The sequence below is a fragment of the Colias croceus genome, chromosome 24 (genome assembly GCF_905220415.1).
Source record: "Colias croceus chromosome 24, ilColCroc2.1".
NCBI classification, from domain to species: domain Eukaryota; kingdom Metazoa; phylum Arthropoda; class Insecta; order Lepidoptera; family Pieridae; genus Colias; species Colias croceus.
The window spans coordinates 4,248,959-4,301,843 of NC_059560.1; the positions used below are offsets into that span (position 1 = coordinate 4,248,959).

At 33.8% G+C, this 52,885-nt stretch overlaps 2 protein-coding genes and 1 long non-coding RNA gene across 4 annotated transcripts; 2 read left to right on the plus strand and 1 right to left on the minus strand.

The window, feature by feature from the left end:
* Positions 1-16,222: 16,222 nt before the first annotated feature.
* On the plus strand, positions 16,223-19,869 carry LOC123702869 (BTB/POZ domain-containing protein KCTD9). Of its 2 annotated transcripts, none has more exons than XM_045650701.1 (6): positions 16,223-16,906; positions 17,395-17,594; positions 18,519-18,654; positions 18,946-19,020; positions 19,368-19,486; positions 19,652-19,869. In XM_045650701.1, exons 1-6 carry the CDS (start codon positions 16,348-16,350, stop codon positions 19,766-19,768), a joined length of 1,206 nt encoding a protein of 401 aa, XP_045506657.1. In that variant the 5' UTR covers positions 16,223-16,347; the 3' UTR covers positions 19,769-19,869. The 2 variants fall into 2 exon arrangements, with proteins under 2 accessions (XP_045506657.1, XP_045506658.1); XM_045650702.1 differs by having other exon boundaries at positions 17,395-17,486.
* Positions 19,870-26,012: 6,143 nt separating this feature from the next.
* Positions 26,013-52,471, plus strand: LOC123702708 (methenyltetrahydrofolate synthase domain-containing protein). The gene is made up of 13 exons (XM_045650494.1): positions 26,013-26,192; positions 29,118-29,340; positions 38,396-38,556; positions 39,718-39,804; positions 40,204-40,292; positions 41,101-41,175; positions 42,255-42,370; positions 45,214-45,343; positions 48,363-48,527; positions 48,902-48,991; positions 49,490-49,540; positions 49,797-50,000; positions 50,493-52,471. The coding sequence occupies exons 1-13, from the start codon at positions 26,153-26,155 to the stop codon at positions 50,499-50,501; spliced, it is 1,440 nt and encodes a 479-aa protein (XP_045506450.1). The 5' UTR covers positions 26,013-26,152; the 3' UTR covers positions 50,502-52,471.
* LOC123702709 lies at positions 31,596-41,225 on the minus strand. The gene is made up of 3 exons (XR_006752903.1): positions 41,205-41,225; positions 37,970-37,972; positions 31,596-31,874 (listed from the first exon to the last, which is right to left on the minus strand). It is a non-coding gene; the product is annotated as an uncharacterized LOC123702709 (long non-coding RNA).
* Positions 52,472-52,885: the final 414 nt, after the last annotated feature.

A 52,885-nucleotide genomic window follows, 5' to 3' on the forward strand; every position in this document is an offset into this window, starting at 1 on the left:
TTTATTTACATAGGTATAGAAGTTGGGAATAATTCAAAATTTAACATATTTGATTTCTACTCTCATAATGGTTGACTCAGAATTATTTGTGAATTAATTATATTCTGTTATCAGTTTACAAAAACAAGTGTAAATATTTGTTTTTCAAAGTGTAAACATGATTGGTGGCCTTCAATTATTTTCTGCATCCATTCATCATGTAAACAAATCAACTATTTTTCGATGAACTTTATCCAAAATATTTAATGCTTGTATTAATTGTATTTTTACGGATATGACAAAAGTTTTTTTTGCCTTACGCCGTTAGTACACCGACGCATTCGCGTGCGGCAGCGAAACAACGAAAAATCTGTCAGTAGTATGGCAGGTTTTCGCATATGATATGTATCACTCTAGCACATAGATAGATGAAATAGTTGCGTCCTTGTCAGTATTGTTTCGCAAGGAACTGCGACATGGCCATTACACAGACGCATTGCGAAAAAGTTGCGCAAACATTGCTGTTTTAACGTTCCGCAGATATTTCGCTACGCAGTAGTTTCGCAGAAATTCGCTGCCGCACGCGAATGCGTCGGTGTACTAACGGCGTTATAGATATGTATATATATTATGACAGAAGTAAAACATCTTTCATTTATTTCGCTTTTAATAATATGTTTTTTTTTTTGTTTCATATGTTTCTTCTTTCTCCAAAAAATCTGTTCCGTTGTTATTTGAATTAACTCTTACTTACTATTTTTAAATTTTTTACTTTACTACGTCTCAAATACAACTAACAAATTTGACGTGAAAACGTTTAAATCAGTCAACTTACATCAATTATTTTCATTGAATTAAATACCTAATCATAATTTATAAATTATTGTTATCATTAACTGCGAAAGACTAACAAAACTACAAACAGATTATAATATATAATATGCCAATAAAAATACACCTATTTGTTTAGCCAATACTTACCTATGGTTGTGAAGCCTGGACCCTAACCCAGAACGAAGAGCGTAACCTTTTAGTCACAGAACGAAAGCTTCTTAGGAAGATCTTTGGTCCTATCAGACAAGAGGATGGAAGTTGGAGAATCCGGAAGAATGCCGAATTAGAAAAACTCATGGCCGAGCCAAATATACTTGGGGAAATAAAAGCGCATCGCCTGCGTTGGCTTGGTCATGTAGAGCGAATGGGTGAGGAGCGAGGTCTGAAGAGAGCATACTTGGGCCGTCCCTCGGGCCGTCGGCCGGTGGGTCGACCCAAGTATCGCTGGCGCGATCAAGTGGAGAGGGACCTGAGTGCGATTCAAGCCAGTGAAAACTGGCAAGTGACCGCTCAGGACCGGGGAAGGTGGAGAGTTCTCGTCTCGGAGGCCAAGACCCACTTCGGGGTTTCAGCGCCACAGGAGTAAGTAAGTAAGTATTTGTTTAGCAAATATTAAATCTTTCGGTGAATATTAATTGATGTGGGTGTTTATAGCATCCGTTTGAAAGTCTCATTATAATAATATCAATTGTATAACACATTTCTCAGTAAATGAAACACGTTGGTGACTGATTTTTTCAAGGAAATATTATCTACTACCACAGATTAAATATAGATTACATATTTTTATATAGTCTGTGGTGATAAGTCGAGGTTAACGTCATGGCTTTTGAATATTTATACTTTTACCATTGAGATATACATATGGAGACGACACCGCCTACATCACTAATGTTCCGCTCAACATACGCCATATGACGTAACTGCACGCTTATTTTTTATTTGTTTTAAAATTTAAAGTGAAACGCATCAAATATGCCTTCGTGTGTGTTACGATATTGCACAAATAATACAAATAATACGGAAAAGTGCAAAGGAATTACTTTCATCGGTAAGTACCTAACTAGATAATAATTTTTAAAACTTAGAGCAAAAAAAATGGCGCACAGATTTTGTTCGTGGTGTCTCCTCCATACGAAGTAATATTATCTCAATGACTTTTACATCATAATATTATATTACCTTTATGTAAAAACAATGTGTTGTTATTGTTGCTTATTTTATATTAAAATTAAACAATTGAATTTGATTGCAACTACGGTTATTGGGAAAGACGAAGCTGCTGATTGTTCGGATGTTACAAGCAGTAACTTTAAATATAAAGTGCAATTCTATTTAATACTAATGAAACGCAATAAGAAAAACGAATAGTTTTATGAGAACACCTCTCCTTCAAAATAGTGGACATGTACTAGAATTAACAAATAAATTATTATCGAAGATTTGCGCAATACTAATATTGCGTCAATTTTCATTTTGACTTTCAAGCTTAATTTTTACAAAATATGAAATACTGTCTTAATAAAAAATACTGTCTTAATCTGTCTTAATATTAATATATTAAGAAAATAATTATATTATATTTACAGTTAACAACAGACGTTTCTGTTATAATTAGTGGGCATGAAACTAAATGCCACGTCTGTCCGTAGTGACATTCTTTGATGTCACTTGGAAATCTTGAACGCGGTTTATTTTTATTACACCGGGAACATAAGCAATGGTGAAAATATTTCAAGGCGGTATTTATGTTTGGAGTTCAATGTTTAACTATAAGAAAAAAAAGCATGTGCCGAGCACCCGTGTCAGAAGTGAAACTTCTTTGACAAGATTCAAAGATACCCAAATCGTCGCCTTAGTCCTTACTCCATGGCGTCACGGTATAGTCATGATGCGACTTTGAAATTAAATCTCAACGCGCGTAAAGAAGTTTCACTTCAAAAAACTTCCACAAATATATAAGTATATAGTATTAAGCTAGTAACCTATGTATTTATGTAACTTGTTAGATATTTCTCTTTGAGTTACGTGTCTAGCTTTTGCTAAACAAATTAATGCCAGAAAACAGAAACCAATATTGTTTAATAGCAATACCACAAATTGTTCCATATAAAAAATACACAGCTTTAAACTACAGTCGTTTCTAGCATTTTATATACCGACGCGGACGTTGTTACCATTGACACGTGATCTCTATTTTTTGGACACTAAGGATCATATTTGTTTGTCTCTCCCAGTTTTATGTTGACCGAACCCGTAATAAAGCGTTTTATTATTTTCTGAAGAAGCGAAGCATTTAAAAACTGTATCCTGAATAAAAGTGACATAAACGAGGACGTTTTCTCGAGTTGATGGCCTTGAGCGTGTTGCGAATTATTTGATGCTCCACTTTTGTTGGTGTTTCTCCATTTTTTGTCAAATTGTGGTTTTTTACGTAAAAAGCAGTATTTTGGATCTATTTTGTGTAAATAAAAGTACTTAATCAAATTAATAAAACTGATTTCCTTCAGCGGATCTTACGCCAAAAAGGTTATATGGCATAATTTTATGAAATAACTTTCAGTGTAACTCAAAATATGAACAAAGCCCTTTAAGCGTTGAACTTTTAATAAATTATGAACTTTAATTACGGTATTACACTCCAGCTTGTGAAATTTTAACACACGATGAAGTTATTTGGCCTGTTAATGGGTAAAATTTTCAAGAAACACAGGCAATTTTTAGTACGTTGAATTTCTTTAAGGATTTTCACATCGAACAATGGTTACTTATCATTTTATTATGACTGAGATTACGTTGAATATTATTAAAATGTATAACAAAATGTGAATAAAATTGAAATTTTCAGGTATAATATGCATAATTGATTTAAATATCTTAAAGCGGGTTATTATAGAATAGATAATGCAATGAAGTTTTTGATTTATTTGTAAAGAATGAAATGTGTCGCCATGAAAACTTATGAAACGAGATAAAACCGGTTATTAAATAGATACATGAAAAATCTTTCACTGATTGTATTATTATTATTTACCTTTATAACTCCTAGCTACTATTTATACTCCTAGTTTCATGATCTTTTAGTGTAAACGAAAATTCGTATTCAGTGTTGGTCAGTATTAGAACATAGGTCCCATAGAATCTTTGAACGCACGAACAACGAAAGAATGATCGCCTGTTTACACTATAAGAATTTGACATAGTGGGGTTAGAATGAGCATTTTTTTATTTATTAGAAATGCCAACGTTTGTTTACATTGTTCCAACAATAATAACAGTATTCGCTCTTTTGATCTAAATGTACCACAAGAAGGACAAGGAAGTCTAAAAGACCTACCTCAAAACATAACTTTCTTTATCTACCTATATCTATCTAAAATTAGCATTCCACGTTCATAGACATTGACATATTAAAAGTTTATTACTTCCAATATTTTATTACAGTACCCACTATAACCGTTGTGAATAACAGTAACTTCCTACGAATATTTTTTTTTATTATTTGTTACTTTGAAAATTTAATCACGGAATATTAGAATCACGGCTATAGCTAGAAATGGTACTTAATTTGTCTAGTGTTATTAATAAATTGTTTATGTTATTTATGTTATCCAATAAACTGGCTTTAGGTGTAAATTTACCGTGACGTGTTATTGGTGTTATTAGATTTCAAATTTTTTTCACTTTGGCACACAATTATTGAGCATTCAAAAAAACAAATTTTCCTGTATATGTATACCTACTAGGTATTATGTAAAGACTAGAGAAATAGTAGAAAATACATTATTATCTAGCCTTGTAGTCGTAATTAGAACATCCTGTTAAACGAGGGAAGACGCTAGATTCTGCTTGTTCAGTAATTAGACAGTATTTAGAGATATACCTTTGACAATATTACAATTACGCTGGGTTAAATACAAAGGAAGTGATAAAAGTTTTAAATGTAGGTTTTTATACAAAGTAATACCAAAATTTCATTCATAGATTATTTATGTTGTACTCTACAACATAAATAATCTATGAATGTAGAGGTTTACCTACTCTATACGTATCTCTGTACGATAATATTTTAAGAAACTCACACTTATATAAATGTGCCATATGTACTAACTTTCCTAACTTAGTTTAATTCCTGCGATAATTTGAGCAAGAATTTAATAATTAACATAGTACATAATGATAAAAAAGCAACAATCCAAAACTAACAATAGTTCTAGATTCGCATCTTTTGATTGTGTTCGCATTTTTTATGTAAATAGAGTTAGTTTTAGAAAAAAGTTTCTGATAGCTAAAGAACTGTTTTCTTGAATACTAAAACAATTTCATTTCGCTGATTACTCAGTTTTTCTTGATCATACAACAACATATTTAGATAAATATGCATAATATAATAGACAATCTAACTAGGAATTGCATAGATTACCTAATTATTATCTTCCACAATATGATATATATCTAACCATAAAATGATGATAATGTTCATTAATTTTCTAGTGCACTAGACACTTATGCATGGATTAACCTAATTTTCATAATTAATCTAAAAGATTAAAACCAACATGCCGCTATTAAATTAACGGCAATTTGGTTCAGTATTTATATTACTACCTAGTATCTATTCATGTTGCAGGATTAATAATTTGTTCTTTATAGTTAAATGCATAAAAATAATAGAAGATACGTATATAAATCGGTAAAGCCGTTTCGGGAGAGTTTAACTACAAACACCGCGATAGAAAATTACATTATCTATATAATATTTATAAGCCAATTATTTATAAGCCATTCATGAAAATTTTATTTTCGCATCAATAGTAAATAACTAGGAATAAAGTATGTTCTCAATTCTAATCTGTGTATGTTTCTTTAATCTAAGTCTTTTGGTTCAGAATCAGAATTTCACAATCATTTGAAATTATATTAAACTAAGAAAACAGCGATATTTGCCAATATAACAAACAATAGTAACAAATATATATTTAGCTATATACACATATACATAGCTTTCTATTTAGTAATTTACGTATTTGATCATCAAAATTGACCTATAATGTTAAATAAAGAAATGGATAGATTTGATTTTCGCCATACCGTAACGTAATTAACACAACGTAAATTATGACTTTGAGATTATCTGTGTTTAGTAACGAAAAAAAACCGGAACATTTAGCTTTTAATGCTTATCTGATAATAATATTATCCGATATCCTAACTACACATTAGTTTGAATTGCTCATCAGTTAATCATTTGTGAATAAACAAATAAATCAAAGTGCCTATTAATCATAATGCAAACCTAAAGAATACGCTTAAAAGTTCAATTTCATTAAGAAGTTTTAGAATTTAATTAATATGTACTAAAAATGTGTAAATTATTTAAAACCTCATAATATATTTAGGTATATTAAAATGTAATTTTTTATCAAAAATAATTATAGATATTTTAATTACGTTCTTTAAAAAGGTTATTTGTAAGTTTTACAGAATTTAATGTCGTGTGCTTGGTTGAGCACGCAAACGCTTGCTGTAACATATACCTACTATATTTATAACGAATAAATCACATTTTAGATCCGATAAAGCCCTATTATTTCAAAAGCTCTATCAAACTTATATAATATATCTTATTCCGTAGCACCTCTCACCAGCAATCACACGTTAGTTGATATCACGTTTTAGATTAGGCAATAAAATACATGTATAAAGACTATTCATTTATTTACAATTTAGCAATTTCTATTGTCTATTAATATATTTTTAATATAATAGGTATCTTTTTCTTAAAATGTATCAAGGTACCTATTGGATCAACGATCACAATTCTTCAAACTAGAGTTCTAGCTGTGGCTCTTGCAATATTAATTCGAAATTGACTATCCTACTACTATTATAAATGCGAAAGTTTGTATGGATGTTTGTTATTCTTTCACGTAAAAACTACTGAACCGATTACAATGAAATTTAGCACACATATAGAGGGTAACTTGGATTAACATATTGGATAGTTTTTATCCCGGAAATCCCACGGGAACTATGCGGGTTTTACTTTGCAAACGCGGGCGAAGCCGCGGGCGGAAATCTAGTGATTGAAATAAGATTACTTACATTGATATTTCAAACAATTATAGAGACATTATTCTCTTATTCTTATTCATTTTATTTCCACATGGGTGATATAATAATAATTCCAGAATTTAACCTATTTCCAAGGCAAAGTTATATGCCAGAGTAAATTAGCCTTTTCAGAAGACAATTTTCTTGTAACAGCTTTACGTAAGTAACTGTTAAAGTTTTGTCTGAAGTTGGTCCAGAATATGACAAAGTAACTATGTTGAATAAACAGTAATTTCTTAATGTTCTTTACTTCGTTATGTGACATAATAACTCATGTTTAGGCACATGAAAAGGATCATTGGCGAATTTTAAGCGATTTATAAACGGATAAATGACAGAAATTATAATGAAAAACTATGCAGAAAAAATATTGAAGAAATATATAAGCTACTCACCCTCAAGAGCTTGAAACATTAAAGCACCAAGAATACTGTAAGCCAATAAACACAACGTCAAGAAGAAATGCGTGAACCATTTCTTAGACCACAACTTCAACTTGTTATAAAACCAGAAAGCTGTCTTTTCACCAGCACTTAAACCACTTTTCGCGGTGTTCATTGTAAAGTCTTTAAATCCCTCGAATTGTTTGAACATAAATTCCGACGCTTTGTTGTGATACATGTGTACGAAGGGGTTGAAATAGGGGTTCGCGTGTGGGTCGGATAAGTGGGACACCGCTGTTTGTGGGACCCTTCCGTAGTACTGTGTTTGGCCCCAGTGGATGGACGACGGGGTGTTTGGCCCTCTGGGAGATACAGGGGTTGGTATCGTGAGCGTTATCTTCGGCCTAGGCTTCGGCGGAGGCGGCGGCGGCTGACTAGGCGGGACATCCAGGGGCTCCATTGTTATCGCGACAGATTACACTCCGATTGATAAACTTTGATCATGAATTAAAATGTTCACGGTAGACTAGCGCGTGTCCGGCGTGGATGGACACTACTTTATAAATAAACGAGAGTTTGCTTCCCGTGTCATCGGCTCATCTGGCCTTTAGCTACACTGGTTAAGACACAATTTTCGGCAAACGCCTGTGCCTACGCACTTCTTAGAAACAGAGTACAGACGCTTAAGATATATTACATGTTAATTATTTTGATTTTGAATGGCCATTCTACATTTTGCAGGAAAAATATTGCAAACATCGTATATCAATGATGCTTCCGAGTTAATATAATTGCAAACACGCAAGTTGAGTTTTTTTTTTTCATTTATTTCCTTGTAAATAGCAGCTCTTGACCTAGTAATGGTAATGAAATACATTAAATTTAAGTCAATCAGGTCTTAGACTTAGATCGCGTGATAATTAAATCTATAATATAAAAATGAATCGCAAAATGTGTTGGTAAGCGCATAACTCGAAAACGGCTGAACCGATTTCGTTAATTATTTTTTTATAATATTCCTTGAAGTACGAGGACGGTACGGATCGCTAGTTAACAATAATTAAAAGTTTTGAAATAATGTATACTAAGCGAAATTTGTCAAGTAAACATTTTAACAGTCTCAGCTTCGAGAGCTATTTTAGATTTTTTTGTTATTAAATTATTGATTTTATAACACAACATTACATTATAGATAAGACAGTTTGATAATGTCAAACAACATTTTAACCACCAAAAGGTTGAATTTAAACTCCATAGGTATTACATAAGAATTATAAACAACTGATTCATAATGCTGTTTTGTAGAAAAGTGCCGGTGAAAGTTTCTTAGATTTCTTATGTCTTATACTACATAAACTCAAATATTATGACAAAATAATATTATGTATCATATTCAGTATTTCCATTGAAAAATGACGTGTCCCCAAATGAAAAGCTCACGTCCAAAAGTTCAGAGATTTTGCTGAAAATCTGTGCGTCACTTAGGCGCCTCATCGAGTGAGTCAATGCGCAAGAAATCGACTAAAATATTTTGACATCAAAATTAATATGCTGCGATGATCAAAGCATATAAATATACATATTATTACGTATATTTGTGGTAAGTTTTAGTGAGTTGGCGTATACTGAATTAATCTTATTTTTCGTTCAAGTTGAGTTTCTGCCACTATATTATATAGTTTTTGATTTTGGATTTGATAACCTTAGTTGATAACAATTTAAAATGAAAACATTTAGGTAAGTAAAGTAAATTTATAAGTCGCCAGTCCAAAGTATTAAAAATATAAATATTATATTATACCATACGAAAAGAGAAAAAAATATAAAACCTACTTACAGTTACGAAGGTCGTAAAAATTAAGAACACACACAATAAACATTCAAATGTATTTCTCCCCACTGCCCTTTAGAATGTTTAATATATTCACTTGTCAAATAGCAATCACTGAGATAATATACAGCATTATTTTCTGGGTTACATCTATTTTAAACTTCATATCGAACTATTTCACGATCTTTGTTTAATTTCATTCACTGAGTCGTCAACGGCGTTGCGTAAAAATTATTACATGAACACGTGTATTGTGACGTAAAATAACGGCATAAAAAGTGATTATTGTTATAAGGAGAGAAAATAAATATCTAGAGGTTAACTATTTTTTGTGTAAACATTAGAAAATGAGGAAAATTAGCTAAAAACGAAACTTGCAGCTGTTCAAAATTTGCTTCAGCTTTTTGAACGTAAACGTGAACATTTTACGTATTCCGTCTATAATAATCATAATTACTAATTTTTATGCTATATATTGCTATATTTAAATAAAGTATCGAGTAGTTTTATTAAAATATTACTAAGTAAATAGTATAACACAAAATCGCTTTCTCTGTCCCTATGTCCATTTGTATGCTTAAATCTTTAAAAATACGCAACGGATTTTGATGCGGTTTTTTTAATAGATAGAGTGATACTAGAGGAAGGTTTTAGTATATAATTTATTAGGTTTTAGACAAAGCGGGCGAAGCCGCGGGCGGTAAGCTAGTCATTTAATAAAAGACAAGCTCTTCACCGCAGTTATACCCGCATAGCTCCGCTCCTATTGAACTCGATAAATGGTAAAATGGACTATTTAACACTGAAATAATTTTTCAAATCATTTTCTGAAATTAGCACTACCAAACAGACAAACGCTTTCAGTAAGTAAGTATAGATGTGGATTTTAGATCCAAATTTTTTGTGAAGCCAAACTTCTAATGCGTAGATAGGTATGCACTGTTTTAGTCGTGAAGCAAAGAGTTCTTGTAATTATGTCAGCAGCTATCAAAGCTGCTGAACATCAGAGGGAAGGACGAATTTAACGATAGCCATCTGTGATTGATGCGATTACACTATCGATGCATCTCAAATCGTTTGAGAAACTAGCATTGACCCGTGACTATACTAGTTCTACACACTCGCTTTTATTTAGTATAACTGAGAGATCAACTTATTGTTCAATATTAGGTAGTTATTTATAGTATCTACAGATTTTTACATTAAGAGGAAGGCTCATATTTCGTTTTTACTTTTACCTTGGAAATTTCAAGCGTATGTACAATAAACATACGTTAGTACCTATCCAATTTAAATAAATTGACTAATGATTTACAATTTAACACGCAATCTATGTGAAGTTTTCTTAATAAAACAGTCCATAGGCATAGGTCACATCACACATGACAATGGAACGCGAAATAAGTATGAAGATAGTGCAAGCAAACTTGCAGACATAACTTAATAGATAGGTACAACGTAGTTGTCGAATAATATGAATTTAATTAATAAAAAAATCACCAATCGATTACATTTTTAAGCTATTGCATAGCTTCTATCGCGGGCCTTGAGCGCGGGGACCGAATCGAGAAATTCCGTAACGAAAAACCTCACGCTCCCCACTCCGACGAGCGGAGGTGTGGCTTGAAGGTGTGGAGGAAGGAAGGTGGAATTCCTCCATCGAAAAAGAGAGAATTCACGACTAGTCTACTCGACTGGCCGGCCGTTAAAGGACATGCAATAGCTTTACCGCGGCAGTCCCCGAGTGCCACACGTCGTTTTTGCACGCCTCATAAGCGAAGCGTTGAGGTGGGTACTACTGTCACTTCGCGCAAAACATCTCCCGTCCGATTAGGGCCCTTCTGGCCTCCTCCACTCAAGCGACAGCTCAAGCCGAGGTTCGTGGTCCCCGTCAAGGGGGGACGCCCTTGTGCATGTCGCTACCAGGGGTGACCAGGGTGAACCTTCAGTTCACCCCCGCGTCCGCGTTAAAATGTAGTAGCCCTTCTGGCTAACATTGAGAAACACCTTACAAAAAAAAAAAAAAAAAAGCAAAACATCTGATTTTTCAAACTTAAAATGTTTTTATGTATCATACATTGCACTTGTAAGATAATACATACACACACATATTAAGAAAAAACACTATTTTTAACATTCATGATATTTTTGATGTCATTTTTGTTATTTAAACTAGTTAAAAAACAGTTTAAAAAAGTTCTGTCTTGGACGTCCGTGTGTCTGTATGTGCGGAGGATTTTCTTGTTAACACGATAGCGACCGAAATACTTTACTAATCGAGTCTTTTTTTTTCTCTTACGCTTGAGTATGCTCAGGAATAGAACCCTTTCATTTTTCAGGGTCTGATTCGATGTGGTTTAATTGTTATTAAATAAACAAAAAAAAAATATCGACTGTTCTCCATAATTGTAGTATATCTACTTATATATTATATTCTTTATTTTATTTTTTATTTTTTTTATATTTATAGTGTACCTACTCTTTATAAATAATCAATTTTATTGTAAAGGATGATATTATGAGGCGTGCACTTTTGGATTTTCCAAACTATTTTTTATTTATATTATTATGACTAAGAATATCTACGTAATAAATATTTCAGTTCAATACTGCAATACATTGCTGGTAGGATCCTAACGGCTTACCATTCAGCTAACAATAATAATTCTATCAGGTAAAGTGTAATAATATTATTATCTATTACGGTTCACTGATATTAATACCGATTACCTACTGATTTAGGGTTAGTACCTACGGATTTGGAAATATTTACATAATTATAAAAATAAATATTTACATAAGACCGCCCAGCTTCTCCAACGCCTCACCTTATCTTCATTCATTAGACACAATACTACAAAATATTAAATCTAAAGAAATCATACTCACCGGGGATATGAACCTTGACACAATTAACGAACTAAAAAGTAACCACACAAGCGAATATCTGAATATTATTGCAATGCACGGTTTAATTGAAGGAATCAACATACCAACTCGTAAAAATGCCTGTCTAGACCACTTTATGATAAAAACCTCAAAACCTTTTCAAACTGTTGTATTGCCTGAATTGACTGATCACAAGCCCATAGTTCTCTTTATTGAAGAAACAAAAATATCCAACCAAATCCAGCCTAACAAAAAGTGCAACATTGACATGAAATTACTCGGTGACAAACTAAATGAAAAGCCTTGGTTGAAATTTAACTTTTATGATATGACCGACGTAAACATAGCAACAGATACACTTTTAAATTGTATTAAAGATTCTATAGTGGCGAGCTCTATAAATAAAACAATACCTAAAAATAAACAAATTTTGAAACCCTGGATTACACCTGCAATATTGAGATCTATAAGAAAAAGAGATGCAATGCACAAAAAACTTAAAAAACAACCGAAGAATGAAATTATGCATTTGAATTACTTACGCTATAGGAATACGTGCAACAGAATCATTAAGACACAAAAAAATCAATATTATAGAAATCAGTTACTTTGTAATAATCGGAATATTAAAAACACCTGGAATACGATAAAGGAAATTTGCAATATGAACAAAAAAACGCCAACTTCTAATAATTTATTATCTAACAATACAAATGCGGTTGAATCTCTTGATATTGTTAACAAGTTCTTCACTGGGGTAGGGCAGGATTTAGCAAACAAAATTTTAAACTCTATTAATAAAACTGAGGACGAACTTACCAGAAACGCGACAAGTAAGGACGGGCCGCTCCACTCCATGGCTTTAATACCAACAGACTCCTATGAAGTTAATAAGATCATTCACTCAATGAAAAAGAGCAGCTCGCCGGGGTGGGACGGTTTGACTTCGCATATACTACAAAAGTACTCTCAAATTTTAGTGGACCCAATAACCTTTTTATGTAACCTTAGTATTGGCTCTGGTATCTTTCCTTCGTCTTTAAAAAAATCTGTAATAGTACCAATTTTCAAGTCAGGTGATGCTACAGAACCTTCCAATTACCGACCGATCTCCTTACTACCCAGTATCTCTAAAATCTTAGAAAAAGTTGTTACCAAAAGACTGATTGACTTCCTAAATGTAAATAATATAATTTCACAACACCAGTTTGGGTTCCGTTCTGGAGTCTCAACTGAGGATGCGACGCTAAGACTTACCGAACTTATAACTACATATCTGGATCGTGGTGAGAAGTGCCTTGGAATTTTTTTAGATCTCCAAAAGGCGTTTGATACCGTGTCGTCTGGAATCCTCATTGCTAAATTGCAAAATATTGGAATCAGAGGAGTGGCCTTGAACTGGTTCCAGGACTATCTTACGGACAGATCACAGCGTGTGAAAGTAGATGGCCAGGTAAGCAATGAGGCATCTAGCTCTCGGTACGGTATCCCTCAAGGAAGTACGATCGCGCCAATCTTATTTTTGATCTACATTAACCCACTGTGCATGATGCAGATACCCAACGCGGACATTACTATGTTCGCCGATGACACTGTCATCCTATTCCACCACAGAGACTGGCGTGACGTCAAAATAGTTGCAGAGGCAGGATTGGCGGCGACATCTAGATGGCTTGAGGACAACCTTCTATCACTCAACATAAGAAAATCAAATCTTATCTGTTTCGCAAAAACAAAAACTGGATTGCCTACCAGTGATTTTAATATTAAATTGCATACCTATCCGTGTAACAGACATCATCACTATATCAGTAGTTGTGCTTGTATAAATTTAACGCGTGTAGAGCACTGTAAATATTTAGACATTCAAATAGACCATAACCTAAGATGGATACCGCAAGCGAATTATTTAGCAACAAAAATGCGGCGCCTGGTGTATATTTTTAAGTCACTTAATGCTGTGGCCAACAAGAACATCTTGATTCTGGCCTACAAAGCGTTGTGCGAAAGTCTGCTTCGCTACTGCATATGCACTTGGGGTGGTATGGCAAAAACGCATTTAATTCAAGTTGAACGAGCGCAACGCTGTCTCATTAAAGTTGCCTTGAAACTTCCATTTAGATGTCCTACCACTGCAGTTCTCAAAGAAGCACAGGTGCTTAGTGTCCGCAAATTATTTTTCTTAAATATTCTACAGAGATACCATATCAATACTGTACCCACGCTTCAAGTAACGAATAAACGGATAGATCGATGCCCTGTACCTGCTATTAAAAGTAAATTTGCTAACAAATCATACAGAGTACTAGCTCCTCGCATATACAACAAGTTGAACAATATTAATGTTAAAAAGCTAAATAGGAACGCCTTCAAGAAAACGGTTTTATCATGGCTAGACGACTATGATTACGATGGCATAGAAAATCTCCTTATCTCACAAGTTAAATAAATTATTATTAATGTAACTCAACTCACCGTAATAATACAGATTACACAACATGTTCACTCGTTACCCAAATAAGTTAAACACACACTCCCACAAAAACTCAAACACACATCCACCCACACTCACTCACATACATGCACACACACACAAACACACACACACACACACACACACACACACACACACACACACACAAACAAACACTCACACCACACATTCATTGGGTTGGCTATCCCCCTTTTATTTTTAATTTTTGCCTTTGTATAAATTTTCTTTTTGTTTTAACCTTTATCTAGACCACAATGTATTAAGGGAAGGGACTGGCTTTCTTAACACAGGCTATGCCTAGCAAGAGAGCCAGAGCCTCATAATCAATATTGTATATTTTAAAGGTGAAATAAAGATTTATTTTATTTTATTTTTATTATTAATTATGCTAAATTTAATATAATATTATTATCTCTTAAGCTCAAGCAGGGGCGAACTTCAGTTATGCTTATGTCCCATATCATTCTCTGGAACATCTATTACAATACTAGCGTTTGCCAGCGGCTTCGCTTGCGTCGTCAATAACCAAAAGAGACTACCTATATTATAATCACTCTCTAGAATTAGAACTACCTGCGGGCCCGTAGATAATTCCATAAAATCGCGCGGATGCTATGTGAAAGAAAGACAAACAGACATATTATTTACGCCGTTAGTAAATATCGCCGTGTAATACTTACCTACACACCTACCTACTACTAATTCTTCGAAAAAACTGTATTCAGTAGATGTCTTCAGCAACTTTATTTCAGCATTTCATCTTGACTTCGCCTGACTCGTATTGAGCAGCTCGTCGAAAATCTTCCAAAATCCTGAAACATAAAATCAAATACATACTTAGTACATACGTCTACTGTCATTTATCTAAGTTAAATAGTTTAGCAATACAAGCCGTAACTATCAGCAGACCTAGGTATGCACATCTACATAATATTATTAAATATTATGTGGGTAGGTGTAAAATATAATAATTGAATACCTACATTATAGAAAAATACAATAAAAAAAATAGGTGAGTACCTAGCTATAAAATGCATAATATTGCATATTGTTCCATTGTATAATTTTCTTAAATATCTAGAAACTACCTTGAGAGTTTTCAAATCCATGTTAATGACGCGCATCTCGTTAAATTATCATACAAACGATGCTTAATTTTTGAACAAGGACTTGCAGATGTGTATATATTATACAAATTTCCATAATATAATTGAAATTATTATGCACCGACATTCTGAAACCTTTCTCTTTCGGAATACAACCTTAAAATTAAAGTTATTTTAAAAATTAACCAACTTCTAGAATAACATAATTTTTTTTCAGTTATATACTGAATTGATTAATGCAGAGTTCTGGATAGGTAGTTGGATACGTCTCAGGCTGGATAGTTGTGAAAATATAGGTAGATAAGAGAATTTGTGAAATTCGTTTAAAAAACTCCTATGTTACGTCATGCGTATTAAGAATCGTATCGTACAATTTTATGACTAATACTTTAATGCAAAAATATTACCTTTGCATAATTAGTTACAGTTTTATTACAATCCTTTCTTTTACTGTTCTGTGTTTCCTATAAATACGTCTTGTTTCATTTCACGCAAAGCACTCGCGGCTCTTTAGCATCAATAATAAATTGTCACTGTCATCTGTAACATTGACAGATGACAGATCTGTCGTTTGTTTTGTTGTGAGTTTTGTTTGATGAGTTGCGAACTTGCGAATAGTTTAGCGAATAGATAATAATTAATGCAATTAATGTTAAGTAAATAAATATTGAGGACAAACTCACGAAGTAACAAAACATTCAAACTTAAATCAGTATTATGATACGCGTATGTATATTTAGAGATAGAACAGAGAAAGATGGCATTGTTTTGTGCGTCGAAGACAATATGGAAAGCTTCAAGCTGCAGATATCTTCGCGATTTAATCTATCAGAGAAAAACTTTAGATTATATTTAGTAAACGGCTGTGAAGTAGCAGACTTGAAAAGTTTGAGAGATGAGGATAAGATATACTTGTCTTCAGACTGCAATGATGCTAGTAATAAGTGCGAGGAATTAGAAGAGTCGCAACAGAGTTTGAATGCAAGGGACAGAACAGTGTCTGACTGGATAAGGCTAAATGTAGGAGGAAAACTGTTTATGACTTCACGGTCCACTTTATTGGTCAAAGAGCCATTATCAATGCTTGCACGGATGTTTGCTGATGATAATAATCTATATCTCATGAATCCCAGTGCTATAGATGAAACTGGAGCCTATTTGATAGATAGAAGCCCAGAATATTTTGAGCCTATTCTTAACTATCTTCGACATGGGCAAGTGATTCTTGATAAAAATATTAATCCACAAGGAGTATTGGAAGAAGCTATCTTTTATGGTGATTATTATTTCTTTGCAATATCATAAAACTGGTTCAAATATTGCATATTTAATAAATAATATTAGACAATAAACAGAAGCGTAGCGTGCCTTGGCGGGGCCCCATATAAAAATTTGTTTGGGGGCCCTTTGGAAGGGAAGATTTCTCACAAAAGCGCACGTTGGGAGCCCCCTTGGCGCGGGAGCCCCGTATAATTGATACGGCGGTAGCTACGCCCCTGACAATAAACTAGTGTTATGCAAATCAAATTATGAAGAAATGTTGTTTATATAGCTTTTAAACAAAGATATAAAACATGAATTGAAGTTCTACACTGAACAGTTAACTGTAATTGGACAATTGGAAAGCTCTTAAAATTTTACATTTTGTAATGTGAATTGATAGTACTTATAAAATAAAATTAATCTCAACATAATGTTGTATTGTCTAAATCAATCTTCTACTATGATTCTCCACTAAATAATAATTAAATCTTACCATTCCAGGCATAGACTCCATGATACCACAGCTAAACCAACTTGTGGAGCAGTCAAAAAGCAGACATGACAACAACCAGTCGCTAACCAGAATGGATGTGGTACGCTTAATAATTACCACTCCAACTAGTTCAGAATTAAGATTTCAGGGGGTCAATCTATCTGGGGCAGATTTAAATAGATTAGACCTTAGGAATATTAATTTTAAAGTGAGTGTACATTGTAGTTTTGAATTTCAAGTGAAATCCATACTAATATTATAAATGCGAAAGTAACTCTGTCTGTCTGTCTGTTACTCAATCACGCCTTAACTACTGAACCAATTTGCATGAAATTTGGTATAGAGATATTTTGATACCCGAGAAAGGACATAGGATAGGTTTTATCCCGGAAATCTCACGGGAACTGGAACTATGCGGGTTTTTCTTTGACTGTGCGGGCGATGCCGCGGGCGGAAAGCTAGTTTTATAATATACATACATGGTGTATGGGCAACATTTATGTAATTAACATTTTTTTATTGAAATTTAGTTTTATTGCAAATTATATTATGCTTATGCTTTATGGCATAAAGATGATCCTAATTTATAAACAAAATTTACAAATATTTCATACTTAAGAAGGTTTATTTATTTTAAACACTTTACACTAACTAAGTGGAATAAAAACAATATTATAAAAGAGTTGTTTGGAATTTAAGCTTCTTTATTTAGAATCTAAAGAAATTGATACTTTGTAGAAAAATAATCTTTCATCATTGAATTTTCGAATTGCATGTTATTAACCCTTCGCATGCCAGCTGTGACTGGCGAATTGTGTAGAACATCTTCTCTCATAACACCAATGTATTACCACTTTTCTTGCGAATAAATTCATTTCATTTCATTCATTTCATTAACAAAATCTTATAATACTTATAAGTTAACGGTCTTACTAATAAAATGTTACCCATTCGCTATGCAATGGATTAGTTATTGCAATAACATGTCTTGTTTTTATGATTGACGTTTCATGTGAGCAAGAGCAGGACACAGCTATGGTAGAATATGGTAGAAATTTATCCATTGTTTAACTTTTTATTAGTAAGGCCGTTATTCTACAATATAATTTCATTAAATATTAATCTGTTTCAGTATGCATGTCTATCAAGATGCAATTTAAGTGGAGCGAACTTGTCCCACTGTTGTTTGGAGCGAGCTGATTTGTCACACGCTAACTTGGAAGGGGCACACCTCTTGGGGGTTAAAGCATTGTGTGCTAATATGGAAGGTATGATCTGTTTTATTATTAAAATATGAGAATGGTAATTTATCAAAACAAAAACAAACTAAAAGGTAATTCTGTTGTAACTTGATGACATTACTAATTGTTGTTCTTTTGCGATACAAGTTAATCTAGAGTTTTACATATTTTCTTCTTTACATAACAAGCAATCTTGTAAAATATGTAAATTTCCTGAGATTTGCCAGAGTTTGAAGAAAAATTATCCAATTTTTTGAAGCTTTTAATAAATAAAAATAATTATTTTATTTTATGAGTAATTTTGCATACTTCTTACAGGTGCTATTTTAAAAGGATGCAATATGGAAGATCCAGCTGGCTCAAGAGCTGTTATGGAAGGGGTTAATTTAAAAGGTGATTTTACAGAAGCATATCAAAAGGAAATTTAACATGTACACAAATACAAATTCCTAATGGTTGATCAAACCATAATGTGTGTAGTTGCATAAGCATGGAGTCCATGGTCGTGGCTAAATCTCTGGTGAAAACTTAAAAAGATTGGAAATAAAAGTGTTAAGTGTCGATTTGGCAATGCATTTAACTTTTAAACAGACTCACCTGCTTCTATAAAGGAGATCAGTGAAAAATATTTGAATTTAATTTGTCTATACTCAAGTTTTAATGTTATACCACAGTAATTAAACAAGTGTGAGACTTTTTTTTCAGTTTTCTTTAAAAGTAAATGTTTATTTTTAAACTAGGTGCAAATTTGGAAGGCAGTAACATGGCAGGTGTAAACCTACGTGTGGCAACTCTGAAGAATGCCAACCTTCAAAATTGTGATCTCAGAGCTGCGGTTTTGGCGGGAGCTGATTTGGAGGTAAATTTTTTAACATGTTCATTTTTTTCTGTGCTGTGTATTGTTTTTGTTTGTGAATTGTGCCTCGTAAATTGAATAAATAAACATTAATGTGTGTATCAAACCATTGTTAATTTTATATTATTTTAATTAATTAATTAATTATATCTATCTGTTTATTTCCAGTGTTGCGATTTATCGGGAAGTGATTTACATGAAGCAAATCTTCGAGGAGCGAACTTAAAAGATGCGGCCTTTGAACTTATGTTGACTCCACTACACATGTCTCAAACTATACGTTAATTGGCGGAGTTACTTATTTATTATTAATTTTATTTGTTAATTAAAATTTTGTGATATTATTTATGAAAATATTGAAAATATTATTAAGATATAAATGAATTATGATAATATGTACCTTGTTGATTTATGGACTTTAATATGTATATTATGATATTATAATGAAATAAATGTTCCCAGTATTCTGGTGTCAAAACAACAATCGTAGTTTTATTTTTCTCCATTATTCCTGAATTTTATGAGACGTTGCAAAGACGAAATACAAATAATTAAACTGGCTATTGTAAAGTACCAATAAATTAAAAAAGCGTTGCAGTAAAGTATAAAACTTTCTATGGTGAGTAATGAAACGTAGTGTACGTTCCGTAAGCGCAATATTCTTCACGAATTAGAGCGTTTTCACATTATCCGATCCGATATCGGATATCGGAAGCCGATAGCCGATATCCGATATCGGACACAATTTGCCCTTTCACATTATCCGATAATATCGTCCCGATAACATGAGTGTTGCCAGAAACTGGAAAAGTAGATATATTGGGAATTAAAATAAACAGTGGATGCATTTGTGTTACAAAAAATAAACTTTATTTTAAATGAAATAAATAGTAATAAATAAACTGATGTTTTTCAAACCGGTTTAATCTGCTGACTGCGGAGTATGGATTTGTACCCTCTGCAGAGTCAGAATCTAGTTTCAATATTCAATTTCATTGTGAGGCTTGTTTTTTTAATATGCTGTTTTTCTTTTTTTATTATTAGAACATGTTGTGTGGTCGTAGTGAATTTTAGAACTTTTTTATATTAAATCATGTATGACTGTTATGTTCTTATACAAATAAAATAAAAAAAAAATTCAACTCAGTATTAAAGCGACGAAACTAGCAAATACAAATTCAAATTACATTTACAAATGTAGGTGCTGTTATTACAATTTTATAGTGCTAATATGTACATTCTACCTAATATCTGGGGGTGCAAATATTTAAACAGAAATAAATTAAACTAAACTAATTCACAGTCACAGATTCCGCAATGTACATAGTACCACAGACTAATAATAATATAGCCATGACAACCAAAATAGTAAACAAGCTCAAAAGTCGCCGCGCGTTCTTGACAAAATTTAGGGTCGCCGCCTTAGATTATGGATTGGTCTCCGCGCACGCTACGACTAGATACCGCCGGCGTACTCGAAAAATGCGGCAACTAAAAGTACGCCGAAATCGGCGTACCCGAGCCAGTCGTGTCACGAGCATTGTGTGGAGAGGGTGTACCGATAGTTTCTAAAGATTTTGGACAAAACCTGAAGTAAAATGCCTGTTTGTGCCATAAAACTGTTTAAAAAAAATACAACAAATAATAAGAAAGACACTGGGATCACGTAACATCAGGAATAATCGTATTATTCGATATTTCACCTGTACTTTGAAAATGTTGTTTACGAAAATACGACGCCATTTAGTGTTGCCGTACTGCATATCCCAAAAACACACTTTTAATTTGAACTTATTTTATTTATAATGTTTTTTTTTTTTTTCAATACTATTAGGTACTAACGCATATTATAAAAAAAATGATAATAACAATAATTTATTTCTGTTTAACCTTGTTTTAACTGACTCATATGTTATTTTTTTATTACTGCTTTTTTACTTTTAAAAAACCTTTGTGATAGTATAGTGGCATCGCAAGTGGATTTGAGTCACATGTTCATGGGTTCGATTCCCGGCAAGGCCAAAATGAAATGAAAATATTTTTCAAACTTCTTTCCAAGATAGCCCATTTCCCATTTATGGGGTAAAATTTATGTAGCTGGCAGTACAATTCTTCACACACACTAGCGTCCTTACAAATTGCCTTACACACACTACAGAACTGAGTTGCCGCACTCACGGAGCTATTGTTTTTAGGTGGAGCGGTATCTAGTCGTAGCGCGCGCGCGGAGACCAATCCTTAGTCTAAGGGTTGCCGCATTCTAATTCTGAAATTTTAGAGAAAACTAAACAAAATTGCCGTATTGTAAATTTTCTTTTCAATAAAAAGGGTTTGATTTAAAAAAAATCAACTGATAGATCGTAGTTGTACATACAGTAAAAATAACTACAATAAAGAAACCGACTTCAAAAACAGCTGGAAAAGTAAAATATAGAAAAGATTTGATATTATTAATTACTTAATATTATTTAGATGTGCTATTTATTATACAGGTTTGATATCGGCGCTAAAACAAAGCACTAAATCTGTGACTCAATGACAACAATACAATAAACAGCTTACAGCACAACAGTAGTCCGAGTAGGAGGAGGAGCGAGGCAGAATGAGTAAATAAAGATAAAAGATACTAATATTTCGAAGATACGGTTGAATTTAAGAACACAATATATTTTTGTTTACTTCAGTTCAGCCAATTGCCGTATATTATAGGACGATATTAAAATAGCTCCCGTATAAATCGTATTTTTAATGCCTTTAAATACTTAAATGAATGTTTTCTTAATAAAAAGGTTTAAAGTAAATGAAAGGATTTTTTTTTTACATTTAGCGCCTAGAAATGACTGAAAATACACAAACTAGTGCTTTTTTTGCTGTTGGTATACTACCTTTTCGAAAATTGAGCTGGTAACACTGAACATTATCGTCCGATAGTTCACGGGAATATCGGTGTTGGCTCCGATATCCGATATCGGACCGGACAATGTGAAAGACAGGTGCGTAAATCATACATTTTACTTAGCCTCCGATATCGGATATCGGCTATCGGCGTCCGATATCCGATATCGGACCGGACAATGTGAAAACGCTCTTACACTAAATCAGTGTTAGCAACCTGAAGTGAGCTGATTATCGTACCAGGGGCGTATAATTATCGTTTATTAGGCGTTTATGGTTCGAAATTATCGTACTTTTTTGAATAAAGTGAATTTTAAGTCAATAAATCATATAAATTCTAATATTGATAAGTATGCAAGTCCCTATAGTTAATCTTTGTTTAACTACTGCTGTCAAATCAACGGGACACTGAAACCCAACTGAAACCCAAACGTTTTACGTGCCCATTCATTAGGTACTCTTTGGTTTTTAGTTTTACGCGTGGTACAGACTATAGACCTGAACCGATTCCATTTCCACTTTATGTTCAATAAACGCGCCAAGTTTAAAATTCAATCTGACAAAATTTCACTGTTCCCAAAAAAAGTTCGATATAAAACACGTCAAAATTTCATATTTGTATGGGTGAAATAATATAAATTCTCGAATTTTGCATGATAGAAATTATCGCACGATAATACTATGCTATCGTACATCGTACGTAGGCACAAAATTATCGTGTTTGTACAATAATTATCGTACGGTTCCGAACACTGCACTAAATTCTAATAGGTACTACTTGAAACCTTAGCTTTAATCTTATGAAATAAATTGCTGTAAGTTTTAAAATTAGCCGCCAACAGTTTCAACAAACAAATTCTGGGATAAGCTTAGGGAAAAGTTAAAAGTATTGCTTCGTCGTTTTCCTATATTTACAGTTTATTCATTTAGGTAATAAAAAAATGTATAAAATTATAGTAGGTATATATAATCTTAGTATAATAATAATTTATCAATCAAATCTTTCACGATATCACATATTTTAATACCAGTGCAAACTTAGCACCCCATCTATGGAATTTTGGGTCGAAAATGACCTTGATCGTTAGGTCCCCGTTAGGTCCTTTAAGGTCCCACAATTTTTTCGTTAGGTCCCCTTTAGTTTTTTTTTAAATAATTTTTTAAATTTTAGGTATAAAAAAAGTGCACTTTAGCACCCCATCCATAGAATTTGGGGTCAAAAATGACCTTAATCGATAGGTCTCCGTTAGGTCCTATAAGGTCCCACAATTTTTTCGTTAGGTCCCCTTTAGTTTTTTTTTAATAATTTTTTTTTCAATTTTAGGTATAAAAAAGTTACACTTTAGCACCCCATCCATAGCAAAATTGGCGAATTTTAACAAAATCGTATTCTTTACCGTTAGGTCCGTAGAGGCCCATCCTTGAAATTGTTAAATTATTTATGTTATTAAAATCTATTTATACAAAAGAAAGTCGTGTTAGTTACTCCACTTATAACTCAAGAACGGCTGAACCGATTTAGCTGAAAATTGGCAGGGAGGTAGTTTACAGCCAGGAGAAGGATATAGGATTTTTCCTTGAAAACTACATCTCTTTCAAATTGTTTCATTTTAAATTTATTAATCATAGTTTAAAGTTTTCGTCATGTTTTCAACTCAGTTTTCAAAAATATTTTTTTTTAGAAATCACTAAAATCCTAAGCTAAAATCGCAGAAAAAAAATCACTTTGACAAGCTTTGACACATCAACAACTCAGGTTTTAATGACAGTTAACTGTCAAGTGTTGCCATTAAATTTTCGAAATAAAAAGCCAGTTTCATCTTTCGAACCAGACGTGACTAGTATAGATTTATTTATTGATTTAATTTAATAAATGAAATAACAATTTAAATTTCGCACTGTTTATGTATGATGTGCGCATGCCTTAATGCTCTAAGGCGCATGCGCAGGTTTCAATTATTTTATAACTAGTGGTCCGCCCCAGCTTCGTCCGTGGTACGTATTTAGTATCCTATATCCTTCTCCTGGCTCTAAACTACCTCCCTGCCAATTTTCAGCTAAATCGGTTCAGCCGTTCTTGAGTTATAAGTGGAGTAAATAACACGACTTTCTTTTATATATATATAGATTTTAATAACATAAATAATTTAACAATTTCAATGATGGGCCACTACGGACCTAACGGTAAAGAATACGATTTTGATAAAATTCAACAATTTTGCTATGGATGGGGTGCTAAAGTGTAACTTTTTTATACCTAAAATTAAAAAAAAATTATTAAAAAAAAACTAAAGGGGACCTAACGAAAAAATTGTGGGACCTTATAGGACCTAACGGAGACCTATCGATTAAGGTCATTTTTGACCCCAAATTCTATGGATGGGGTGCTAAAGTGCACTTTTTTTATACCTAAAATTTAAAAAATTATTAAAAAAAAAACTAAAGGGGACCTAACGAAAAAATTGTGGGACCTTAAAGGACCTAACGGGGACCTAACGATCAAGGTCATTTTCGACCCAAAATTCCATAGATGGGGTGCTAAGTTTGCACTGGTTATTTTAATCCTCTCTTAGGATTAAAATATGCAACAACGCAACGTTAAGTTTGTTAAGAGCCAGCGCGCACGAGCAACTTTGTCTCCGCAACTATTTTGTCTCCGCAACTATTTTGTCTCTCCAGCCATGGGCTAGTATGAAAGTGCGCGTACGTAGCGACGCAACTCCCGGGAGACTTTTTTGTCCGCGGGTTCGGAGACAAGCCCGCGACGCAACTGTCGCCCTATCTATTGGTTTCAATGCAAGTGCGCGCACGGCGACAAAAATGTTGCCTGTCGGCGGCCGCCGGCCAGTTGCCGCGTAACCGGCGTAGCGATAATACGTATTTATGTCAACGTATTTATTCTCGTACACAGTAGTTTTAACCGACTTCAAAAAAAAGGAGGAGGTTATCAATTCGGCCGGTATATTTTTTTTATGTATGTACACCGATTACTCCGAGGTTTCTGAACCGATTTACGTGACTCTTTTTTTGTTTGATGCAGAATGGTGTGGGATTGGTCCCATAAAATTTATTCGGATAAGCCCAGTAGTTTTTATTTTGTGAGCATTTTTGTCTGATCTCGATGACTTAATTGAAATGTAGCAAGTAACTTTGATTCATTTCCAGGTAACCGATTGAACTGAAATTTTGTATACGTATGTAAATTGGATAGCGATGAAACATTATCATGACATAGAGCTGATTTGATGATGGAATCGGAAGGTGGCCATAGGAACTTAGTAATATATTGACTCAACTTTATCGAGTTTGGGCTCGTTTGATTCGTGTTGAAAAATACACTAAAAAGTATTAAATAAAAATAACTTCGTTAAAACCGTCTTCGGTTTCTAAGGACAAGAGCACAGACCACAACCGTCTCTACGAAATCCATGTTGATAAATGCAGAAAATTTTAAAGAAAAAGTTGCGTTGCTGTCGCTTTCGTGTGCGCATCGTTCAAAACTTTGCGAGGAGACAGCGACAGAGACAAAATAGTTGCCGGGCAACTAAGTTGCTCGTGCGCGCCCGCTCTTAGAGGAACGTTTTTTTATTTCTTAATGTTGGCACAACTGCTTTCTGCGTTGCGAAGTTGGTTGCATTTGTTTTTTATTCGCATTCTATTTTTGCGTGTGACGGTTCTGTCCGGCAAATAAGATTTTATTTTGTTAAACTTTTCATGATTATTGTTAAATTGTCGGCATTTTGATATTTCCTGGCAATTAAAAACGCAAGTATCATGCAGAACGGGGAAGAAACGCCGGCGGCTACAGAAACAGGTAATTATGTTCATTTGTTGTCATGTTATTACGACTGGAAAATAATGCGTTTTACTATTTTTATATTTCGGAAAATTCACTGTTGCCATGATATTTTATCTATAAAGTAATGAAATTTCATGAAACGTGTAATCGAGCATGTTTTTCTATGTACCCTCATTATTAGATTTGGATATTTGTTCGAATACGATCATAAAGATGAGATATTTTATGCGTGCTAACAATAAATTGCGGTAGTAATTTCACTTGCATTTATTTCGTTTCGTGCATTGATTTAGTGCGATTTGGGTGGTTTCCTCGCTTGTAATTACTGTAGGTAGCTTAATTGGAGTGTGAAACATGACTCAGATACTGTTCTGCCCACCTAATGTAGAAATGCAATAGAATATTCGACTCCTTGGCGCGCTCTTTTCGATGACCTTATCACGTCCGAATCTATACATTCACAGGTGACTGCATAAGGATAATTATTTTATGTGAGCACATTGTTTTCTGTCTACCCTTCCTTACATTTTTATTATAAGCATGATCTAATGTAATTAGTCATATTCTTATTGGTTGCCTCTTATTGTTAATATCTTTATATAAGGCAAATTTGAAGTTATTAACCCATTGAATCCCAAGCGGCCCGATTGGTCTAGGACACAATAGATTTTCTATTGTGTCTGTGATTCCGGGGCCTGAGTTATTAAGTTTGAAAGAAAGAAGGTAAGAAAAATTTACTGCATATTTATCATTTTCTCATCGATTTGCTAGAAAAAATAAAATTATCTCTTATAAAATCATAAACTACATAACATCTGTGATATAGAATATTTATACAACTGAATTTAATATTAGGAATATAATATATTATCATGCCAATGTGTGGCATCATAATATGGTGACGAGATATGTTTGCTCAGTATCAAGGTGAGAGTCACTAGTCTTTTATATTTAAAGAATTGTCAATATTAGGAATTAATAACATTGAAAATATTACAAATAGGTACTTGGAATAGGTATTATTATCAAAAATGTATATATTTATAAAACATTTGAATGCTATAAAACTTATAAGCAAACTGGTATGTATTATTCCTTTTATTTGCTTTATAATACTAAATAATAAAGGTATCTATATATTGTGACCCAACAACTCCGTGATACACAGGAATGAATAATTTATATTTTCATTTATTAGGTATGGTAGTTTGGTTTGTTAATAGTTTGTATATTTCAAACTGCTCCGTAATTATGGTTTTGTGGCAGTAAAATGTTTGCTAATAGATAATTGTCTGGAATAATTTAAAATACTTTTATTATTGTTCGCATATAAATAAAAAGTAATGATAAGCGCATATCAATCAATAAGATTTTCATACCGCTTGGTAATTATGGTTTTCTGGCAGCAAAATGTTTGCTAGTAGATAATTGTCTGAAATAATTTAAAATTACTTTAATTATTATTTGCATATAAATAAAAAGTAATGATAAGCGCATATCAATCAATAATAAGGTACATCATACATACATACAAACATTCATACGGGGCCCTAAAATGTTATGAGTGAGTTTAGATTGTAACATATTTAGAAGTCGAACAAAAAAGGTTAAGTAATAATGAACAAACATGAGCAACAAACTTCTCGTGAGTAACATTTATTTTCTTTATTTATTGAGTTTGTAGATACACTTGTATGAATGATATCGAAATATTTTTTCTTTTATTGGATTTAGTATAATTGATGTATGCCCAGTTGCAGAACAGACTTCTGATAGATAGATAGATTCCTACAGTTATTTTTAATTGTATTTAAAACCACACTCACAACGTTGGGTGTTTTTATTCTTAGCATATTATATTTATCAAGGAAAATCTTACCTCCTTAATGTAGTTTTTATCAATTTGAAATATCTCCATAGTGATAATGCTAATGACCAATAAATTAAATAGCATTAAATAATCACTTATATTAATACATACTTTTACTATTTTTAATAAGTTAAAGAATAATCTAGAATGAATTAAAACAATAGAAACAATACTTCTAAAAATTTTAAGTATACACAGGTGGTGTGCTCATAAATGTGTTACTTTGTCATTAACATAAGTGTAAATTAATGATAGATTTGTATTGTCGATTTAATTTATGTATAATTTGAAATAAATAATTTTCCATTCAATTATCAAAAGCAATAGGCCAATGCTTATGTTTAAGATAACTTTGAGATCAATAAAATGTTTCTTTTTTTAATTAGTTGTTGAATCTGATTGTGATAAATCAGATTTCAGGTAAATAGATAAACTTAATGTAATACTGCCATGCTGTAAATAAATCAATCGTTTCTCTGAATAAGAAATATTTTAACGAGCCCTCACGTTAAAAAGAAACTTGGTTATATCGAGAACATACATAACCGTGTTAAATAACAGCATTCCTATACACAATGCACGCAATTATGGATTCTTTACATATAGTGATTATGTCTATATTACTTTAATGTGTAAAGTTACGCTTCGCCTGACTTACTTTCAGAAGGTCGAATATTTCATACTGAAAATAATTGCTGAGCGTGTTAGCCGATTCAATTAGTTATTTGAGTTCTTTGTCTTAATAAAAATTTCTAGCTATCTGTTACCCGTGACGTTGTCTGCCTCCATTTTTCTAATATTTTTCTACATCGACAACATTGTTTGATCAAAAATCGCTCGTCGATTTTTATTTAGTACTTATGAGAAAAACGAGAAATGTAACATATTTTTTTCTCCTGCAACCTACAACAAATTTCTATTTCTACCCTCTATTACTTTACATTACTAGGAACCTCAAATTTTCACATAAAATTTAACATTTGTTCTACCTCCACATTATTACACCAAGTACCAAGCCTAACCGTATTTATATTTGTTCGTTTTTGTTATATATTACGTCAAATCCCCAGCGAAAACGCCGCAACCCGAAGAGGTTACCAAGCAGTCCTTCCGCATCAAAGTATGGCGTCACTTGGAGACCAATGGGCTGGCTATGTTCCCCCGGCCTGTATACAACCGTATACCCAACTTCAAGGGGGCTCAAGAGGCAGCCGTTAAGTTGGCAGAACTGGATGTCTTCAAGAACGCTAATACGGTGAAAGTGAACCCTGATAAGCCGCAAGAGCCTGTGAGGTAAGATTAGTTATAATTTTTAGGTATTGTTTGTGTGGACAGAGGTGGAGTCGCGTTACATTTCTAGTAATTGCTTCTATCTTACTTTCTACGATTATTATTATATCGTGTTTATCCAACTTCTTATTTTGGACATTGATGATGGAGATGATCATTGTGATCAGCTTATCTTTCTAAAAGACCCGTCTGTTTGTAGTGTGACACCAGAGTACCTAGCTAGAGAATGAAACCACGGTCTCCAGCTATTTAAAGTGTAATGTTGTTAACATAGTGGAAGTAATTTTTTGTGTCCAACGCAATAATAACCGTCGTAAAAACATGATTTTGTTTACAATAGTATCGATCGTGTTTTATTTCTATTTTGTTTTTGTCGCAGTTTTGCCAATCTATAACATAATAGCGTATAAATTATTTTTTTCACGGTACGTAGGTAATATAGGTAATTATTAATTACCGACAAAACACGAATACGATGTAGGTACCTACACACCTAGATTCTTAATTCATTAAGATGATCTTCGTTCTCTTGGTTTTATTGCTTAAAAAATTTTTCATTTTATAATTTAAATAAATACCTACCTAAATAATTAAAGTTGTTTAACTTCCAAATTATACTTTTAACAATTGACAATTTATTTATTAATTTGAAAGGGTAATTAGATCAACATGAGTCGTGACCATACCCAACTCGAAACATACTAACAATAGTATTTGCTATGAGGTCAATATTTTTGCCTGTCCTTGATTATAAACAGTTTAAATAGCTGGTTCAACAATTGTTGTTATTCAACTAAAAAATAGCATAACTGAACATAAATAGGTAATATGCAAGGGTCACATTAAAACACGTGGTCCTAGATATAAAAAAAGAGCAAAAGATATTTATATATTTGATATGGAAATATTTTGGGATCGCAATTGTTTTCCTTAGCCCTTAAGTAGGTACAAACCAAATTGTTGCCATTATTTGAATACCCTAACGCCTTTAGTACACCGACGCGTTCGCGTGCGGCAGCGAAACATCGAAAAATCTGTCAGTACTATGGCAGGATTTCGCATATGATATGTCTCACTCTAGCACATAGATAGATGAAATAGTTGCGTCCTTGTCAGTATAGTTTCGCAAGGAACTGCGAAATGGCCATTACACAGACGCATTGCGAAACAGTTGCGAAAACATTGCTGTGTACTACGCCTTTTTGGTACACCGACGCATTCGCGAGCGGCAGCGAAAAAACGAAAAATCTGTCAGTAGTATGGAAGGTTTTCGCATATGATATGTCTCACTCTAGCACATAGATAGATGAAATAGTTGCGTCCTTGTCAGTATAGTTTCGCAAGGAACTGCGAAATGGCCATTACACAGACGCATAAGTTTCGCTAGTGAAGTTTCGCGTGAGTTTCGCATCGCATAGCGTCCGCTCGCATTCTGTCGGTGAGGACAGATTTTCGCGTCCATGGACAATGATATTATATAGAAGTGATATAGAAATAATATATACTAGCTTCCGCCCGCGACTCCATCCGCGCGGATGTCGGTCTTCGCGTGGATGGTTTATTTATCCATTTTGAATAACTCTGACAATAACATCTTATAAATATCTATTGGACCCAATTCCCAAATACGGCTAGGCCTATAATAATACGCAACGTGTGTTCGCGGTTCTACGGAACAACGTCTATGGATAAAACTGAAAAATGAAGATTATTTTTTTTCTACGTATTTTTCCAGGATAAAAAGTATCCTATTTTACGCCCAGGATAATAAGGTATAATTATACCAAGTTTCATCGAAATCGAACCGCTAGTTTTCACGTGATGCCTTCACATACAGACAGACAGACAGACAGACAGACAGACAAAAATTTTTTTAATCACATATTTGGGTTTGGTATCGATCCAGTAACACCCCCTGCTATTTATTTTTTCAATATTTTCAATGTACAGAATTGACCCTTCTACAGATTTATTATATGTATAGACATAGACAAGAGGTACCTAGATACGCCACCAACGTGCCAAAATGCCAATTGCCATGGCAACTATTTGTTTATTTATATACTATATTGTGATTTGTGAGTATTATAATAACGTATCTATACATAAAATATCATTGGCCATGGATGCCGAAAATACTGAATTATTTTTGCATTCTATTCGAGATTATCCCGTATTATACGCAATTGGACACGCAGATTATAAAAATACGTACAAAAAAGAGGTAGCATGGAGAAAACTTCAAGAAAAGACTCTGATAGATGGTAAAAAATTTATTGTTTATATTTCATACATTTTATGTTTTTAATTTTCTTTGAAATAATTTACAAATTGTGATCGAACATTAAGCGCTGCTAAGTCTGCCCTATGTCTATTGGCATGCATTGGTACGAATGCTCCTAAAGTGTCCGAAAATTGTTTATTTTCGTATGTGTATACTGCAGCTTTAACAATTTTAATAGTATTATTCAAATCTGTTTCAAAGGGCCTCAAGAATATTCTAAATTTTTGTGCTAAAATGCCAAACGCACATTTTACTCGTGCCCTACTTAATGATTTATTAAATCTTTTTTTATCATTGTCATTCATTGCTGCGTCTCTTGTCTCATTAGAAAGGTTTCTAATTTAAATCTTCAATGAATACATGTGGTGTAGTCTGTTTGAAACCTGGCAAAGGTTTTGGAGCTGGCAAATTCAGATACCGTCCACTTTTTAAAAGCTGATAAAATGATGAGTTCTCAAATATTGTAGTATCGGAATCTTTACCATAATTATGATCCTACATCTATGTAAGTAAATTTGTAATGTGGATCAACTATTGCCAATAACACAGTAGAAAATCGTTTTTATAGCAATAGAACAGTGAGCCGCTGTTAGGTGGAAATTTAATAACAATATGCTTGCCGTCAATACTCCCGAGGCAATTAGGAAAACCCCATTATTATTTCCAATCATGTTTTAGTAGAAGGAACCGGGATGTACTCTGGCTGTAGTATTTTCCAAATTTGTTCGCATACTTGAGTTACTATCTTTGAAACGGTGCATTCACCCAAACGATAAGAAAAATATATTGTTGTATATGTGTCACCAGTTGCTAAAAATGACATTGACTGAGATGACATTCTGAAATTACGTCTGCACCTGCAGTCGTCAAAAATGACAATGGCATATCAATGCGAAAAAGTTGCGAAACATTGCTGTGTACTAACGTTTCGCTGTTATTTCGCTACGCTGTAGTTTCGCAGAGATTCGCTGCCGCACGCGAACGCGTCGGTGTACTAAAGGCGTAATTATAAACGAACAATGTATTAAAATAAATGAAGAAAATTGCTAAAATTAAATCGATACGGATACCACACAAAGTCAAAACATGACAACTGATGAAAATAATATTACGGTATCTACCAATCTTATCTACGCGAGGATAAAAATCATAGTCACTGCTCAATATTAGCTGTGATATTAGCCGTTTAAGAATACCGGGCACTCAGGTTACATTCATTGTTAAGGTCTCAGCACACATATGGGATCGGAAAGGGATCGTAACCGTAACGCCTTTCGCCTCGCTGTCAACCAGGCGTCAACCTACCGTATGCACGTGAGGAACGCGTATCAGCAGCGCCTGTACGTCAACTCGGCTACGGCTAGGCGACACCGGCGTTACGCCTAAAAACGGTAAGTACGGCAAGTCGTAGCAGGCAGACACGTAAGCGCGTGGACGGAGAGACGTAAGCGCGGGGATGGAGAGACGTAAGCGCGGGGACGATGAGCCGACAGCGCTGGAATTGCAAGTTCGGAGCCTGTTCCGAGGGGAGGCGATTACGTTACTATTCCGATTAGTGTGCGTTGCAGTAGGGAGTTTGATACAAACCATTCTGAACGGCTCGAGGCGATACGGTTACGATCCCTTTCCGATCCTATATGTGTGCTGAGACCCTTATGCTGTTTCTTTTAATGAACACGTGCAGGTGTAAGCTATTGTAGTAAAGCATTCATAAATAATGGAGATAATAAAGAAATCCATCAAGTCTTCTTAAAGATAAGTCTAAGAAATATATCTTATACAATGAATGGTTCAAAACTTTCTCTAATTTCTCTGACTACAATCGAGATGTTATAACGAAATATAATATTGAAGTGTTATTGAAGCAACTAAACATTGCTTGTTTTTATTAATAGATAGATTAAAATTTTAATTTTAATATAAATAATTGTTTCTTGTGTTGGTCTTATTATCCCACATGAGCTTACCAAAAGAGATCATGGAAAAGGAACAGCCCTAGGTAGAAATAACATAGTGCAGGAGGGAGACATGCATAGAGTTTATATATATCATATTGTGTACAGGCCGGCGCATTCTTTTTCATAATCAGAGCGCATTCTAAATTTCAATTTCAACATTAGAATTCTGATTGGTTTTGTTTTTGGTCGATTTTTGTATAAATACGGATATTGTGTGCAAAATAAAATCATTACGATCAGTATCGTCTTTGAGTTCACAACCCCTCTACAGTTGGTGACCCCGCCAGTGCATCAGTAGGTATTTTCATGTATGTTCTAATACATACAAACCTGTGCATTTTACAAACTTTTTACGTGTGTTTTATGTGAAATACTCAGTTGTCATATGGCATGAAAAAATGTCGCCTACAGCGTTTCCCGATTCGATAGCCACGACTACACCGGCTAAACGTCTGTTTTGTGTTCCAATTTCACGTCTTTTTTCTATTCGCATCGCGGTCAAGCGTTTTCGTAACCCGTCGACGGATAATGGACGCGGAAAATGCACCACCATTCCGGATGATTGATCCTGTCTAGTCTCATAGATAGTTTAAAAAGTGGAGGGTGGATATTTTAATAATAAGCGCTAATCTTGGGAACTACTGGTCTGATTTGAAAAATGTTTTCGGTGTTAGATAGCCCATTTATCGAGGAAAGCTTTAGGCTATATTATTATGTATATTTTATGTATATTATCACGCTTAGACTAATGTTTGGATCTGAATCTGGAAAATTAGGCATAAATAATATGCAGAATATATCAGCATTTACAATTATTAAACTTTTTGAATTCGTTCATGTAGGTATGTATCTTCTTTCTAAATCTATACTACTCGTAACGTAAGTAAATTTTGTTGACGCTACGCAAATATAACAAACATCATGAAATGTTTTTTCACTGGCCATTTCAAACTATATGATCTTGAAATCTAGCTCGAGCGTTGACCCCAAAGAAAGATATTTTTAAATAGGTACTAATCGTCTTTTGTTTAAAAAAATCGGAAACAAAATTTACCTATCTAACTAGGTATCTCAAATTTGAAAATCAAACGTTTTGCAGATTCTCACAAATTCCATTGATTTTTTTCATAGGAAATTTATGCTGTATTACAGAGGTATTAATATTATATTTTATATTATCTGAAAGTTGGACCTAACCTAGATCAAACATTTAAATGTCAGTGACCGTACTTTATTTAATTGTAAACAATTCGATTGACGAATATTTAGATTTTCGTCGTCTATTCATTCAGATTTTAGACAAAGCAGCCGGCTGATATTTGGGGCATTCCTTCTCTAAATAACTTTATATTACTAACGATGTTTTTCCCATGTAAAATGTTATAACTACGTTGTTTGTGTTCGATTAATTGCCTTTTATACGTTGGATATAGCACACAGCTGTTGGTGTGGGTAGGTAACAGTTTAACTCGTGGTCAATAAAAATAAAGTTTATTTAATTTTCTTATAATCGTTATATTTTGAAAGCCAGTAGACAATTCAAAAATACATACCTAAGCGTTTTCTTTCAGATTATTACCAAATTTATGGATAAAATTTTGTTTATTCTTTCACGCAAAAACTGATAAACAGATTTTAATGAAATGTGTAATATAGATAGTTTATGAGAGCTAGCTAGTCGACTGATTAGATGACAAATTTACGTTTAAAATGTTATGTATAAACTGCTCGAAATAAAATAACTGATAACGAATTTAACAACAGATGCAGAGTACTGACTACTGAGTAACTATAGAGTTACTCGGCTGCATTTTAGTTAATTGCATATCAAATTTGTCGACATTTTCTTATCTGGAACGTACAATTTTACTGTAATTATATTTATATAATGATTAGACCACACTACCTTTCTCTTGCGTGACATAATTTGGTCCATTTTACATTTAATTAGTATGTATTGCTTCTAATGCCTACTACCATCAAATAAACAATTTTCTTTACTGTTGTTTTGATAATTATTTATACAGTTGTTTTGATAATTATTAAAATTTTAAAATGAAATATGCGATATAATTTGAGATAGCATATCGCTTTTATTCATTAGTAGATTTCTCACAATTCAATCAAATCACGCTTTCTATTCAGATAATACTATTATAATATCTACTATTAATTTCATAAAAATAAAAATATCGCGATTGCATAAAGTGTTCAAAAGAGCAACCATGGAGTTTCTTGCCGGTTCTTCTCCATATAATCTGTATACTGCTTTCCGAATCGGTGCTAAATGTTAAAAATATGTAATGATGATTCAAAATTGCTTCTAGAAGAAGTCTAATTGAATAAATAAATGCTTGAGTTTGTTTGGAAACTATATGTAACTTGATAAAGGATTTGTAAAAACTATTTTCTTGAAGCTGGCTGTATCATCAGCTGTATAAATAAGTTTTTACATTGCACTTTTGTCCCATCTAACGATAACCCGATAAATTCTCGTGGCATTCGAGATTGTTTAATTGCAAAATATAAACATTTGATAAGGCTGATATGATGTTTGTGTCTTTATGGGCTGCTTGGATGTGGTAATTAATGTAAATTGTAACTAAAAATCGGTACATTGTATGAAACAGTCGCTTTCCGCCGTCTAGTCTGTGTGTCTGTATCCTTAGATCTAAAAATTACGCATCAGATTTTGATAGGGTTTTTTTAATAGATAGGGACTCAAGAGGACAGTTTAAGTCAAGTTTTAGACAAAGCGGGCGAAGCTGTAGTTGGAAGACTTAATAATTTGTATATTGTTAATTAATTTGTATAGCGAACCTAGTACTGAATTCATACATACGTCTTGCCGGATTTTCTCAGTAGAAACTGCTTTGCGCACCGGTTGATAACGTACCTAATTGTTTTATGATGAGTCAAATGCGAAGGACTTTTGAAGAGGTCTATAGTTGAATGGACGAATATTTGAATTTGAGATGGAACTAATTCAAAATTAGTTTAAAAGCTCTTTTAAAGGAACTTGAAGCGTCAGGACTCATATGAATTGAAATAGGATTACTTACAAAAAAAATATATAGTAAAATATTAGTCGTCATACGTGTTTATGAATTTATTTTATTTATAATAAATTAATGTTCTCATAGTCGTCGTTTTAATGTCGCATAAATAATTCACCATAGATTAAATTCTTCTTTATCATACACATATTTCCTACTGTGTAAATAATAAATATTTGATTTGTTTCATTGATTGGACGTAATAATAACAATAATTAGGTACATCCAGCAAATACGAAAACTTATTCTAAAAATCCGAATACCATTTGCCTAGTAGATACACGGTTCAGTCAACTATTTATAAATAACCAAATTGTGATGCCATCTATGACGTCATCGTCTCCAAATAGTTATTATAAACGCTATGTTTGATTTTGGCAAACTCACCGAAAAAGACGGTTTGTGATAATTTGTGAAGAATGACGTCATATTTCTCAATATCAGCTGCATATGTTTGATTTTTAGAGATCCGTTGTTTTGTGTCTCAGCCTGTCACGAGGTTAGCTATATCTTTCCAATCGTAATAGGTAGAAACGACTTAAATTTCACATCTTTAAAAATCAAGTAACTACCTACAAACTAAAAAAATAAAATTATTACTTAAATAGTTTTCTTTTTGTTTTTCTATTACCTATTAAATATTTTAATACCTTTCTATGAAAGCAGATAGAAAATACTATATCAGAAGCCAGCTTTGTAAAGCTCAACATCGAGATATGTGTGTAGTTATTCTGTTTCTTAACAAAAATAACAGTTAGGTATGTACGGAAAAACTAGTAAAAAATGATAAATACTGTATTTGTATACGGGTCCACTGCTAATCTAATACCACTCGCACTTGGCCGGTTTTTTAACAATTACATCCGTAGATTTATGCAATTCTCGGACTCTCTGCCCACGCGCTTGCATGCCGAATGTGGAGGTTGATTGAGTAATCATAACGCAATAACAATGATATGCAAATGCAATTACGCGTTATCAATATGTGTAGTGATATCTGTTATAATTATAGGTCGGTTATATATTTATTGAGACAAATTGGTAGAAAAATGTCAGGGCACAGAATATCTACTTAATAGTAGCTAACGATATGGGTGAAATCTGACGACATCTCACCAAGGTAGGGTCAAAAAATTGAAAAATAAACCTAACGTAATTTATGGACGCCTCCATTAGGTATTTTTTTACAAAATCCGACCACGTATTACAAAACGAATCGTGCAATATTTGCAAATGTATACAAATTACTGATTTTCTTCTTTTCCGTTCTCATTGGAAGCGTTTCCAACAATGTTTCCAACTCAAATAATCTTACATTTTAACACTTGTGGCACTTTCTCGCATTTTTATCATCCGAGTTGTATGCTAATCGGTGCGGATGTGGTCACGTGAGCGCTCTTAATAACTTGCATTCCGAGTGCTTGGAAATTGTTTAATTTCTTAATGCTGGGAGAAAAGACCATGTAGATAAAGTGTAAAAAAAATTGTACAGATTACTACATTTATTTCATAGAAAATAAGTCGGACATCGACATTTCGTTCAGTCATAGGTACTATCAAATGCGATAATATATTTATTTGCGGGCAAAAAATATTTCCAATTTTGCTTCCGCTGACAATTTTTGTTTCAAACATTGTTAAAAGGGAGACTATCGCATAATTTATCGTATTTTTTTTTTATCTTATCAAATGAGGGTGACAATCCTGAGCAAACCTTAAAATATCTAAGAAAAATAACTAATCTAACACCTAAATTCCAGAGTGCTATGCCTCGAACAACAGAAGACGCTCTACGTGCCCGTGCCGCGTCTACAGAACGGTTTCCTCAACCGTCTCGTACTGCCCGAAGGGGAGACTGGGCCAACAGCGATCAGGAAAGCGGTGTCGAGGAACGGAATGGAGACGTATGGACAACCGTTGTGTGAGTACAACTTTATATACTAGCGACTACATAACGGTTTCCTCAACCGTCTCGTACTACCTGAGGAGGTGACCGAGCCTTCAGTCATATTGATAAACGTCATTAATTGAAACCACTTTTCACTGCAACTTGCAGGATATGACGTGTGAAATATGCTTAAAAATACGTACGAGTTATTGACATACTTTAACCAACTAGAGTCGCAAACACCTAAGTATTAGGCTGGTTGCAGAGCTTGACCGACCGTCAGTGCGTACCGTCGGTCCTGACGATACGCATCAACAATGTGTATGAAGATGACACTAATGAGCATGACAATACGCGTGCGTATGGTCGGTCTAGCTATGAACGGTTTTATGAATTTCCATACATATAGTTCAGGATACATCGCCCATTTTTGCAAGTGACTACTATCAAGCTGATTTTCCGTTTGTAGCTTTATTTTGATGAGACACCGAATAATTTCGTGTACGAAACTCTCGATTGTGGTAGCTAACAGAGATAACAAGGATAACATTTTTTGATTTGATGGTTCTCAAATATTTATTACGCAATTTGTAGGACAATATGTCTGTTGAATTATATAAACATTAACTAAGTGAAAACAAAAAAATCAGCTTGTTAGTAATCATTTATGATGACCTCGTTATCGATACACTTTGGAAAGGGGGACTCTTTGAACAAACCATAGATTTTGTAGGACAAATATTTTTTCGAATAATTTAGGTAATTATCTTGAGATTGAACAAAAAAAATTCATTCAGTTAGTAATAAATATTTGAGAACCATCAAATCAAAATTTTTTATCCTTGTTATCTCTGTTAGCTACCACAATCGAGACTTTCGTACACGAAATTATTGGGCGTCTCATCAAAATAAAGCTACAAACGGAAAATTAGCTTGATAGTAGTCACTTGCAAAAATGGGCGATGTATCCTGAACTAATATGACAAGCGCGACTGACGTACGCACTGATGGTCGGTCAAGCTCTGCAACCGGCCTTAGTCGTGAAAATTGGCCGAGCCTCGCGTAGTTGTATAGTAAATATGTACATTGAAAATAACATTTATTTCGTAGCAGTAATCCTCAAATTCAATTGCATAGCAAATAAAAATGTTCAGAAAACTTTTGACTGTAGTCAATGTGATATTTGCTTTTCAGCCATTGAAGACTCCGTTTCCTTGGACCTTGTGGTGATGGGCTCAGTCGCTGTGTCCAAAGAGGGATACCGTATTGGGAAGGGAAGAGGTAAATAATGTCGAAGAATTTGCTTAGAAAAGGATGAACATTTTAGTTTATATGAAAAGTAAAAGCAACACTTAATATTTGAAACGGTTTTTTTATGCAAGATACTAGCGGTCCGCCCCGGCTTCGCCCGTGGTACATATTAACGTTTTCTCTACATAAGAACCATCCTCGTACTTCAAGGAATATAATAAAAAAAGAATTATCGAAATCGGTTCAGCCGTTCTCGAGTTATGGAATTACAACGAAAAGTGGCATTGATTTTTATATATTAGATTATGCGTAATTTTTATATTGTAAATATGTATTAGTTCGTTTTTCTTGAGTTAAAACACTAAAACATTATCAATATGAAGATAAATATAAGTATAGAAAAATAGTAATAAATAGAATTTATTTCAGGTTACGGTGATCTCGAGTTTGGTCTGATGATGCACATGAAGGCGATAAAGCCAGATACTCTGGTGGTGACCACTGTGCATGATTGTCAGGTAAATCTTATTATCTATATTAAAATGAGAAAGAGCCAAGTTTTGTATGTATGTATGTTTGTAGCAAATTGAAAAATAACTTAGCTGTTTTATGGAATAAGTATTATCGTTATGTTGTGTAGAACTTGTGTTAAAATATTTGAAAAGACACATTAAATTTGAAAGAATTGAAGGAATTTTTAATATCTAGCGTGTGGTACGCGGATAAAAAGCCTGTGTTATTTCAGATTATATTTTTACAGTGTGCCAAATTTCTTACAGATCGGATTAGCTGTTTTTGCGTGAAGGAGTAACAAACATCCATACCTTCCAAAAATCATTCACTTTAATAATATTAGTAGGATTTGCTAGTTTTCGATACGTCGTTTTAATTAGTTATTTTAAAATATCCAGTGTAAAGTTTTCAATGACCGGCCAAATTTTCAGAAATGGTTCAGTATCGATAAAATTAGATCCAATGAAAAAAAAAACTTTTTTTTTTAAATCAGATTTCATTCCTGTCCGCCACTAAAAAGCGAACGTGTGGACATTACAAAAGCACAATTCAGTTCAACAACCTAGATAGGTAGAAGTTAGAACACACATAAATTTGGCGATACGCGCACGCACACAAGTGCATTGATTCTGGCGGTGTTTACGATTTAGGAAATTTTTAAGACATTTTCAAATGAATGCTATTATTTTTATTTTATTTTATACAATAATGTTTCAAATGTACCTTTGGTTTAATATCTAGATCTTAATTTTAAATTTTGGCTGGTCATTGAAAACTAACCCTGTATAAATAATATTATGTTTCGTTTCATAGGTATTCGACACGCTCCCGGCTGAACTGTTTGGACCGCACGATGTTCCTGTAGATATCATTGTTACACCAACACAGGTAAGTCGTTTCAATTAAAACTAGGAAACATTTATTTATTTATTTTACTCAGTTATTTTTCACAAGATACTTTTTATAGTTCTTTACTATGTACATCCTTAAAAACTTGCACTATTACCTGTGAATTAATGTGAAATTAATTAATAATTGTTATAGCAAGATATTACAAATACAGTGAAACTTGGTTAAGTGGGACCTGGATAAGTGAGAAACCTCCATAACTGAAACTCATGCTTAGGTCCCAACACTTTGGCACTGAATCACCTCTGTTAGTGGGATGAGGTAAACCTCTATATCTGGGATTTGTTCTTTCGATTTATCATCATAGTTACCTCTGTAACTGAGACAGCGAGTAAATTTTATATGCATAAACCTCTGTAACTGAGATAAAGTACGTAGTACGTAAGTACAAACTTTGAGCTATAATTACCTTCAGTTTTAGTTTCGCTTTACTATTATACAGTTGTTTATTTGAAAAACGTCAAAACGAAAGCTACAATCGTTATCATAAAAACTGAAGTTAATATCCGTTTATGAACCTGTATTCTCACCTCTATTAATGGAACCCTCTGTAAATGAGACAGATATTTATTTATACCTGTATATCTGAGACACTGGGTTAGTGGAATACCTCTATAAGTGAAACAATATTGCAGGTCCCTTGATGTCTCACTTAACCAGGTTTCACTGTATTTATTTACTCGGAAATAGTTTTATATTGTATTTTTTAAAAAGACGGGCCATTTTATTGTTCAATTTATACAAATCTAGCTATTACAATCAGCCTTATTTGTTTCTAGATAAAACATACTGTAAGCTAAAATATATCTATACTTCTATACTAATATTATAAAGAGGAAAGGTTTGTAATTACGTATGTATGTATGTATGATTTTCACGCATAAACTACTGGACTTCAAAAATTCTTTCACCATTAGAAAGGTGCTTCTTCACTGAGCAACATAGGCTAGGTTTTATCCCGGAAATCCCACGGGAACGGGAGCTATGCGGGTTTTTCTTTGAAAACTAGGGCGAGGCCGAGGCGGAAAGCTAGTTTGTCTATAATTTTTTTTTTTCAGGTGATTGAAACTCAACGTATGAGCCAGCGACCAACTGGCATCTTATGGCACTTGTTGTCAAGCCGACGCATTCAGCAGATGCCCGTGCTGGGACAATTGAGGGAGATTGAAATGCTGTAAGTTATCTGTAGTTGTATGAAAAACTATTTGGTATGGAAGTTTTTTGTTTTTAATCTGTGAAAGGGTAGGGATAAAATCTTGTTCCACGGGTTTTTTTAACATTGTTTGGCATTTTTTGTTAGTATATTATTGAGTATAGTAATAAGATTAGTAAATCTAGACACGCGGCAGCGTGTCAAGCCGAGTTCAAGCGAAGAGAACTGGCGAGCAGCAGCCGTGTGTATATTTACACGAACCATTTCGAGCCACTTTTCACCCCCTTATAACTCGAAAACTATTTAAGTTAAATAAACCAAATTTGGTACATATCAAGAGGACCTCAAGATAAACAAGAACCTTAAATTTCATAAATACAGATTAAACAGTTGCGTAGATATTAATATCCAAAAATCGCAATTTTTAAGACTGACTGACTTATAGACATATACAAAACCTAACCCACTTCCAGATGACCTAGAAAGTTTAAATTTTGTAATCAACTAGATAATAGTGAGTGTACAAAGGAAAAAATCAGAAAATACTGAAATTATCTGTATTTAATTTTTTTTTCAATGACATTAATTTTGTTTGTATGGAAAAATGGAAAAGTTTATAAAAGTAGAAAATATTATATTCACCTTACTAGTCTTAAAAAATAGATCAAAACTAGTCAGTGGCCGAAAAAAATTTTGAAATCCATCAATAAATGACTGAGATATAGATTATTGAAGTTTACATATTTTAGCGCGAAACATCTGTAGATTCGATGCGCCTCTGACATCACACTCACTCGCGCTAGTATCGCTAGGGCGGATTACTTCGATTGCATGATTTCTTTATTCAAAACTGTTATTAAACGTAAAATAAAAGAAAATTGTAATAAAAATATTGCTCATACAGTTAAAAATAATATATATTTTTACAAATTCACATTTCTTTATTCTTTATTTATGAGTGTTTAGTTTATTTTTAATTTCAGTGTAATGGAAGAAGGCTTTGTCGAAGGTCGAAATGATTTAATTTGCGTAATATTAATATTATTATTAGTGAAACATCTTTAGGCGCGTTTAGAGTAAAATTTCAAAATCTCGTCATGGCAATACCGTAACGTCATGGAGTAAAGCGACAATTCTTCTACAACGATCTTTGCATCTTTGTAATAGTGTGTGTACATATTCACGCTGGATGTTTAGAAAATCATGTAATCTTTTAAACAGAAAACGAGTTTAAAAAATTGCAGATAATGACGGGGCAATGTGCGCTGACATTCATAACATACAAGAAAATATAGAAAATAATACTAAACAAACCATACAAAGAATCCGCAAGAAAAAATATAAAAAAATCGTATATAAAAAGTATTATATTCATAAAGTGAATCAAATTTGCAGAGTAATTTTCTGTACAAAAAGTAATGATATCCCACCAAAAACATAAATGTAAAAATTGGAGCCGAGTTCAATCGTTGACTTAATTTGCCAAAAAAGAAATGAGATCTAATTAATGTGTGCCAAGTTCTGCAGACAGTCCAGAAATTTATTTACAAAGATGTATTAAGTTCTTAGGTTGACTGAAAACTCAATTGTTTTATTTTCCCTTAGAGAACAATGTTTATTCCAAAATATAACTTTTTTAATTTGAATAATATAATTATTTTCACAAAGCAAACAACTAATGACCTATTGAACCCCATAATTTGATGAGGCTAGTTTTTAGAACTTTAGAACACAAAATATAAACAGTATGTAAAACTAGCCTCATCAAATTATGGGGTTCAATAGGTCATTAGTTGTTTGCTTTGTGAAAATAATTATATTATTCAAATTAAAAAAGTTATATTTTGGAATAAACATTGTTCTCTAAGGGAAAATAAAACAATTGAGTTTTCAGTCAACCTAAGAACTTAATACATCTTTATAAATAAATTTCTGGACTGTTTGCAGAACTTGGCACACATTAATTAGATCTCATTTCTTTTTTGGCAAATTAAGTCAACGATTGAACTCGGCTCCAATTTTTACATTTATGTTTTTGGTGGGATCTATTTCACTTGTATTTTTGTGTGCTTCTATTTTTGTATGACCGTCCGTTTTTGACTCGATTTTAACTCGCACTAAAGAGAGATAATTAATAAAACTGTACATACTTATCAATGATCGGTGAAAATATGTCTTCAAATATTTTAAATGCGACAGTTTGTATGGATGTATGGATGTTTGTTACTCTTTCACGTAAAAACTACTGAACCGATTACAATGAAATTTAGCACACATATAGAGGGTAACTTGGATTATTAGAATAGTTTTATCCCGGAAATACCACGGGAACGGGAACTATGCGGGTTTTCCTTTGCAAATGCGGGCGAAGCTGCGGGCTGAAATGTAGTTATTTTAATAAAGCGTTCGGTGGTAAATGTTAAAAAAATGTTATGACGGTTCAAAAGGGCCCCTAGAAGAAGTCCAATTGAATAAATAAATATTTGAGTTCGAGTTAGAGTATTTAAAGCACATATAATCAATGATCTATTATACTAGTAGACGCGGCATACACCAACATCATTGCACTAAAAACAGCGTAATTAATACATACCTACTTACTAACGCATTATCACCAATACAGTTGTTCTCTCTTTCACTCTCACGCACGAGACATAATACATGTCTCACTCATGTACTTCGTAATAACAACTGCCGATTAAAATATAAAAAGAACGTCCAGCCACGACGCTGAATGGTGCGTGACTAAGTGAAACTCGGGCACTTAGCTGAGTTTTTTCTTGCCAAAATAGAGAGCGGGTAACGTATCTAGCTTTTTTATATATCATAGCATATAATAATGTAAACAAGTTGAATCTCACCAGCGCGGGTCGTGCGTGCACGCTGAAGGAGGAGGACACGGACACGGAGGAGCGCCGCGAGCCCCGCGCGCCCCGCGCGCCGCGCCGCCAGCGCCGCCGCACGCGCTCGCACAAGAGCCACAGCGAGGGGGAGGTGAGCGCTATTGTACACTAGCTATACCCCGCGGTCAAGAAGCTTATATCTAAAAGGGGTGACAGACGTACGAGTAAGTACGCGAACTTGTGGCTCGACGACCTTTTTCGCTCGTGTGTCACCCCAAGTACGCGTACTTAAAAACCGTCGAGTAAGTTCGTTGACCCAGTATCAGCCCTTTTAAAGGGCTGATAGACGTACGAACTTTAAAGGGGTGACAGACGTACGAGTAAGTACGCGAACTTGTGGCTCGACGACCTTTTTCGCTCGTGTGTCACCCCAAGTACGCGTACTTAAAAACCGTCGAGTAAGTTCGTTGACGATCCAACATGTTTGAAATTTTACTCGAAGCCCGCCTTGGCTCGCACGTCTGTCACCGCCGCGAGCCGAGTAAGTACGCGAACTTTAAAACCGCGACTTTAAAGTTCGTACGTCTATCAGCCCTTTTAAAGTCGCGGTTTTAAAGTTCGCGTACTTACTCGGCTCGCGGCGGTGACAGACGTGCGAGCCAAGGCGGGCTTCGAGTAAAATTTCAAACATGTTGGATCGTCAACGAACTTACTCGACGGTTTTTAAGTACGCGTACCTGGGGGTGACACACGAGCGAAAAAGGTCGTCGAGCCACAAGTTCGCGTACTTACTCGTACGTCTGTCACCCCTTTAACACACTGGAGATTGCACTATGAACGTCGACTTGTCACGGGAAGGTATGACCTTGAATGACGCCTGGTTGTTCCTTCATCCCTTTCACACCAACTTGCCAAGTTAGGTGTGAAAGGGACAAAAAATAACCAGGCGTCATTCAAGGTCATACCTTCCCGTGACAAGTCAACGTTCATAGTGAAATCTCCAGTGTATTAGATATAAGCTTCTTGCCCGCGGTTTTACCCGCAGTCACAGAATACATAATAGTAGCTAAACGCTACAGAACGGACACTCTCCGCCTCCCGCCAAAGTTAAACACTTACCCCGCACGATCAGCCTAAAAATGGTCCGCATTTTTCTGCAAGGACGATACGCAACGAAGATTGACAACATTAATCAAATTGACTTAAAGTAATTTTATTATTGTGGATTTGTGATTATCGTTTTTCGTAAAAAATTGTGAGATATTGTGCTGTTTACGGATGTATTTCATCAGAAAAACGAAATTTTTTTTAAACTAGTCACAAATGTGCCAACCATAAAGCGTTAACACACACATTTGCACTCTCTACAGTGTAACTGTCAAAACGATAATTTTGTATGGAGTGTCCGGGGTGTGCCGCAGTGCTCCGCTCCTGTTGGTCTTAGCGTGATGATATATAGCCTATAGCCTTCCTAGATAAATGGACTATCTAACACCGAAAGAATTTTTAAAATCGGACCAGTAGTTCCCGAGATTAGTGCATTCAAACAAACAAACTCTTCAGCTTTATAATATTAGTATTGTTGTAACTGGCTTTCCGCTCGCTTTAAAACTTGACAAATTGTATAATAACACTAGGGATGTAACAATACCGATACCGATATATCGCCGATTATAAAACAACCGAGTTCGAAATCAAACCATTCATAAAAACAATCGTATCGGCAAAATCATGTATCGTTAAATCACTAAATAGAACCTTCCTCGAGAATCTATTAAAAAAATCCATCCCCATTCAAAATCTGTTGCATAGTTTAAAGATCTAAGTATTCAGACGACGGAAAGAAGAAATAAACAAAAACACATTGTCACTATATCGCTCACGATAGTCGACAGCTGTTATTTATATCGACAGGGTAATTACAATAAGGGCCGGTGCAGATATGGCGAAGCGCATTTTTGCATTGTCAAACTAAATTCAAATTATTTATTGCATACCAAATACCAATACATTTTTACATACACATTAGCAACCTTATGCAAGCATTGCAATACAATAAAGTTAATATAATAATCAGATTTAACTATTATCGACATTGTCCTCGTTGAAATAACATTCAAAAAAACGCAGCGTCGCCACCTTTTGCGTGTAACGCTTCGATGCTCTCCGAAATAAATTATTTGATTATGAATTTTATTTTAATAAGAACAATGTCGATAATAGTTTGACAGTGAAAAATGTGTTGCGCTGCGCTGCGTCTGCGCCAGCCATAAGAATGATCGATACTTTTCCCTATGGTAAAAATAGTTACAAGTATTTTTTACTCTGTTTAGCTTTCCGAAATTTCGAAACATAATCACAAAATCGCTTTCGATAAACAAGTAAGTAAACACATTTTCGCATAAACATATTACAGTAAGGTTCAAATTTAATGGCGGCTCGAAACCTCGAACGATCTGATGCGCAGAAAACAATTTTAGATATTACCGGAACGTTAAGGGTCGGATACCTGCGCATTCGCAGCTAAATTCCGTACCGCCCTTAAGTTTGAATCGAACTGTACATTAACATAAGATGTGTTAATACAGTTATTTTCGTACACTGTTACACTCAAAAAAAGACGTGTGTCACTCGGGGACTGCCGCGGTAAAGCTATTGCATGCTATGCCCTCAAGCCACACCTCCGCCCGTCGGAGTGGGGAGCGTGAGGTTTTTTCGTTACGGAATTTCTCGATTCGGTCCCCGCGCTCAAGGCCCGCGATAGAAGCAATAGCTTAAAAATAATAATATTATACTAGCTTCCGCCCGCGACTCCGTCCGCGCGGAAAAATTAAGATTTATTTTTTTTCTACGTATTTTTCCGGGATAAAAAGTATCCTATTTTATGCCCAGGATAATAAGGAATAATTATACCAAGTTTCATCGAAATCGAACCGTTAGTTTTCACGTGATGCCTGAACATACAGACAGACAGACAGACAGACAAAAATTTTTTTAATCACATATTTGGGCTTGGTATCGATCCAGTAACACCCCCTGCTATTTATTTTTTCAATATTTTCAATGTACAGAATTGACCCTTTAACAGATTTATTATATGTATAGATTACTCCTCGCTTTGCGTTAATTTGTCTTATTTTTCATCTATATAAATTATTATTATCTCACAGGGCAACACAACAGAGGGCGAAGACGGCAAGCCCAAATCCCGTCGTCCGGGTCGCCGACGCAACAGCCACAAGTCTGCGAGCAAAGATGGCAAAGAGAACGACGCTAAGGAACAGAAGCCGCGACGCCCGAGACGGCCCCGACCTGTCATTGATTTCTCGGTCAAAGTAAGCACTTAGCAAAATTATGTAAAAATAATGTATTTGAAAACGGCAACGGTAAAAAAAATAGATTTTGACATGCCACTGAGTGCTATTCAGAGACCACGTAGCATGCTCCTCGTTATCCTAAAAAAGCAAGCACCTAAAATTATAAGGATCTTTTACTTTTTTTTGTATGACAATTTAAAATGTTTAACGTTTATTACGTAAAACGTTTTCAGTCTTGTTTTGAATATAATTTGTGACCACGACGCGTTGTGAGTAAATTTGTCGCTTAATAGAAGCGAAGCGAATAATTGATCTTTATATTAGTTTATCGTGTGTAAGAAATGTATTCACTTTTTACAGTAACATAAAAGTAAATTGGTATTTTATTGCAGATTTCAAACATCAGCCCGACAACTCGTGTACGTGACCTGAAGCAGGCGCTCACGGAGCGCGGTGTCAAACCGCAAATGATGACCTGGAAGGTATCTATACATATAATAAATCTGTAGAAGGGTCAATTCTGTACATTGAAAATATTGAAAAAATAAATAGCGGGGGGTGTTCCTGGATCTATACCAAACCCTAATATGTGATTAAATTTTTTTTTCTGTCTGTCTGTCTGTATGTGAAGGCATCACGTGAAAACTAACGGTTCGATTTCGATGAAACTTGGTATAATTATACCTTATTATCCTGGGCATAAAATAGGATACTTTTTATCCCGGAAAAATACGTAGAAAAAAAATTAATCTTAATTTTTCCGCGCGGAGAATTATTAATTATAATCATTACAGAAAAACATTGGAGTATAAATTGACTAAAGCATGTAATGTTATAAAAAATTCACAAGATCGGTGTCAAGAATTACGTCACTTTCGTAGATTTTAATTGTTAGTGAGGTATATATTTCTTTGAATATTTTAGCAATTGAGAAGATCAAAATATGAATTTCACGAATAAAATGTTTTCATATTTTCCAGGGCTTCCGCGGTTTCTGCTATCTGCATTTCTACAAATCGGGACCCCAAAAGGTATGAATGTTTTTACAAAACTGTGATACTATTACGATATCCTATAATTTCCAATTTGTTGAAATTTTGATGTTGGAATGGTATAAATTTTTGTAAGATTAAAAATGATTTAAATGTAATTTTAATTCAACATTGTGGTAGTATTCTCTTTATACAACCCTATGCCTATTTACTTTTTTCTTCTTTGTCTATCACTAAGAAAAGAGATATGCTGCCAATGTTCTTAAAAACATATTAATGTTTTGATAATCTCCAGGGCGAAGGTGACAACATCCAAGCGCCGAACATGGACAGCGTCATTAGCGCTCTGTCCCAGATGTGTGTCGGCGGTACGGGCGAACAGACAAACGAAAAACCGCGTCTCTTGACCGTCGAACCGGCACCGCCTCGCACGCCGCACGCAAACACCACTGAGCCACCCGCCGCGGCCGCTGAGGTCATAACAAATGTTGCCTTGCTGGTTAGTAGATTGTACGATTGTTCGATGTATTGTATGTACGATTGATTGATTGTTCGATTGATTGAATGATTGTTATATGATTTTTCGTTCGAATGATGTTTCGATTGATTGATTGTTTGATTGTTCGATTGATTGATCTTTGATTGATTGTTCGATCGATTGATTGAAAAAAAATTGGTAGACGGTTGTCGCTTGTGAGTTGTGTGTGATGGAGACTCTCTCTTCGATATCCTAAAATGATTGTAGTGTGAAAGAGCGTTTTATTTGAAAACGACAATGGCAAAATTTTAACTGAATTTATTTCAATTTCTTTTACATTCTTACTTTTTAATTTCCTTTAATGAAGTGAAATTAAAACTTAATGAAATTTTAAGGTCGCGTCATTGAGTAGGGCGACGATTTTGGTATTCAATTTTGCCACAGTAGTTTCACTTCTGACCCGTACGCTCTTTTCTATAATATGTTTTTGTTTATAAATGATTTACTTTCCAGGGGCACTAATACAAGACGCAAGGCAACAGCTCGTCCCGAACACCAAGCAGCACGCAACACGAACGTTGGCCCGCTTTCAGCACGCGCATACAAGGAATCGTCGCGCATTCCGATACTAATATGTTTAGGTTTAAGGTTGATTTTCCTTTGGCGACCGGCCGTACAAGTTGCGGCACTTTTGTTGTCTGTTTGTTTAACCCGATTGTGTTTTTTATTCGAGATTAATGGTAAAAGTACGTTTTTCTCGTTAAAATGTTGTTTTAAGCTTGTAGTTCTACGAAACATCACATCATTGCATTTCTGCAAGCACATAATTATTATGTGTATTTTTTTAAACATGCAATAGAACCTCCACCTCCATGTAGCTTGCTTTTATTATTTGTTATCTGTACTTAATTTTCAATGGGACAATGTTCTGGAACATTCTAGAATGCGAATTAAAATTGTTCTATCACACACGGTCGGGTTATAAAGAAGCGAATGTTCGATTTTTGAGTTTAGTTCGAACGAGCGTTTTTTGTTCCCGTCGCACCAACGGCCGGCGCGTTAGTTAGAGAGAGTGAAATATATTTACAAAATAATATATGGATGTTTTGATTCTCTAGTCTTAGAATTTAATCTCTACTCTTGTTTTCAATGCATATTATATTTTAAGTATTCTTCCATGTCGTCTTATAGAAGCTATTTTAGTGTAGAATAGATGAAATATATATTTTTTAAACTATTAAGGTGCTCTAAACGGGACTCCAAATTAATGAAGGATTTGATTAGTTTTAAGGGTATTTATTTGATTGAATTTGGACTCCCGTTTATAAGATTTCGTGCCAACTTCTATAAGATATATTTTAGAACTACTGATTGTCCTATTTACCTTGTGATTCTCGACGACTCTTAGGTCTAATGGTTACATATCTAAGTTGGTATAGAACATAATAATATTATGTCCGCTCTTTTTCAGTATTAGATTTTGGAATTTAAGACTCAAAAAGTGTTATGGGGTGAAAATGTTTGATATATCCGGGAATATTAGGTTTATTAAAGAATTATACTCCATGTTGTGTTTTGATTGTTTAATATTTGTTGTTACAGATGAATTCGTGGAGATATTTTAAAAGTTGCCGTGTTGTATTTTTTATTAGTAATTTATTGTTTTATATAAATACCCGTTCTGAAGTGTTTGTTAAATTTTAAATATGAGATTTCTATAAATTTATACGATTTCTTTATGAGATTTCTTCCAACATTTGCATATAAAAGTTCATAAATATAATATATCTCTGCGACAAAAATACAAATTTTCACATTAAATTTAAATTTGTTGACATTTTCACTCTGTATGTGACATTTAGCTGTTATAGTTTGTGAACGACGTTCACGCGTCCTATTGGTCTCTTATAGTGAAAAATTATATGTATTTTATAGTTACGTTTTTATATCGATATTTTTCGAAATTTTACGTTATCTCAGCATAATAATACGGAAGTAGCTTCTAGATTTTATTTTAAGCGTATGAATGGAGATTTTCATTGCGAGTTATTGTTAGTTTTTTGTTAGTAAAGTTTCAGAACGTTCAAGCTAATAAAATAATAGCAGTTGATTTCACGTTGTTACATTTGGACTGTTATTTTTCACTGTGATATTGTTACGAGTATTTTTCACAGTGATATTATTTTTTATTCGTCAAGATCTTCATTCAAACGACTTATGCATTTTTACTAAACATTTTTGTTAACGCAATAACTGCCTATACAAACGTTCAATTACGCACATAATATGTATATAAGTTGTTTTATTATACACTTGTAGTTATAACATTGGGTAGCGAGCATGGATGGTTCTTGTTTTATATTTTTTTTAATAAATTTTATTTAACACCCTTTCGTTTTTTTTATTCGTAAGCTCTATACTATGGAAATAAATGTTGTGATGTATTTGCCGTAGAGGTTGAAGTACGAATTAAATTCTATTTTTCTAGTTGATTGATGTTTTATTTCAGTATTATCTTATATCGACTCTGGTACAAGCAATTTAGTAAGGCCTGTTTTATTGGGGATTTATATGTAACTAATTATGTGTTAATTATTTTTTCACATAATAAGTTACAGATCTATCTAAAGACAAAAGATTAATTGGTAGGTAGCTCCCGTACCATGTTGTCCTTTCTTTTAAATGAATAAGGCGAAGTAAGCTGGTTCGAATCCGCTACATGATCGAAGTTTATTGCACACTGCGCTCATTTCAATCATATAATCTTAATATATATAAATCTCGTGTCACAATGTTTGTCCTCAATGGACTCCTAAACCACTTAACCGATTATAATAAAATTCGCACACCATGTGCAGTTCGATAGAACTTGAGAGATAGGATAGGTTTTATCCCGGAAATCCCAC

Bases quoted from the DNA above. Each gene is read 5' to 3' on its own strand.
- LOC123702869 (XM_045650701.1), top strand. From the start codon at position 16,348: ATGATACGCGTATGTATATTTAGAGATAGAACAGAGAAAGATGGCATT. The intron at 18,655-18,945 runs GTATGATCTGTT...TACTTCTTACAG, and splicing joins ATTGTGTGCTAATATGGAAG to GTGCTATTTTAAAAGGATGC. The intron at 19,021-19,367 runs GTGATTTTACAG...TTTTTAAACTAG, and splicing joins GGAAGGGGTTAATTTAAAAG to GTGCAAATTTGGAAGGCAGT.
- LOC123702708 (XM_045650494.1), top strand. From the start codon at position 26,153: ATGCAGAACGGGGAAGAAACGCCGGCGGCTACAGAAACAG. The intron at 39,805-40,203 runs GTAAATAATGTC...AATTTATTTCAG, and splicing joins CCGTATTGGGAAGGGAAGAG to GTTACGGTGATCTCGAGTTT. The intron at 48,528-48,901 runs GTAAGCACTTAG...ATTTTATTGCAG, and splicing joins TCATTGATTTCTCGGTCAAA to ATTTCAAACATCAGCCCGAC.